At 51.4% G+C, this 70496-nt stretch overlaps 1 protein-coding gene and 2 long non-coding RNA genes across 5 annotated transcripts; 2 read left to right on the top strand and 1 right to left on the bottom strand.

Moving 5' to 3' along the window:
• The first annotated feature begins 15937 nt into the window (after positions 1 to 15937).
• BNIP3 (BCL2 interacting protein 3) lies at positions 15938 to 27029 on the top strand. Of its 2 annotated transcripts, none has more exons than XM_061403871.1 (6): positions 15938 to 16158; positions 22425 to 22575; positions 22953 to 23037; positions 24801 to 24910; positions 24979 to 25131; positions 26052 to 27029. In XM_061403871.1, exons 1-6 carry the CDS (start codon positions 15945 to 15947, stop codon positions 26095 to 26097), a joined length of 759 nt encoding a protein of 252 aa, XP_061259855.1. In that variant the 5' UTR covers positions 15938 to 15944; the 3' UTR covers positions 26098 to 27029. The 2 variants fall into 2 exon arrangements, with proteins under 2 accessions (XP_061259855.1, XP_061259856.1); XM_061403872.1 differs by lacking the exon at positions 15938 to 16158 and adding an exon at positions 20757 to 20865.
• Positions 27030 to 38423: 11394 nt separating this feature from the next.
• LOC133239572 (uncharacterized) lies at positions 38424 to 48112 on the bottom strand. 2 transcript variants are annotated; one of them, XR_009733892.1, is made up of 4 exons: positions 46689 to 48112; positions 39480 to 39522; positions 39272 to 39394; positions 38424 to 38886 (listed from the first exon to the last, which is right to left on the bottom strand). It is a non-coding gene; the product is annotated as an uncharacterized LOC133239572 (long non-coding RNA). The 2 variants fall into 2 exon arrangements; XR_009733891.1 differs by lacking the exon at positions 46689 to 48112 and having other exon boundaries at positions 38425 to 38886; positions 39480 to 40408.
• Positions 48113 to 55317: 7205 nt separating this feature from the next.
• LOC133239573 (uncharacterized) lies at positions 55318 to 62983 on the top strand. Its single transcript, XR_009733893.1, has 2 exons — positions 55318 to 60154; positions 62836 to 62983. It is a non-coding gene; the product is annotated as an uncharacterized LOC133239573 (long non-coding RNA).
• Positions 62984 to 70496: the final 7513 nt, after the last annotated feature.

Here is a 70496-nt window from a genome sequence, read left to right as displayed (position 1 = left end):
AAGAGATGAAGCCAAGTGGTGAAATAGTAACATTTGGGGGATCTAAGTATGCAGAAATTTTTTGTAATATTAGTGCAATTCTCAGTAAGTCTAAAACTATGTCAAATTTAAAAGATTTATATATATATGTTTTATATACATATGGAAAATTGGTTCACTTTTCTGTACACCTGAACTAACACAGCTTTGTAAGTCAACTATACTCCAATAAATTTTAAAAAATAGCATAAATGAAAGTTTTTTTTTTAAGTTATATTGCTCCCACCATGACCTAACACCCTTAGATACATTTCCACACACAGTCCCCACAATTTTGTCAAAATATATTAGCAAATTCTGCAACTTCTTTAATGTGCAAATGTAACTCTTCTCAGGTTTGACTTTGTTTTTCAATTTATTTTTTTGAAATGCAGTTGATTTACAGTATTGTGTTAGTTTCTGGTGCACAGCAAAGTGATTGAGTAATGCACATTATATACACTGGTTTGAGTCTGCTAACCGCAGACTCCCGACCTGTCTCTCCCCCACGCCCTGCTTCCTGACCACCGCAAGTCTGTTTTCAAGTTCTCTGTGAGTCTGTTTCCATTTCGTACATAAGTCATTTGTGTAGATTCCACACATAAGTGGCATCATATAATATTTGTTTTTCCCTGTGACTTCCTTCACTCAGTATGGTCATCTCTAGTTTCATCCACACTGTTGCAAACGGCACTATTTCATTATTATTATTATTTTCTGGGTGAGTATCAGTCCATGAGGCCTTCCCAGGGGGCGCTAGTGGTAAGGAACCCACCTGCCAACACAGGAGACATAAGAGATGCGGGTTTGATCCCTGGGTTGGGAAGATGCCCTGGAGAAGGGCATGGCTCCCACTGCAGTATTCTTGCCTGGAGAATCCCGTGGACAGAGGAGCCTGACGGGACTCGGCATGCACACGCACGCGCACTGTCCCACTGTGTGTGACACGTCTCCGTCCACTCACCTGCTGATGGCCGTTCAGGTTGTCTCCGCGCCTTGGCTACTGTGACCAGCGCTGCTGTGAGCGTGCAGATGTGCGCGTGTTTGAATCCCAGTATCTGTTTGTTTATTTGTGGCTGTTCTGTGACTTTGTGGCTGCATTGGGCTTTCTCTCGTTGTGGTGAGTGGGGGCTACTCTCTTTTCATTCATTCGCCACACCCAGAGGGTAGTGTTCTCACTGCAGTGAGAAAACTGACTCAGAAAAAAAGAATTTTTTAGAACATGAATGAAAAAAGTCTTCCCCCAAATAAAACCCTGAGCACAGATGGCTTCACTGGCAACTTCCACCTAATGTGAAAGGAACAAAAGATAAAACCTTATACGAGCTCTTTCAGATAATAGGGGAAAGGCTAACAATCGCTACTCTCTTCATGAGAGTAGCAAAACCTGATGAGAACAGCGAGAGAGATTCCCTGACGGTCCAGTGGTTAGGACTTGGCGCCTTCACGGCCGTAGGCCTGGGTGCAGTCCCCGGTTGGGGAACAAAGACCCCACAAGTTGAGATGTTCATCAGAACAAAAGGAACAAGAGCAGTGAGAGGAAGGGAAGTCACGAGTCAGTGTTACGTTAGTGACTGAGTGACTGTGAGCGGGGAAATGGATGCGGGAAAAGCAGCTGGATAAAATTCAACGTTGATTCATAATTTTAAAAATCTAAGCAAATTTGGATTTGAAAAGAATTTTTGAAGATGGTGAGGATTATATAAAAAAAGGAAGAAAGAAAAGAAAAGCAAAAGCCACCTTGAGGACTATCATAGTGGAGTGACCATCACAATAAAATAATGGATGAGAAATAAGCATGCTCACAGCCATAGATCCTATTCTACATTCTGTCCAGGCCCTAGATGTCATAGTCCTGGGTAATAATAGTAGTGTACATGAATTTTAAAAGAAAGAAAGGCTCTTTCTTTTCTCCAACACCTTGTGTATACTCTGGCTTCTCTTCAGATCATATAAATCCTTTACCTTTTACAGTGTATCACACAAAATTCAAAACTAAGCCAAATCAAACGTTGCTTAGGTGTATAAGGTGATGCAAGTGCAAAGAAAGTGAGGAGGTGCTTGCTGTCGGAATCAGGACAGTGGCTGCCTTTGGGGAGGGGCCTCCAGAGGGCTTGCGGGGAGGCGTGTTCCCTTCCGGACTGGGGTCGTGATCTCACGAGTGTTTGTTTTATAATTATGCTTTACGTCTCACACATACGACCTATAGATTTCCCCATTTTGAATGAAATACCCTGGTTTTTTAAAATGACAGTGGAAAACCAGGGATCTCCCACACGAGCAAATAATCACCGGAGTGGAGGGAGCGCACGAATCGCCCCTCTCCCTCACTTTTCCGACACTGAACTGAGTCCAGAGAGAGGGGGTGCCCTGCCTCCAGCCGCACGCCTGTGCCTTCCTGAGTCCCAGCCCAGAGTCCTTTCAACGCAGGAAGTACTGATGTGTTATTGTGAAGAATTCACTGGCTGGAGCCCAGTAGTTCAAACGCCAGCATCTTTAGGTGGAGGATCACGCCGTCGGAGCGGCACCTGGGGGCAGAGGTCCCCCCCGCCCGCCTCCTGGGGGTCCCAGCGGGGCTGTGGGAGGCGGGCTCTGTGCCCGAGGCCGCTGGAGCGCTTCGACCCCACAGGGCCCCAGGGTGGGGCCCTGGGCTTCAACAGCTGGCCCGGGCGGCCGCTGCTGGTGGGTGGGAAGCTTTCAGTCGTGTTCCGATGGAAAAGCTAACATGCTGGCCGTGCGCCATCCAGCAAGACGGATCGTGGCTGAATCCAGGCACCCAGGACACAGTCCGACCCATCCCTCTGCACTTCGTCCAGCGTCTGCCCACGTGGTGGCTCTTCCAGGTGGCAGGAGGTCAGGCACTACAGTCCCTGGATGTCTGCCACCCCGGGACCGCTCCCCAGGGGGCTGGGGCAACACCTGTGAGCTCAGCTGAGCCACTCAGACGGACAGCAGAGCGTTTCCAGAAGAAACCCAGGAGGGGCAAGGACAGCAGGGACTGTCCACCGGGACAACTTGGAAGGAGCCCCGTCTGCTCCAACACCACACTTTGGCGGCTCTGGGCGATCTGTTCTTCAGCATAACTCACTGACGCTGACTCAGACTCAGTGAGTCAGCCCCTTGGGGGCCCTGGGGGCCCCACCGCAGCGTCACACATTCGAGACCCTGTTTCTGAGTGAAAAACACCAGGCTGTCTGGTTGTTCTGATGTTGGGCAGGTGCTCATGGAGGATGGGCAAGGTACTGGACGCCCTTCCAGCCTCTGTCCTCAGGGAACTCATGTTCCAGGGGGAGGAACAGGAAGATGTTAAGTCATCAGCTGGTAAGGCTTTGGAGAGAGGTTCACGCAGGTAAAGCAGATGAGGAAACCCAGCGATGGTTGGGGGGGCGGGGGGTTGGTGTGTGTTCCTGTTTCACTAAGGAGGTTGGCTGGCCTGGCGAGGCCACATCTGAGTGAGCAGGAAGAAAGAGGGAGCAGGGCTGGGCTCTGGGGGTAGAGCATCCCAACAGCGTCAGGCAGTGCGGAGACCTGAGTGTGGCTGCTGTGCGCCGGGACGGCTGCAGTCACCAGAGCCGACCCGCGTGAGCACCACCGAGGTGCCGTGGGCCTGCCAAGAGCTCGTGCTCAGACTGGACACCCCAGGGCACCCCGGACGCCCGCCAGGGCCTGGACCAGGTGGGCAGCAGCCTCACAGGTGTGAGCCCCGGGCAGAGCTGCCGCTCCGGGCTTCTGCTTCCTCACCCGGACATGGACCTACTGCTTGCTCCTCCCGTCGGCTGCAGGGGGCTGCCTGCACCTGCCCTCTGCCGTCTGCGGGCCCCAGGCCACCAGCAGTGGCGCTTTCCCTCCCCACCCCACACCTGCGGGCCCATCTCTCAGCCTTTAGCCCACTCGGTCTGTCACCGCGACCTTCCCCCGCCGCACAGTCCGTCCATCCATCCCAGCCTGGACACCCAGGGCTGAGCCGGGCAGACCTCAAACTTGACCAGGCCCTCTCCCAGCTCCTCCCAGCCCATCTTCTGATGGTCTTTCCTGCGACAGGAAACTCCCCTTGCTGTGCAGACTGCAAGCTTGTGCCTGGGGAAATTCCCTTCTTTTCTCGTCCCTGCGTCGAATCCGTCAAGGAACCCCGTTGGCTCTGTCTTAGAGCCACTGTGCCTCAGGTCTGACAGTTTCTACCCTTCCACCCAGCCCAGGGCCAGGCCGCCCTCCTGGACTCTTGCCGCCCCTGAGGAGTGGTCTGCTCCCACCCTTGCCCCTGAAGTGTGTTCACGCCACGCCTCTGCCCAGTGGCTCCCTCCGGCCTCCGAAGCCCCCCTCGCACCCGTTTGGTCCTGCCTCTGCCCAGCGCGCCCAGGCGGCTCCCTCGGGGCCTCTGCACCAGCTGTCCCTTTTCCCGACAGCGGCTTGACTGACTCCCTCCCTTGCTTCCTTCAAACCTCTATGAACCCCCAGCCATGTCCTTACCGCGCTGTGTCTGTCTCCGCTACACAGTTCAGCCCCTGAGACGTGCTGTGCTCACTTGAGTGGGTGTCTTCATGTGTCTCTCCCCGTGAGGCACAGGCTGTCTTGGTCCTGCTCACGCTGTGCCCCCAGACCTAGGACAGTGCCCACCACGGAGCGGGACAGACCTGCGCGAAGACCAGTGCAAACAGTGGCCACGCTTTCCCACGTCCTCTCCAGCCCGTCCTGGTCCTTTAGCTCTGTGTGCATCTTCTAGAAATGCAGATCTGACCACACCCGTGCCCTGGGGCAGGCACTATAAGCATCTCCCGGACATCTTATTATGAAAATTCCCAAACACACAGGAAAAGTGAAAGAAGTGCCCGTGAGCCTGCACACGCTCGCCGTCTGGAATCGCCTCCCCAGAGTGCTCCAGGGCCCCGTCCCAGAGACAGCGTCCTCCGACACTGCTCACCATAGACTAGCTCAGCCTGGAGCGTCAGAGAGACGATCTTTCGTGTAAGGCTTCCAAAGGGCTGCACGGATCAACAGTCTGTTCCTCACTAACACTGCATGGGACGCTTGTGTGAATTCACCACGGTTTGTTTCTCCTCTCCTGTTGAGAGTCAGCTGGGCTCCTCCCACCTTGCGTCTGTTATGAATAAACCGCTGTCAACACCCTTGCACCAGCTCCCGGTCCGAGCGCTTGCCGGATTCTGCGTCTTGGACAGCAGGGGGAGTCCGTGAGCCAGTGGATGGAAACCCGATTCTCCCCAAGAGGACGCGCTCTTGGTACCACCATCCCTCCAAGGGGATCGCAGGCGGAAGTGAAGCCCTAGACTTGTCAGATCGAAGTCATCAGAAGCCAGTTGCCCAACGGATGTCACGGGTGCCCCACGCGTGGAGGGGTCCTCACGGTCCAGGGAGGGAGGCTGCCTGGGAGGAGGGGACCAGGGGACGAGGCCTCGCGGCACGCCCCAGGACCTGGCGCGGATGTGCCACAGGCGTCGTCTCGCCAGGCCCGGGGACCGGCATCCTCCCCGCGTGCTCTGCGTTGGGGGTCCTCGGGGAGTGCCCACGGGGCTCCCGCTGGTGCTCCCCTGATCTCTGTATTTCTGGGTGAGCGCCTGTCTCTCCTGAGGCGTGTCCTGGGCTAGAAGGCCCTGGAGAAGCTCTATCTGGACAAGAGAAGTGAGGCTTGAACGGGACTGACGCAGAAAGGCTGTTTTATGAAAACTATTTATTTATTTCTGGCTGTCCTGGATCTTCATGGCTGTGTTCAGGGAAACACGCTGACTGAAACCGCCCACCCTGGACAAGCACCACAGTGACTATTTGCATGAGTGATTTTATGACAGGAGGTCCTGGTAAGGAACACGGAACTAACAAGCCACCAAAACTGGAAGAGCTCAGGAAAGGTCAAAAGGAGATGCTGCATGTCCTACCACCTCCCATAATCCCCCTCACCGGCCTCCACCTTGGCTGAGAGACGCGTGCACCACCAGGAAGGACTCTGAGTCAGCATGACTGGCCCAGGACAACCCGGAAACTGATCCCATTGCTGCAAACCCAAGACTCGAGCCACGTGGCACAGCAGTGCCCCTGGCTCCCTCACCCTGCTGCCCTCGCCTGGCACCCTTCTCAGTAAAGGCTCTTGCTTTGTTAGCATGTGTGTCTCCTCAGACAACTCATTTCTGAGTGTTAGACAAGAGCCCACTCTCAGGCCCTGGACGGGGTCTCTCTCCCAGCAACAGCAGGATGCGGCTTTCTGCAGCTGTGGCGAGCAGGGGCCACTCCAGCTTCAACAGTATGTGAACCAAGAACCTCCAGGTGGACAAGCTGGATTTAGAAAAGGCGGAGGAACCAGAGGTCAAATTGCCAACATCCATTGGATCAGAGCAAAAAGCAAGGAAATTCCAGAAAAATATCTTCTGCTTCATTGACTATGTGAAAACCTTTGACTGTGTGGATTACAACAAACTGTGGAAAATTCTGAAAGAGATGGGAATATCAGACCACCTTATCTGGCTCCTGAGAAATCTGTATGCAGGTCAAGAAGCAACTGGACATGGAACAACAGACTGGTTCCAAATTGGGAAAGGAATACGTCAAGGCTGTATATTGTCACCCTGCTTATTTAACTTATATGCAGAGTACGTCAAGAGAAATGCTGGGCTGGAAGAAGCACAAGCTGGAATCAAGATTGCCGGGAGAAATATCAATAACTTCAGAAATCCAGATGATACCACCCTTATGGCAGAAACTGAAGAGGTACTAAAAAGCCTCTTCATGAAGTGTAAGAGAAGAGTGAAAAAGTTGGCTTAAAACTCAACATTCAGAAAACGAAGATCATGGCATCTGGTCCCATCACTTCATGGCAAATAGATGGGGACACAGTGGCTGATTTTTTCTGGGCTCCAAAATCACTGCAGATGGTGACTGCAGGCATGAAATAAAAAGATGCTCACTCCTTAGAAGAAAATCTATGACCAACCTAGACAGTATATTAAAAAGCAGAGACATTACTTTGCCGACAAAGGTCTGTCTAATCAAAGCTGTGGTTTTTGCAGCGGTCATGTATGGATATGAGAGTTGGACATAAAGAAGGCTGAGCAGTAAAGAATTGATGCTTTAGAACTGTGGTGCTGGAGAAGACTCTTGAGAGTCCCTTGATCCTAACAAAGGACTGGGATCGTGAAATTAGTTCCTGAAAGTATTTAGCTCTCTAAAGACCTGTTCCACCAGATTCCCTGGAGCAGAGTGCCTCCCTCCACCTTGCACTCCCTCGGGGAGGGGTTGGGGTTGGAGTTTGGTATCTGCAGCAGCACAGGCCTCAGTCTCTGTAGAGGCAGATGGCAAATGCCCTTGTTGTTCCGTCGCTGGCAATGCTCTTGGCAAGTGCCAGTTTTGGCAAACAGACGGTGAGAAAGTGGAAGCGGTGGCCGGTTTTATTTTCTGGGCTCCAAAATCACTGCAGACACTGACTGCAGCCTGGGACAAACCAGAGACGTCACTTTGTTGACAAAGGTCCATCTAGTCAGGGCTTCCCTCATAGCTCAGTCGGTAAAGAAACTGCCTGGAGTGCAGGAGACCCTGGTTCAATCTCTGGGTCAGGAAGATCCCCTGACAAAGGAAATAGCAACCCACTCCAGTATCCTTGCCTGGAGAATCCCATGGTCAGAGGAGCCTGGTGGGCTACCGTCCACGGGGTGGCAGAGTCGGGCATGAGTGAGTGACTGACATGCCATCTGGTCAAGGCTCTGGTTTCCCAGTGGTCACGTCTGGATGTGAGAGCTGGACCGTAAGGAAGGCTGAGTGCCCAAGAATGCATGCTTCTGAACTGTGGTGTTGGAGAAGACTCTTGAGAGTCCCTTGGACTGCAAGGAGATCCAACCAGTCCATCCTAAAGGAGATCAGTCCTGAATACTCGTTGGAAGGACTGATGCTGAAGCTGAAACTCCAATACTTTGGCCACCTGATAAGAGCTGACTCATTGGAAAAGACCCTGATGCTGGGAAAATTGAGCGCAGGAGGAGAAGGGGACGACAGAAGGTGAGATGGTTGGATGGCATTACCGACTCGATGGACATTGAGTTTGAGTAAATTCCAGAAGTTGCTAATGGACAGGTAAGCCTGGTGTGCTGCAGTCCATGTGGTCGCAAAGAGTCAGCCACGACTAAGTGACTGAACTGAACTGAACTACTGTCTTTGGGGCAAACCTGGCAACTTGTCCCAGAGGCCACCAGGGAGGCCCCCCCCCCCAGGTCCACTCCATCCCTGTGGGCAGATGGCACATCTGGGGTGAAATGGGAAAGTTCCAGGCCGTTGGGGTGCTAGAGTGATTCTGCTGGTTGTCCAAGTCCAGTGCTTATTGGTGGCTTCCATTCCCGGCCTTGGGCTGAGGGACGTGAATCTTGCTGGAGTTCTGGGCTGGCTGTGGCCCCGGGCCCGCCCTCCTCTTCCCACAGGTGCCTGGCTATGGCTCAGGTCTCTCACTCTCTGCCAGGTCCTGACCTCTCGCCCGCACGGCCGCTGCTGCGCACGTGCCACTGGGACCAGCCGTGTCCAGACGCTGTGCCCTCTTCTTCCTGCCACCTCCTGGCGGTCCCCAAGTGTGTGCCGAGCCTCCTCCAGCACCAGCCCTCTGCCCACCCACCTTCTGCTCGGGGGCTCCTGAGCCGTGCTCCAGACTTGGCAGATAGCATTCCCTCGGCCCACCCGGCCGGAGAAGGCAATGGCACCCCACTCCAGTACTCTTGCCTGGAAAATCCCATGGATGGAGGAGCCTGGTAGGCTGCAGTCCATGGGGTCGCTAAGAGTCGGACACGACTGAGCAACTTCACTTTCACTTTTCACTTTCATGCACTGGAGAAGGAAATGGCAACCCACTCCAATGTTCTTGCCTGGAGAATCCCAGGGACAGAGAAGCCTGTTGGGTGCCGTCTATGGGGTCACACAGAGTTGGACAGGACTTGACTCGACAGCACTGGCAGTAGCAGCAGCCGACCTGGCACCGAGTCAGCCCTGTCCTCTGCGACTCGGGCTCTACGTCCGCTGCGGAATGGGGACCTCGTGGCCTTCCCCACAGCCCCGCCGGGCCCCTTGGGGTGCCCCAGAGACAGCCCCAGGCCTCCCCATTCCCCTGGGTGCAGGGAGTCGGCTGGGCTAAGAAGGAGGGCTCCAGGGCCGTGGCTCTGAGCTCTGGCTGAAGGCTCTGCCCCGCTGGTGCACCCAGGGGCTCCCACGGTGGGGGCTGGGCCCTGCCTGCTGCTCCGGGACCGTCCAGCTCTGGCCCCTGGTCTCACTGATGTGGCTCCATTGCCCCAGGCTGTGGTCCCCAGGCCTTTCACACTGGTCCCCTTGGCTGCACCGCTGCCCACACAGGCCCTGTCTTTTTAGGGATGACAGTGTGGTAAGACCAGGCCTTGAAGCAGGAAGGCCTGTTCTCAAACTCTGGCTCATTCATAGGCCTCTCTGGGCCTCAGTCTCCTTGTAACACTGTGTCCCCCCTTGGGCAGCGGCCAGCGAGGGGCATTACCCCTCAGACCTCTGCCTTCAAGGGAAGTCTAAGCATTTTTCATGCACACGACAGCCTGACCCTGGGGCTGCTCCCAGCCCAGCCTTTCGGGCATTTGAGAGCTATCAGTCCAGCCCCTCACGGGTCCCCCCGACCCAAAGCCTCTCCCCCAGGGCCCCTGGCATGCTGCGGGTGTGGGAGGGTTTGGGGGCTGAGCTCCTGTTGGAGGCCACCTGCTGGGCCTGCAGGCGGGGAGTGTGTGTGCGTGTGTGTGTGCGTGCGTGCGTGCGTGCATGTGTGTGGCCCCGCCCGTGCTCAGGAGCAGCTGCGCCAGTTGCTTCAGAAAAGAGGCAGACAAACAGCCCCACCGAGCCCCCAGGACCTCGGTCCAGGCTTGGCAGGGATGCAGCTCCACTCCAGGCGCCCTTTCCTGTTTTGACTCTTTCACGCCAGGGCAGGCGGGGCTCCTAATCAAGGCGCAGCCTCCTTGGAAAGGATCCCATTCCTCAACCGCCTGGACGGGAGCTGGGACATGCCGGACCCCGTGAGCGCATGCTGTTTACAGCTCCTAGCGTGTCATCATGCCGGCCGTTCCTAAAAGCAGCCTGGCAAGGCATGGGGACACCACTGGGACCTCGTGGAAAAGCCCAGGCTTTCCTGGAAGAGGACGGGAAGCACAACAGCCCAGTCAGAGCCCAGCTCTGAGCCTCGGGCGGCATCTCCCTGAGGACGCCTGGCAGGGATCCTAGAAGGCGAAGGATAAGCCCTCCCCAAAGGTTCTGGCCCCCACAGTCAGGGTCAAGAACGTCCATCTGGCCTCCTCCCCTCTGGCAGCACCCAGGGCCCTAGGGGAACCAGTGACTTGCATATCCTTCCCTGCGGCAGCTCCTCCCTGGCCTGGTGAAGCCACACCTGAGGCTTTTTCATCATTTCCAGGTTATATAGAATGTCCTCCACTGGCTTTGGCCAGTTCAGTTCACTTACTCAGTCGTGTCTGATTCTTTGCGACCCTATGGACTGCAGCATGTCAGGCCTCCCTGTCCATTGCCAACTCCTAGAGCTTGCTCAATCTCATGTCCATCAAGTCAGTGATGCCATCCACCCATCTCATCCTCTGTCATCCCCTTCTCTTGCCTCAATCTTTCTCAGCATCAGGGTCTTTTCCAATGAGTCAGTTCTTCCCATCAGGTGGCCAAAGTATTGGAGTTTCAGCTTCAGCATCAGTCCTTCCAATGAATATTCAGGACTAATTTCCTTTAGGATTGACTGGTTTGACCTCCTTGCAGTCCAAGGGACTCTCAAGAGTCTTCTCCAACACCACAGTTCAAAAGCATCAGCTCTTCCAAGCTCAGTTTTCTTTACAGTCCAGCTCTCACATCTCACATGACTTATGGAAAAACCATAGCTTTGAGTAGATGACCTTTGTCAGCAAAGTAATATCTCTGCTTTTTAATACGCTATCTAGGTTGGTTATAGCTTTTCTTCCAAGGAGCAAGCATCATTTAATTTCATGGCTGCAGTCACCATCTGTACTGATTTTGGAGCCCAAGAAAAGAAAGTCTGTCACTGTTTCCACTGTTTTCCCATCTATTTGCCATGAAGTGATGAGACTGGATGCCATTGTCTTAGTTTTTTGAATGTTGAGTTTTAAGCCAGCTTTTTCACTCTCCTCTTTAACTTTCATCAAGAGGCTCTCTAGTTCCTCTTCACTTTCTGCTATAAGGGTGGTGTCATCTGCATATCTGAGGTTGTTGATTTTTACTTAAGTTTTCTCTTTAGGTTTTCTAAAAATAATAAAGTATCTATTTCTGATTCCATAAGCTTTAGACAGCACTTTCTGGTGTCCACTACCCTAGAAGGGAAAACAGAGCCTCAGCACTTCCTGTTGCCCTTCTCCCAGCCCCCTAGTCTGCCACACTTGTCAGGGTGCCTGACTGGGGAGGCCTGCCCTGCCTACTTCCTCCCCTCCCCTTCACTGAGGCCAGCTTGAGAAGGGCTTTGGTTAACATCCTGAGCCGTGTTTTCAAGCTGGGGTGCAGCTGGGTACGTGTAAAGACTTATCAAGGAGGGAGAGGCAGATAGTTTGAAGGAAATCAATTTCTTTCCAAAAAGTGATCTGCCTTTGAACAGTTTCTGCCCACCCTCTTCGACCATCATCTGTTCCCACTCCAATCCGTTAGATGCTGTGGGGTTTTGCCCTGAGCTGTGCAAACTTTCAGGAGCTCCCGAGGGACAATTTGAAATGTGTTCCTTTTTGCTGACAATGTGAATGTTTGTAGGAGCTGATGACTCCTTCAGCAAGTCAGTAATTCTAATTCTTTAAGTTTCAACAGACTTGAAGAGAGCTCAATTAGCATAATTTTTTGGTGAAAGATCAACATGTGACCTTTGGTATATAACTCACGGGGTTCTGAGAACTGAGTCAGGGCTGTTAACACTCACACAAACCCACGGTACTTTCTGCTCTCACTTGTTTATGTGACCGAGGCTTCTCAGGAGTTACAGCTGTAAAAAGGAATACTCTGGATTGAATGCTGCTGTACCTGTCTCATTTTACCAAGATTTGAAATTTGTTATTATGTTGAACTGTGAAATGCTGACCATCAGAATGACAAGCTTATCAAAAAGAAATTTTTAAAGAGCCTTAGGGTCCTAAGAAATATCTTTTATTACATTTAAATGTACGCCCACGGTCATCTGACAGAAAAATGATAGGGTGATCAATGAAAGACTTTCCAAAGTAAAAAGGTAGTCTGTGTGTGCTCAGCCGTGTCCAACTCTTTTGACCCCATGGACTGTAGCCCGCCAGGCTCCTCTGTTCATGAGATTTCCCAGGCAAGAATACTGGAGTGGGTTGCCATTCCTTCTCCAAAGGATCTCCCTAACCCAGGGATCGAACCCACATTTCCTGCATTGGCAGGTGGGTTCTTTACCGCAGAGCCACAAGGGAAGCACTGAAAAGATTACAGTATGATAAATTTTTAAGGAGAAAGTGAAACTGATATACAAGTACAAGAAGACAAATAAAAGATATAAAATTTGTTAAAGGATAATTACCAATGCATATTCAAATTGCCTCATGAGAAAATAAACTTGTTTTGGTAGTTAGTAGCCACTGTATACCTTTAAAAGTGTGATGCGTAACTTCCCTAGAGGTCCAGTGGCTAAGACTCTGCACTCCCAATGCAGAGGGCCCTCGTTTGAGCCCTGATGAGGGAACTAGATTCCATGTGCCATAACTAAGAGTTCACATGCTGCAAATAAAGCTCTTTCAGGCTCCAACTAAGACCCAGTGCAGCCAAATAAATATTTTTCAAAAAGTGTCATAACTTGACCTGCCTCTTGAGAAATCTGTATGCAGGTCAGGAAGCAACAGTTAGAACTGGACATGAAACAAGAGACTGGTTCCAGATAGGGAAAGGAGTACGTCAAGGCTGTATACTGTCACCCCGCTTATTTACCTTATATGCAGAGTACATCATGAGAAACGCTGGGCTGGAAGAAGCACAAGCTGGAATCAAGATTGCCGGGAGAAATATCAATAACCTCAGATATGCAGATGACACCACCCTTATGGCAGAAAGTGAAGAGGAACTAAAGAGCCTCTTGATGAAGGTGAAAGAGGAGAGTGAAAAAGTTGGCTTAAAACTCAATACTCAGAAAACTAAAATCATGGCATCTGGTCCCATCACTGTATGGCAAATAGATGGGGAAACATTAAAAACAGTGACAGACTTTATTTCTTGGGGCTCCAAAATCACTGCAGATGGTGACTGCAGCCATGAAATTAAAAGATGCTTCTTCCTTGCAAGGAAAGTTATGACCAACCTAGACAGCATATTAAAAAGCAGAGACATTACTTTGCCAACAAAGGTCCATCTAGTCAAAGCTATGGTTTTTCCATAGTCATGTATCAATGGATGTGAGAGTTGGACTATAAAGAAAGCTGAGCGCAGAAGAACTGATGCTTTTGAACTGTGGTGTTGGAGAAGACTCTTGAGAGTCCCTTGAATAGCAAGGAGATCCAACCAGTCCATCCTAAAGAAAATCAGTCCTGAATATTCACTGGAAGGACTGATGCTGAAGCTGAAACTCCAATACTTTGGCCACCTGATGTGAAGAACTGACTCACTGGAAAAGACCCTGATGCTGGGCAAGATTGAAGGCAGGAGGAGAAGGGGCTGACAGAGGATGAGATGGTTGGTTGGATGGCATCACTGACTTGATGGACATGAGTTTGAGCAGGCTCTGGGAGTTGGTGATGGACAGGGAGGCCTGGTGTGCTGCAGTCCATGGGGTCACAAAGAGTCGGACACAATTGAGCGACTGAACCGAACTGATAAAAAGTTTGATTAAAAATACAGTATGTCAGAAATAACATCCTTCACAAGCATTTACATTTATGATGCAAAACTTAGATGTCCACTTGAAGTATGAAAGGAAGAATTTTTCCAAGTTTTTCAGGGACTATAGGAGCAAAAAGTTTGATGAGCACTGCCTCAAAAGCCAGACTGCTTTTTCAGGGCAGGGAAGTGAGAGCAGGACCGGGAAACATCTTCAATCACTGAGTTTGCTTTTCCACTCCCCACTTCCATTTTTCTTGAACCACCAACTCTGACCTGGGGCTCCTTGGGCTTCCCCAGGGTAGACTGTGCTGCACTGTGCTCAGTCACTAAGTCATGTCCAACTCTATGCGACCCCATGGACTGCAGCCCACCAGGCTCCTCTATCCATGGGCTTCTCCAGGCAAGAATACTGGAGTGGGTTGCCATGCCCTACTCCAGGGGCTCTTCTCGACCCAGGGATGGAACCCACGTCTCTTAAGCCTGGAATGGCAGGCAAGTTCTTTGCCACCCGGGAAACTATCCCACCCCTAACCCTAACCCTCTCAAAGGTAGGTTACTTTACAGGGATGCTGTCAATCTCAATCTCTAAGCCTCAGGCCTCTCTCCCTCTCCTGGCAGCCTCCCAGTGATAGAACTCGGTGGGAGTTGTGGAAGTCTCCACACTGGGAGGGAAAACCAGGTGCAATAAGAAACATTTTCATTTGAGTACTTCCAGGTAATTGCCTATAAAGACTTCAGAGGACTTAGAAAATCTGTAGATTTCAGTGAGCTTATCAGGTTGCGACAATACACACAAATTTTCTATATCAGAGGCTTCCCGGCGGCTCAGTCAGTGAAAAATCGACCTGCAGTGCGGGAGACCTGGGTTGGATCCCTGGGTGGGGAAGATCCCCTGGAGGAGGGAATGGCAACCCACTCCGATATTCTTACCTGGAGAATCCCAAGGACAGAGGAGCCTGGCTACAGTCCATGGGGTCACAGAGTCGGACACAACTGCGGGACTAAGCACACGTCAGTAAGCAACCGAACAAAATACAACAACGGTAATTACAACATTATAAAAATATGAATAGGGATACATCTGAAAAAAGATGAGCAAGCCCTGTAAACTGAAGAAGACTTGAGTCAGGAAATAGAAGGTGTTCAGGGACTGAAAGGCTCCATATGGGCAGCGTTCGAGGGCAGGCAGCTCCCTGGAACGGAGGACCAGGCGGGGAGGGGCGCTGCGGGGGAGGCGGGGCGAGCCGGAGGTCCGCGGGGCTTTTTAATTTGTTCTCTGCTGGGTGCTGCTTGCTGCCACCCAGGCCGTCCCCTCTAGCATAGCGCAGCGCTGGGGTAGGCTTTGGTGAATGCACGGTGAGCAGGTAGGATTGAGGGTCCAGCTGAAAGAAGGCCGGCGCTTCCCCAGCCGGAGAGAGAGCCGGGAAGACCAACGGCCCTTAGGAGCGTCCTCACCCAGAAAAAAGACCCCCAAGGGAAAGCAGGGGCCCCACGTTTGCACAGACCCAGGGCGGGCCCTCGGAGGCGGGGCTGGGGGCTGTGATTGGTCACGTCTGGCTTCCTCGGGCTCGTCCTCAGGGACTGGGGGCCGCCCGTCACGGGGGCCGAAGGGTGGCCGCCGCAGACACCGTCCTACTGGCAGCCGGCCTGCGGGACGGCGGGTGGTCACCGCAGCTGAGGGCCGGCCCCTCCCGGCGTCGCGTCTGAGGGGCAGGGGCCACAGGCACCGGCCCGGCTCTACCAGCAGCTTTACGGTCAGCCTGCCGGCCCCTCCCCGGCAACCAAGCCTCAGGCTGCATCGCCGGGCCGAGCCGCCCCGCCAGGCCCGGTCCGCCGCCCGCCTCAGTTTCTAGGCGGCTCCCGCACGTCCCGCGCGTACCTGCCGGACTCCCGCGCCGCGCCCCGATTGCGCACGCGCGGACCCCCCTCCCCCCCCGCGCTCCGGCTGCGCACGCGCGGCGCGCTCCTCAGGCGCCCCCGCCCCGCCCTGCCCCCGCCTCGCGCACGCGCGGTCCGCCCCTCAGGCGTCCCCGCCCCGGCCCGCCCCCGCCTCGCGCACGCGTCGCACGCGCCGCACGCGCCCCGCGCCTCGCGCACGCGCAGGCCCCGCCCCGCGGCTAATGGGCGGTGCTGCCGCTTATTTGCTTTGCGTCGGCCACCGCCGTCAGTCAGTCGGGGCAGCGCGCCGACGACGTTTCGTCCGCCGCCCAAGGTGCTCCGGCCCCTGCGCTCCCTTGGCGCGCCCGCAGACCCCGACCCGCCGGCCGCGGCGCCCTAGCCCCGCCATCATGTCGCAGAGCGAGAGCCCCGGGCTGCAGGAGGAGAGCCTGCACGGTGAGCGGGGGCCGGGCCCGGGCTGGGGGCCTGCGGCGAGGGGCCCGCGGGAGGGGGCGGCCTGCGGAGAGGACCCCCGGGCGCCCGGGCGCGGGTCTCCGCGTCCGGGCGGCCGGACCCGCGGGTGCCTGGTCTTCTGAGGCGCACCTCGGTGCTGGTTTCGGTGCCGGTACCGGCCCGGGGAGACTGGGGAGGACGCGCTCTGGGACTCGGGGCAGGGCGGCCTGAGGGGAAGCGGCGGGGGTCGCGCCGGCCGCGCCGTCCTTCACGATCGCTCGTCCGGGGTCGCGGGCTGGCCTGCCGGGGGACACGGGGCAGCTGACCGCGCTGCAGACTCCCGAGCGGACACCCGCCCCCGGAACCGGACGGGGGGCGGCCTGGACCCCCGCTCCGGCCGCGGCTGGAGGAGGGGCCGAGCGCCGACCTTTATTTTCCTGAGGCAAGAGTTAAGTGGGACGCGGGAGTGCGTAAATAAGGTTCGGAGAGGACCGTGGACCCCGTAGAGAATTTTAAAGGTTCATTAAGATTTAAAAATCATCACACTGCCTGAATTTGAGCCATTAATTTTCTGTATTCGTTAAAACAGTGTTTTACTCGCCAAGACTTGGCCAAATTCGTCGTATATTGTGAAACTGCAGTCACAGCCTAGAAATCCTATAATCTTTTCTTAAATTTCGACATGGGCTATTTTCTTTGAGATAGATAAAGGGACTGAATCTTTGCCTTAAAAAAGATCTAAAGAGTGTTTGATGAACCGCCTTCAGGTCAGCCCTGTTAGCAGACTACTCCGCTCCCACCGTGGTGTGTTCCCTTAGTGGCTGCATTGGTCCGAAGAGTCCGCAGTGTCCAGAGCGGCTTCGTCGCCAGTCCTGGGTTGGCAGACCCAACTGCTGAGTCATTGGCAACGCAGAGTGCCAGCTCATGGGTTAAAAGGTTTGCTCCTCGGTTTTGTGTATTCTATAAAAAGACGGTTACACGGTGAGTGGAAACTGTCGAGGAGTCTTTGGGCCGCGGTCAGGGGTACGTGCAGCAGGGCACTCGAGCCTCTGGCCAGTGTGGGAGGGATCACGTGGGCCCCGCCGCCCTGGGAAACCGAATCCGGGCCGGGATTGGTGGCTGGGCCGACACTTGCCCTGGGCTCAGTTTTGATTTGATTACCTCTTGTTTACCTCGGAAAGAACTCGGAGCAGTTGATCGCTGAGGCAAGACAAAGGCCAACGCTCTCCCCTCTGCTTGTCTCTGGCCAGATGCTTTCCCTGAGTCCTGCAGCCTCTGCTCCCTGGTCTGCTCTGGTTAAAGCTGTTGACGGGCAGCCTCTGCTCTCCGGTCCGCTCTGGTTAGAGCTGTTGACGAGCAGCCTCTGCTCCCTGGTCCGTTCTGGTTAAAGCTGTTGACCAGCAGCAGGATGTCCTAGATGCCTTTCCTGTCTCAGATAAACAACCCCTAACGTGCAGGGGGAAGGTGGAGTTTTGTAATATTATCTTGCAGCATCATTCGAGGGGGTGCGAGACTTAACTTCCCAGAGGCGCGCCCCCCCCTCCCCCCGCCCAGTGCTGTGCTGAGTGGGGATCAGTGCCATCAGGTGGCACCGGCTTACCCCGAGATGGCCCCCACTTCTTCACCTGCTGGTCTCTCTGCAGCCAGTCAGAGGGTGGTGTTGTCACAGGCCCCCACCGTGGATGAAGGTGCAGTGCATGAATAGGCACAGGACGTGCACGTCTCGTGTCCTGCACTTTGAGAGGGAAGGGGTTTCCGGCAATGAGACCCTGGCCCGCTCTGTGCATTTCAGATGGCCACAGTGAGGCGAGAGGTGAGGCGAAGCCCATGGCAGGCAGGTGACAGCAGTTGGGCTCTTAGGGCGCCAGGCTCCTCGGGCTTTGGTGACAGAGGCCTCAGGCAGGCAGAAGGAAGGGGGGTCCACCGGGTCCTGTTCAGACGTCAAGCCTCTGGTTCCTGTACTGCCTCACTCAAGAAACTCTTAAAAACTGGGATTTCTTAAGTCCCACCTCTCCTAGGGAAGAAGCTTTCCCAAGGGTGGTCCTTGCCTCCAGGCGTAGCCCCTGCGCCACCCCAGGGCTGTCCTCAGGGTCCCACCTGTCCCAAAGACCCCAGGACATTGACCCCAGCATCGTGTAGGTCATGCCCCTGTAGTTTTCAACCCTGGCTGCCCACCGTCACCATTGTGGTTTTCTCAAAGTAAGGGTACCAGGGTTCTGTTGTAGCATTCCAAATCAGGATTTTCCGGCTGGTGAGTGAGACTGCTGGAGAACAGGGAAAGCACAAGAGGTGGTCCTCCAGAGCCAGGGTTGTGACATGTTGCCCCAGACTGGGTTGTGGGGTGCTCTGCCAGGGGTGCTGGAGAGGGCTGTTGGCCTGGAGCCAGGAGCAGGGAGCCTCACAGTGCAGGCAGGGACGGTGAGAAACTGTGCGGAATACTCAGGATATAAAGCATGGGTGCTGTGTTGGGTTAGTTGATAGGGTCAGGCTCCACAAGTTAAAGAAAGACAGTTGTCATTATCTGTTTTCAGGCTGGGGTAAACTGAAAGCTTAGTCAACCACCCGGCCTGCCGAGCAGTGGCTCAGGGAACTGTTTTAACACTCTACATGTGATCACAGCTTGTGCCCAGTTACTAGCAGTTGAGGTCAGCTGAATTCATGGCATTTGTGGCCCAGCCAGTAAGTGGTTGTGTCTGGGTCATTCCTGTGGCCTCTCCAGAGCTGGAAGACGGGACAGCATTGTGGTTACAGATCTTTTGGGGGCCCACGAATCGTCTCATTCAAGATGTGGGCTTTCCTTCTTTTGGGATCAAGTATCCTGGGGGTCACAGGAAGTTTTTTTAAACAAAAGGAAGACATGGCATATCGTGTCGGTTTGTAATTCTCTTCTGCAGTGACGGGGCATTGGCCTAGGCTCTCCGCCCATCTCATTTGCCCAGTCCACCTGCCCTGTGTCTTGTTAGTGTGAATTACAGGTCAGTGTGGCAGTGGCCTGAGTCAGGGCGAGACTCGCCTGGGTCAGCAACCACCGCCCCTTTTCCCGCGGCCTGACTACCTCACAGGCTGTTTGGGGTTCTGAGGAAGTGATCTGAGGTTGTAAGGCAACTCGAGGGCTTCCCTGGTGGCTTGGCAGTAGAGAACCCGCCTGCAATGCAGGAGACGTGGCAGGTTCGGTCCCTGGGCTGGGGAGATCCTGGGAGAAGGAAACGGCTTCCACTCCAGTCTTCTCACCTGGAGAATCCCATGGACAGAGGAGCCTGGCTATAGTCCATGGGGTCGCAGAGAGAGGAACATGACCTAGCGACGAAATAACAACAAAGCAACCTGAAACCACTCTTTCTTGCTTAGAAAGGTGAGTGAGCTTAACTGCAGGTGAAAGAAGATTAATGGCCCCTGGTCTTCATTTTCCAGGGAGCTGCTCCCCTGTGCAGTTGCTGCAGGTTAATCATAAACTCTGGTCCGTTAGTGTATCACAGCCTCTGAGCTGTGCTGTAGACAGAGCTCCGCTGTAGACAGCCTGCGTAGAGGTCTTTCTAAAGGATGCCCAACACTTTGAGTGAGATGGTTCCAATCTCCGTGGAGTCTGGAGTGGAATCTAAGCATGTGCCTGAAACTCATCGTGTTGTTGTTTTTTTTGAAAAACACTCTGTCTTGTGGCTGTGCTGGTTCTTTGCTGCTGCACTTGGGTTTTCTCTGGTTGCAGCGAGCAGGGCTCCTCTTCGTTGCAGTGGGTGGACTCCTTCCTGCGGTGTCTTCTCTTGTGGAGTGCGGACCCCAGGCCTCCAGGGCTTTGGGAGCCGTGGCTCCTGGGCTGTGGCGCATGGGCTTGGTAGTTGAGGCCCGTGGGCTTAGTTGCTTTGGGGGATGTGGGATCTTCCTGGACCAGGGATGGAACCTGTGTCCCTTGAATTGCAGAGTGGTTTCTTAACGACTGGACCACCAGGGAAGCCCTGAAACTACAGTGCTGTATGCCCATTATATTTTAATTTGAAAAATATATTTAATCTTTGTCCCTGGTTCCAGATCCACAGCTCGGCTCTAAGAACCCTTGGACTTTCTTGAGATCTTTGGAAAACAATTGAGTCTGTGCTAGTGATGTGACTGCCGAGGTCCTCGGTAGCCTCAGGGTGGGGTGGGGATGGGCAGAAACTCAGCACTCGCCCTCCCCAAGCCTGCCTGGGGAGGGGCGCTGAGGCTGGGTTACAGGATGTACTGGGCAAGGGCGTAGAACTGCCGTCTCCCACCACTGCCTGCATGCCTGCCCTCTGAGAAGGCACTCGTGCAAGCACGGTGTGGTCCTGACTTCTGTGACTTGTCCCAAGGAGTTGCTGACGAGGGAGGGTTGTGGGAACCCCTGAATTCTTGGTCTCTCGGGCGTTTGAGGTGTCCCCTGCAGGGACAGTCTTGTGGTACTGAGACCACTACTGCTACTACTACTAAATCACTTCAGTCGTGTCCGACTCTGTGCGACCCCATAGACGGCAGCCCACCAGGCTCCCCGTCCCTGGGATTCTCCAGGCAAGAACACTGGAGTGGGTTGCCATTTCCTTCTCCAATGCATGAAAGTGAAAAGTGAAAGTGAAGTCGCTCACTCATGTCTGACTCTTAGTGATCCCATGGACTGGAGCCTACCAGACTCCTCCGTCCCTGGGATTCTCCAGGCAAGAGCACTGGAGTGGGGTGCCATTGCCTTCTCCAAGACCACTACAGGTAGTGTCAAAACCAAACTGCTGGACCGCGCGCGCTGGAGCTGGGAAACTGGTTATTGATATAAAAGCCCCCTACCTGGGAAGGCTGGACCGTGACCCGCAGTGGACGGTGCTGGGCCGGGAAGAGAGCGGTTCGAGCGACCGGGGTGGGAGAGGCCAGGGCGGGGCGGCAGTGCAGTCAGTGAGCCGGGCAGCAGAGGGCCGCCTGGAATAAGCTGACCGCGTCAGCTCACACGTGCAGCCGGGCGGGGCCCCGGAGCGAGGCGGTGCAGTGGACGTTCGTGGCCTCAGGTTTGACGGAATTAAAAGCAAGAACTTTTCGTCTTCTCACCTGAAGACCTGAGTGGAAGGGCAGTCTCTCCAGTTGCCAGCATCACACGGGGTGGAGAAAGGCGTGTGCCGGCGGGCCCCGGTGGCCAGTGGTCAGGCTGGACTCAGTGCTGCGGGCCTTCCCATGTGGCCAAAAAAAGGAAAGCTGTGTGTCTCAAATATTGAGCTCGATGGAGAAAGAGGGACTGCTCAGCAGAAGAGAGGAGCGGGTTTCAACAGCTGACGCGGAAAAGAGGCTCTCCCCTCAGCCAGGAAGCCTGTGGGAAAATGCCCAACCCGTGAGAAGGCAGCAGCGCTGAATAAGCCGGCCGACCCGGCCCCCCGCCCCGCCCCCCGCGGTGACGATCTGTGCCCCTGCGGTAGTTGCGTCTCAGGCCTGGTCCCCAGGCAGAGGCGCGGAGGTCTGCTCTGCTCGGGGCCGCGGTGGTCCCGCACTGGATGCACAGCAGGGCTCCCCACACCCAGCGCCTCTCGTGGTTCAGACGTGAGAGCCTGTGGCAGCCGGCCAGGCAGCTGAGCGCGGAGAAGCGGGCATCAGCGCCTTGTGGGGCCACCGGGCTGGGCCTCCGGTCCGCAGCGCAGGCGGACCTTCTTACCTCAGGAGCTCTCTAGTGTCCACCCCGTCCTCCTGTGCACTCGCCATGCTGCCCTCCTCCTGAGTTCGCCCCCATGTCAGCCCCCACAGCACGCAGCCGGGAGCAGCAGCACCGCCTCCCCGCCGGGATGTTGGCCCCGCCTGGACTGGGGACCCCTCCCCTCACGGGGGCCCGGAGGGGCTCGGCCCGGTGAGCGGAGGGCCCCCCGGCTCAGCTGCCATTTCCCTGGTGAATATATCAAGTGCTAAGCCTTGGTAATCGGTCATCAATCTGTGGGGCCTCAGGGTCAGAACGTGAGGCTGGAATGTGGAAATTTTAAAGCTTTCCTTAATTTCTAAGTCCCCAAGGCACTGGTTGAGCCTTTTTCTTCTGAGAGCTGAGTGTGGGCGAGTCCTGGCTACAGGGCCTCTGCTGACGGAGCAGATGGTCTGGGGTGCAGCTCCCGAGGGTCCCTGCAGAGGCTAACTGCACAGGGCCTGAGCCGGGCCTGGGGGCGCTACGGCCAGATTCCTGGCAGAGGGCCCGTGGGAGTCTCTGGCACGTCTTGAAACAGATGGGGTGAGCTTGGTATCTTAGCACCAGACTCCGAGATGGGCGGAAAATTGCAACCCGGTTCTTCTCTCGTCCCCGTCAGGCTCCTGGGTAGAATTACACTTCGGCAGTAACGGAAACGGGAGCAGTGTTCCCGACTCTGTTTCTATTTATAACGGCGACATGGAAAAGATACTGCTGGACGCGCAGCACGAATCCGGACGGAGCAGCTCCAAGAGCTCCCACTGCGACAGGTGGGCGAATGTGTGTGTCCCAGCACGGCTCCGCGGGCCTCCCTGGCCTCAGCCAGCGCCCAGACGGCGGGCCCTTTGCCCTCGGGTGGGGGGACACCGCCCCTGGGGTCCTGTCCCTGCTTCTGCCTGCTGGGCGTCAGAGCTCAGCTGAGAAGGCAGGGGGCCACTGTGACTCCTCGACCCTGGTCCCCCCCGGGGCTGGCTGCTGCCTGCTGGGCAGAAGTTCAGCTGAGAAGGCAGGGGGCTGCTGTGACTGTTGGGCCCTGGTCCCCGCTGGGGTTGGCGGGAGCGCTTCCTTCTCCAGGGACGCCGTCCCCTGTGTGTGGGGGGGTCTGTGTGTCCTGACGGAAAGGTGAACGTGTGCTGTTTCTCCCAAGCCCGCCCCGCTCACAGACCCCACAGGACACTAACAGAGCTTCTGAGACAGACACGCACAGCCTCGGAGAGAAGAACAGCTCCCAGGTAAGGTGCACAGGGTCTGCCTTCGTGATCTGTCTGTACAGGGCACTGGGTGACCCGGCCCGAAAGCCGACTTGTGCTTCCTCAGACCTTCCCTCAGCTGTGGGGGGTGGGGCATCTCCAGCACTTCACAGAGTGGACCGGAGACGGTGGGGCCGTTTGGTTCAGGGTGTGTGCCCGGGGCCCCGTCTGCCCCACATGCCCTCCCGGGGGACGCGGGCGGGTGGCGGGGAGCCGTGGGGGCCTGTGGGGGTCTGGAGGCCTGCCCAGGGCCCCGTCTGCCCCACACGCCCTCCCAGGGGATGCAGGTGGGTGGCAGGGAGCCGTGGCGGCCCGTGGGGGTCTGGAGGCCTGCCCAGGGCCCCGTCTGCCCCACATGCCCTTCTGGGGGATGCGGGGAGAGTGGTGGGAGTGGCAGGGGGCCGTGGGGGTCCGTGGGGGTCTGGAGGCCTGCCCAGGGCCCCGTCTGCCCCACACGCCCTCCCAGGGGATGCGGGCAGGTGGCGGGGAGCCTTGGGGGCCCGTGGGGGTCTGGAGGCCTGCCCAGGGCCCCGTCTGCCCCACACGCCCTCCCAGGGGATGCGGGCAGGTGGCAGGGGGCCGTGGGGGCCCGTGGGGGTCTGGAGGCCTGCCCGGGGCCTCCCCATTGGGACGGCACTGCTGCTGTCCCTTCCTCGATGGCACTAGTTGCTTCCAGAAACCGTGCCTCGGGCTTCGCTGACTGGCGCTTGTGTGGTTTGGGTTAGGAGCTGACCAGGCTGGTGGAGGCTGAGCTCAGTTTTCTGAGTTTCCTTTAAGAATCTCTGAGTTTGGTGCGGCCGTAGCCCCTGTTGGGGGGAAGTCCATGAGAGCAGGGTGGGCTGTGGCCCTGAGCTGCCTTTCTGCAGACCTGGGTTGGGCCAGTGGCCAGTGCGGCCTCGCCAGGCCATCTTCCTGCCTGCTGCCTCTTGTGATGCTCAGGGGTGTCGGGATCTAGGAACCTGGGGGGCCCTGCTTTCCTGGGGCCTCAGCTGGTAAAGAATCCGCCTGAAGTGCAGGAGACCCTGGTTGCACTCCTGAGTCAGGAAGATCCCCTGGAGAAGGGAAAGGCTGCCTGCTCCCTTCCTCACTGTGAGAGCTGTGGGGCCCGAGCTTCTATCAGTGCCCCTGGGTCCCCCTGCTGCCTGCCGGGCACTCCTCAGGCTGTCCCGCCCCGGGGGCTCAGCAGTCCTTGTGCTCAGGCTTCTCCAGGGTGCTGCCTGCCTGCTCCCGGATGTGCGGGGTCCAGCCCAGCTTTGTTGTGTCCAGGTGTTTGGTTGGTTTTGGTACCGTGTTCTAGAGTATTTCCATAATTTCCCCCTCTGAATTTAAAGAGGAATTCTATGATCAGGTACACAGTTTTTAAAATTCTAAGCAATGCACCTTTTTAAAGCTCTTCAATTAACATATTATTAGTAACATGTATTTTTAAGGCCACTGAGACCAGGGGTGCACGCGGGTTTCTAGTTTTCTCTTCTCCCGCCAGACGCGGACGCGCATCTGCTCTGCGTGCTGTGTGCCGTCAGCTCAGGCACATCCCTGTTGGGGGCCTTTTCGGGGGTTTCTGTTTTTCCTTTTACCCCCAGAACCACAGCCGGTGTCTCTGTGAACATGTGTCCCCACTGGCCGGTGCCCTCCCTGAGGCAGTGCCTGCAGCTCAGGGCCTCTGGAGTCCGGTGGGCCCTCCACGGGGGTGTGGGGTGGGCGGCGAGCCAGGCAGCGGGTTCACCGACCTCGTCTCCCCACAGTCCGAGGAAGACTACATGGAGAGGAGGAAAGAGGTCGAAAGCATCCTGAAGAAAAACTCAGACTGGATTTGGGATTGGTCCAGTCGGCCAGAGAACGTCCCCCCGGCCAAGTGAGTCTGCGTCCACGGGGGCCTCAGGGGCCGGGTGCCGGCGCCCGCTGACCGCCCTCTCCCCTCAGGGAATTCCTGCTCTTCAAGCACCCAAAGCGCACGCCCACGCTCAGCATGCGCAACACGAGCGTCATGAAGAAGGGCGGCATCTTCTCTGCGGAGTTCCTCAAGGTCTTCCTGCCGTCGCTGCTGCTGTCCCACCTGCTGGCCATCGGGCTGGGGTGAGTGCCACCCGCACGGGGCCGGTGCTGGCCTTGGGCACAGGTGGGGAAGCGGGGAGCCCCCGAGGCGGCTCGCACGTGGAGGGCTCTGGTCTCCCCGGTCGTGATGCGGGCAGATGGGCTTCTCCTGGGCAGCCTACTGGGCCACTGGATGTCAGGACAGGCTTCTGATGTGGGCTGGAGCCCCGGGCTCTGAGAACGGGGCAGAGGAGACGCCCGGCTTGCTGGCTCGGGGAGGCAGGAGCAGGGCCCCCACCCACCCTCCTGAGCCCTGGCCCACAGCCCTGCCCCTGCTCTGGGCTCTGCCCCGCCTTCCCCTCTGGGGAGCTCCTCTCTGCAGGGAGCTTTGTCCAGAACCAGCATTTGGGTCCTCTGGGGCCTGGCGGGGTTAGGCTTCAGCCTTCACTTCCGGGTGGATTTCTGCAGGTGTGTCTGCCCTCCCAGACTTCACAGGGGTCAGGATCAAGCTCTCCTGTCCCCTTGCTCTGCAGAGACTCCCCGCTGGCCTTCAGGCCCTTGATGTCCTCCCCCCGCCCTCCTCCCGGACAGCCCCCCCGCGCCCCTCCGTTCTGGGCTCCCTGGGGCGTCCCATGCAGCAGTGGTTTCTGTGAGATGTGCTGATAAACCTGGGGTTGTCAGCTGTCCCGTGGGTGACTGATTAGGTCAGAAAGTGAGGAGGGAGCTCTCAGCTCAGGAGGGGCTGTCCTTCGTGTGTGCCAAGGGTATGTGTTGCACAGCTGTTAGAGCACAGCTGGATTTTTCTAAATTGGATGCTGAAATGTGTGCTGATCAGAGTGAGACCCATGTGTCCACTGAGTGTTGGCAGCCAGGCCCCTTCTGGGCCGATCAGCTGCTGTCTCGGCAGTGCGCGCCCCTGGGAGACACGCCGCCCTGTAACGACCGCCTCCTTTCTCTGTCAGGATCTACATCGGAAGGCGCCTGACAACGTCCACCAGCACGTTCTGATGCAGGCTTTAGCCTGGTGTCCCCACGCCGCGGGGGCCCATGCCCCGCACAGCGCACAGAAGCAGCTGTCTTGGTCCTGGGCGGCCGCCCTGCGAGTCGTTTCTTCTGGCAGCGCCGCCTTCCTAACTCAGTGAAACACAGTAAACCACGCTCTCCCGCAGCCACACTTAGGGATCGAGCGACGAGCATGTCGTTGATTAATACCTACTGTAATAATTCGGTAGTAACCTTCTTCAGATATTATAAATATCAAAGTATAAATAATTTTAAAATACCTAGTTATGTTGTATGTAGCATTTTAATGAATTACTGATAGCGTTAAACACTATTTGAGGGAAGGAATGCCGACACTAGGAGGACTGCCTGAGGCTTCACCTGAATAAACACGTGGCCTTACTCCCTGCTGCAGACGCTTTGATGGACGCGTCTGTCTGCTGCAGACAGCCCTCAGCACTGAGTGTCTGCTGGCTTTGGTATGCGGCATGTAGAATCCACCGCGACACGGGCGGCGCCAAGCGGTCCCCACCCCGGGCGGTCGGGCAGCACCAGACGGACCCCCTGGGACTGTCAGCGCCACTCTGGACAGCAGCCCCTGGACAACCACTGTCTCCTCCCGTCTCCAGATTGCGGAATTTAGTCTGGTTCAGTTTTTTGTGCTCTTAGTATCAGCTGCATTCTAAACTATTCTGTCTGCTTTAAAAGGCTGGAGATAGGAAAAAAATAAATCTTTGCCAAATCCTTGGTTATGGTATTAACATACGGTTTAAAACTAAACGGCATACAAGCTTTTTGGTGAAGCCAGGTGTATCCCCACTGCCTGGGGGTTAAAGGATGCCCTTTCATACACTGTATAAATGCTGTTGTATTTGCTTCACTTTTCCACACTAAATTTCAGTTGTGTTCAATAAACGTAACATTCTAATTTTTAAAAACTTGGTTTATATTTAAACAATGACCTTGGAGGTAGCCCGCAGGCCTTCCATATGGAGGCGAGGCGTCAGCTTCATTACACGCCTGGTCCTGAAGAGGCGAAGGCTGCTTCCCGCTGACCTGCCCTGGCAGGGGCACGTCTCACCGCGATGGGCATGGTTGAGGCTGCGTTCAGGGCCTCCAGCGAGGCCAGGGGTCCCCAGGGCCAGCGCATCTTGGAGAGCACGGGGGAGTTGGGCCATGACCGAGAATGAGGCGGATTCGTGCAGCAAGTTTGCGAGGAGGTGCCCCGGGCTGGGGAGTTGTAAGCCCTTGAGGGTGTCCTGCCTTTCTTTGGAACGCCAGTTTTAATTCATGGTTGATTCCACTAACTTTCCTTTTGGTTTCATTTTTTAAAACCTTGGTTCTCTCTTGTTTTCTGGCGGGATTATTTTTGTTCCTACCCTCCCAGGTTGCATATCCTTTCTCCCAGCTCTGCCCACTGACTGATGCTGTTGCGGGCACAGCTGAGCTGCCAAACACGATCCCCAGGTTCCTTGAGGCTTCTCTCCCATCACTGTGATGTTCCAGTGAATGTTTGATCGTTTAAGGTGTGGGACTGTGTGTGTGTGAGTGTTTTCACTTTTTTGGGCACGGTGACAGCTTCCATAACACCCTCCTGTTAAGGCAGATCACACCACCGTCCATTTAACTGACTGAATAGCAAGTTCACAAAGTACTTAACGTCCTCCAGAAGATTTTCAAGCCTGTGCTCGGCTGTTTCCTGAGCAGACTCTTGCCTGCTGCGCCTGCACTGTGGGGTCCCGCTGGGGGTGGAGGCAGGCAGGCCCACCCTGGCGGGAAGTGGGCCGCACCTTCAGCGACACGTGTCTGGGCTGCTTGTGGTTTAGCACTTGACAACACATGTGCACAAAGATGACAACTTGGGAAACGTGACAGGGTCCCCGAGCCGGAACCGTGTGGCTGCCGGCATGAAAAAAACGGTGGGAAAGCATCCCAGCACCCCCAGTTTTATAGCAGCTGCCGGGTTTTCTGATGCCCAGCCTTTAACCCCACTGCCCCGGTGGTGAGCAGGCCCACCCGGAGAGCTCGGGCAGCCACGGGGCCGGTCCATACCCCGCTGAGCTGCCCCAGGGGAAGGGCTGAGTCTGCTGAGCCCTAACTGCAGGCTGAAGAACAAAGTGTGTGCAAGTCAAACGGTTTAGTATTGTTCATGCAGAAGAACTGACGTGTTTGGATTGTGCTGGAGAAGACTCATGAAAGCCCCCTGGATGGTGAGGAGATGCAACCAGTCCGTCCCAAAGGAAGTCAACCCTGAGTATTCACTGGAAGGACTGATGCTGAAGCTCCAATACTCTGGCCACCTGATTTGAAGAGTTGACTAGTTGGAAGATACTGATGCTGGGAAATTCTGAAGGCAAAAGAAGAGGGTGGCAGGGGATGAGATGGTTAGATAGCATCACTGATTCCACAGAAATGAGTCTGGACAAACTGGGAGACAGTTAAGGACAGTGGGGGCTGGCCAGCTGCAGTTTCATGGGGCCGCAAAGAGTCGGACATGACTGAGCGACTGAACAACATGCAGAGGAGCCAGAGCGTGCACATCTGCTCATCTGTGCCAAAAACTTGGGATGAATCCTCCAGAAATGGATGAGCCTGGCTGTCCCCACGGGTGGGGTGTAACTGGGAGAGGGGCTGCGAGCACCGTGGGAGGCGGGGTGGGACCCTCTGAATAACCTCCTCTCAGGCCCACAGTGCTGCTTCACTTAGGGCCAAAGTCATGAATTCAAGTTGGTGATAACAAGGGAAGCCGACTACTGAAATGGGGACCTTCCTACTGGTCCAGTGGTTAAGAATCTGCCTGCCAATGCAGGGGCCGTGGGTTCCATCCCGGGTCTGGGAAGACCCCACGTGCTGTGGAGCGACAGCCTGTGGGCCACGACTCCCACAAGTTTGTACACGGCAAGTAAGGCCCAGTGCAGCCAAAATGAACACATGAACTTAAGTGGGACGAACCACGGGATTCTTATGTCATTAGGAGGGGAAGAGGCTTATATGGAATCAAAAGTGTCAGCTGGCAAAAAACACCGGAGAAATTGCTGGACATCTCTTAGATCACATACTTCTCAAGAGCACTTCTGAGGGCCGTCAGCCCAAAACAGGGACCCCTTCCTGGCCATGCACACCCCAGCTCAGGGCCCTCTGAGAGGCAGAAGGCTGGTTGCTTGTTCAGTGGGAAATATGTCTTGAAGGAAATACGGAAAAAACTGTCCAATTACACAGGACAAATCCAGCTAAACATTTGAAATTCATTAAACTTCTGGTGAAAATAGCTAAACAAATATATACAACCCCATCTTTCCAGAAATGCTTAAGGACTTGATACTTAAGACAATAGTTCAATATCTCAGATTTGTGAACTGCATCACAACCAACAGAGTAAGAGAATTACCTTTAAGTGTATTAAAGTGAAGTCGCCCAGTCGTGTCCGACTCTTTGTGACCCGGTGGACTGTAGCCTACCAGGCTCCTCCCTTGTTGGGAGGCACAGTGCAAAATAGCCGTGAAGGAGGAGGTCCGTGAGAAAATGGTGAAGGGCCAGAAGTACCCAGGCATTGTGTACTGATTGCTGAAGAACATTTCCTGCCTTTGGCTATGCTTGGTGCCTAGATTTAACAATTAAACATTAAAGACTTTGCTTGAGAAAATGGGTCATGGATAAATACATGGGTCGTTAAGAATGCGCTGTTCCTTGAAGTATCTCTTACTGATTATATCCTAGCCTTGTACGTGTTCTGCTGGCTGTATGCTCTAAGCTCTTTGTTCCTTGCTCCTATAAAAAGGCTTGACTGCAGAAATAAACTTGTCAGTCCTTGCAGAGACTGTCCAAGTGTTGTTCTTTCAGGTTCGCCGTTTCCAAGTCCCGGAGACATATCTCCAACAAGTGGCGCCCAAACAGGGACTTGAAGGAAGACTGAACAAAGCGGCGAGCGCTGCAGAAAGAGGTAAGCAGGGTGGGACAACATAACAGTAAGATTCCTTTCATTTCTATAATGCATCACTTTCTGAAACAAAATGGTGTCAATGTTTCAAGAGATCAATTGAATGACTGCTATCATATTTTACTGGAACATAATCTGTGGTTCCCAGAAGAGGGGACGCTCGATCTAGACATATGGAAAAGGGTTAAGAATAATGTTTTGTGAGCATATCGGCAAGGAGTCCGTATTCCCCCTCAATGGTGGGTTACATGGTCACTCATACGGGCTGTCATAGAACAAATTGAAGGGCATAATGTTGATTTGGAAGTAGAAACTGTTCGGTCTTTACATGAATATGAGCTTAAGGAACAAGATATGCAAGGTGCTTTGAAATATAAGAATGTTATGCTCAATCAGACACAATCCCTGGAAAAACAGCTTGGAGACGTATGTATACAGGATGTGTCGAAGCCGAAACCACTTGGAGTGGAGGTCATTTCATTCAATGGACAGCCCAAACCTGAGGTTTTCCCTTCTGCTCCGCCTGTAACAGCAGTTGCTAACTTTGCTCGTACTAATCATTTCACTCCTCCTCGGGAGATGCCTGCTTGTGCTTTCGCTTTCCCAATACAGTTTGATCAGCCTGCCCAAGGCCAGAATGCTTGGGCTGGTCTAGGTTTTGGTATGTTGTCCAGCTTTAAGAAAGCATGCACTCTGTATGGACCTACTTCTCCTTACTGTGTAGAATTCCTCAGAGGATGGGCTGATCATTGGATGCCATGTGATTTTTTTCAAGTAGCAAAGATGGTTCTAAATCCTCAACAGTTACTTCAGTGGCAAATGTGGGTTGATGATGAGGCCCAACAAATGACGACTGACCAGCAATCTCGTGGTAACCCTGCCAATTTAGCCTATGATATACTCACTGGAACGGGAGCCATGGCCGATATGACTGCGCAATTAGATACTATTACCCCTCAGATGTTACATTTCATTAGAGAAATTTCTTGCCAAGCATGGGCAAATGTTGATAATGTTAACTCTGATGGTTCATTTGTCAAGATTACCCAGGGACATGAGGAGAAATATGCCCAATTTATAGGAAAATTAAAGGATGCCGTCGAAAAATCTATCAGAGATGAAACCTTACAAAGTATTATTTTAAAACAACTTGCCTTTGAAAATGCTAATGAGGAACGTCAATCCATGCTTAGACCAATTCGAGAAACTGGTTCTCTTATGGAATATTTGAAAGCTTGTAGAGATACCGGATCTATGTCCCATAGGGCAAAATTAGCGGCACTAGAAATTTTCAATGTGCAAAAGGCTGCCAGTGCTAAATGCTGTAACTGCGGGAAGGCCGGCCATAGGAAAAAACAATGCCACATGCCAGTGCAAACAGCTAAAAATAATAATACTTCTTAAAAAAAAAAAAAAAAGAGACCCCCAAAAGTTTGCCAAAATGTAAAAGGGGATTCCATTGGTTGAATAAATGTCATTCCAAATTCGATAAGGATGGAAATGCATTGACACCAGAGGCACAACAAAAACAGGGAAACTAATAAAGGGGTTATCCTCAGCCCACGACAAACGGAGGACCCAGCATTATGACACTGCAAGCAGCTACATCTAAGAGTGCTTGCGTTGATATACCCAGTCCTTATGACATGGAGTTAATAGAATTATACAATCCTCATAAAATCCCCACTGGATATTATGGTCCGAACAGTTGGACTAACTTTGGGACGTAGCAGCTGTACAATGAAAGGTTTAGTAGTATTGGCTGGAGTTATGGATAAAGATTATGAAGGAGAGATACATGTCATGGTGGATGTTGTAAAATTAGGAAATGTATATCTACAAAAAGGGGAACGCTTTACACAATTATTACTTTTGCCATATGTCAAACCAGTGAGGGTGTCTGATAAAATTAGGCAAGGAGGTTTTGATAGCACCAATCTTACCGCCGCACTATCTACCTTATTAAAGGAACATCAAAAGCCTATGCTTACTCTAAAGATACGGGGAAAAAAATTCACAGGTGTGTTGGATACAGGAGCCAACATTTCCATTATTAGAAATGAAGAATGGCCCCTTGAATGGGGTAAGACTGTGGCTCCTTCCAGACTGTTAGGGGTAGGAGAGGCTGATGCTACACGAACTTTCGTCAGTGCATCCTATTTACAAGCTTATGGTCCCGATCAAATTGTAGCTTACATCAAACCATATATTACCAGTATCCCTATTAATTTGTGGGGAAGGGATTTTCTTGAACAAACGAAAGCCACGATCTCTCTAAATGAGCCTTTTTGATGGGGGCCATTGAGTTAACACCACTGCCTCTTGATTGGGAATTTGATGCCCCAGTATGGACACCTCAATGGCCCCTGACTAAAGAAAAGTTGGCAGCTCTCACACAATTAGTAAATGAGCAGTTACAGAAAAATCATATAGAGCCTTCATTTTCCCCATGGAATTCTCCCATTTTTGTAATAAAAAAGAAATCAGGAAAATGGTGAATGCTGATAGATTTAAGAAATGTTAATAATACTATGATTCCTATGGGGCCCTTACAACCTGGATTGCCCTCTCCTTCCATGGTGCCTGTAATTATTATTGATTTACAGACTGCTTTTTTACTATACCTTTGCATCCTAAAGATAGAAAATGTTTTGCTTTTTCAGTTCCCTCTGTAAATCACATGGCTCCTATTAAAAGATTTCAATGGAAGGTTTTACCTCAGGGGATGATGAACTCTCCTACCATTTGCTAATATCTCATATCTGTTTTATTACAACCCAGTAGTGATAAATATCCTACTGCCTTCATAATTCATTATATGGATGACATACTCCTCTCCATGGAATCTGAACTTTGTTTACAACAGTTATATGACGAAGTCACCACCACTCTTCAAAATCAGGGCCTACTTGTTGCGCCAGATAAAATTCAATTGAAAGCACCCTTTAATTACCTAGGACATGTTATGGAAGAGTCTAAGATAAAACCTCAAAAAACTCAAATCTCTGTGCATTCTCTACGCACATTAAATGATTTTCAAAAATTCATAGGAGATATTAATTGGCTTCAGTCATCTATTGGCATTCCCCCCTATGCATTACAAAATTTATTTAAAAATTTAAAGGGACCTCCTGACCCTAATAGTCCTAGACAGCTAACAAAAGAAGCGAAAGAGGAATTAAAATTTGTTGAAAAACACATTCAACAATCTTTCTCAACTCAGCTGAACCATACGCAACCGGTCTATTTATATGTATTCCCCACCAAACATTCACCTACTGCAATCATAGCGCAAAACAGCCCGATAGAATGGGTATATCTACATACTGAGCAGTCAAAGAAAATCGTATCATACATTGAGAAAATAGGACAGCTGTTGTATCAGGAAGGAGCCGTGTACAAACCTTAACTGGATTTGATCCATATGCAATACATGTCCCTTTGACAAAAAAGGAATTACAAATTGCCTTACAGTATAACATGACCATGCAAATAGCATTAAGTGACTTTCAGAACGTTATCTCATTCCATTTGCCGAAAGGAAAATTATGGGACTTCCTACAATTTACTAAATTTATAGTAACTAATATCATTGCCTCCCAGCCTATTTCAAATGCACCTACCTATTTCATTGATGGCAACCAGAAAGGCATAGCTGGGATTGTCGGCCCTGATCAAAGAGAAATTACCCCCTGCCTATTCTTCAGTACAAAGAGTTGAATTGTATGCATTATATGCTCTTTTGTCTCTTCAGCCATCATCCTTCAATGTCTATACTGATTCCAAATACCTTGCTTCCCTTTTCCCTGATTTTGTTACTGCCTTTTTATACAACCTAGATGAACAATTATATGTTCTCTTTTCTAAGACTCAAGCCTTAATTCAATCACGTACAGAACCTTTCTTCATTGCACATATGCATGCTCATTCAGGTTTACCTGGCCCCCTGGCAGCAGGGAGTGATGCTGTTGATAAGTTCATAGCTCCTATCTTTACATCTGCTATGGACGAACACGCTAATCTTCATACCAATGCTAAAAGATTGCACTCTAAATACCATATTCCCCTCACTGAAGCGAGACATTACATATCACAGTTTCAGGAGTTAATCCTCGTGGGCAACAGCCTAACTCGCTTTGGCAATCGGACTTCACTCATTGTTCCTTGGGAAAGTTTTCTTTGCTTTTTGTCTCAATGGATACGTTTTCAGGTTTTATATGGGCAATGCCTGTCTCTTCAGAATCCAGCAAACACGCCATTTCTGTGCTTTTACTCACCTTCCCTGTTATAGGAATACCTTCGGTCTTAAAAACAGATAATGGGCCTACATTTACCTCTCACTCATTTCGTTCATTTCTAAGGGAATGGAATGTAACACACATCACGGGGATACCCTACAATCCCCAGGGTCAAGCAATTATCGAAAGAACCCATCATATTCTTAAAATTCATTTGTTGGAAAGGGGGAATATGGAAGAGGAGATACACTTCTTATCCTATGAACCCTCAATTGTTATTATCTTTAACTCTTTATTCCTTACATTTTTTAAATTTACTAAAAGATAGTTCTGATACTCGTGCAGGCAGACATTTTGCAGAGGAAAACAGTAAGAAACCGTTAGAAGCCAACACACCAATATGGTATAAACAGTTTAATCAATGGTTGCCAGGAATCTTACGACTCCTAGGCAGAGGTTACGGTCTTGTTGTTGCAGATGGAGAAGAAATCTGGGTTCCACTTCGCCATGTCCGTTACCGAGAAGGACCCCGAGACCAGACTCCCCCGACAGGTGACGCAGCTGACGCAAAGGGTCTCGTCAATGACTATAAAGAAGCTGAAGAGAAAATGTTAACGTCTGAACCCCTACCGTAGGACCTGAGCAATGACGTGTGTGGAAGATTCCTGCTGCATTGGAGCGCTTTGCCAATGTGTATGGGACTGCAAAAGCCTTAAAACCTCAAAACTATACCTTTTTATACGACAGTACAGGTTATATACAATCTTGTGAGCACCTCCCGTATATGTTTATTGTAGGTAACTTCGATATACATCTTTCTGCTAAGATTGTTAACTGTACAGCATGTGCCTTGTATATGTGTTCAAACCATACTATTTCATATCATTATGTCAACATTGCAATAGTCAAGCAAAGATCTGATTTGTGGCTTCCTGTTAACCTAACAGAACCATGGACCGACTCTGTATTTCTCTCAGTTTTGCTCAAATATGGCTTAAGGAGGTCAAGGCGCATAATAGTATGGATTATTGCTGGCATTCTTAGTCTAATATCTATTGTTACAGTAGGAACCCTATCTGGTATGGCACTACACAATTCTATACAGATGTCTCTACTCAAGACTCCATGCCTCCTACAATGGAGTCCAACTAACAGCTGCGGTGCTTAAACTAAAAACAATAGGAGGATATGTTGGGAGGCACAGTGCAAAATAGCCGTGAAGGAGGAGGTCTGTGGGGAAATGGTGAAGGGCCAGAAGTACCCAGGCATTGTGTACTGATTGCTGAAGAACATTTCCTGCCTTTGGCTATGCTCGGCGCCTAGATTTAACAATTAAACATTAAAGACGTTGCTTGAGAAAATGGGTCATGGATAAATACATGGGTCGTTAAGAATGCGCTGTTCCTTGAAGTATCTCTTACTGATTATATCCTAGCCTTGTACGTGTTCTGCTGGCTGTATGCTCTAAGCTCTTTGTTCCTTGCTCCTGTGAAAAGGCTTGACTGCAGAAATAAACTTGTCAGTCCTTGCAGAGACTGTCCAAGTGTTGTTCTTTCAGGTTCGCCATTTCCAAGTCCCGGAGACATATCTCCAACATCCCTCCATGGGATTCTCCAGGCAAGAGTACTGGAGTGGGTTGCCATTTCCTTCTCCAGGGGATCTTCCCAACCCAGTGATCAAACCCAGGTCTCCTGCATTCCAGGCAGACACTTTAACCTCTAAGCCACCAGGGAAGCCCTTGATTTCAGACCATGAATTTTAAATTGTTAATCAGTCACTTCAGTCACTCTTTGCAACCCCATGGACTGCAGCACGCCAGGCCTCCCTGTCCATCACCAACTCCCAGAGTTTACTCAAACTCATGTCCATTGAGTCAGTGATGCTGTCCAACCATCTCCTCCTCTGTCATCCCCTTCTCCTCCCACCTTCAGTCTTCCCCAGCATCAGGGTCTTTTCAGAGTCAGCTCTTCGCATCAGGTGGCCAAAGTATTGGAGTTTCAGCTTCAGCATCAGTCCTTCCAATGATCGCCCAGGACTGATCTCCTTTAGGATGAACTGGGTAGATCTCCTTGCAGTCCAAGGGACTCTCAAGAGTCTTCTCCAACACCACAGTTCAAAAGCATCAATTCTTCAGTGCTCAGCCTTCTTTATGGTCCAACTCTCACATCCATACACGACTACTGGAAAATCCATAGCCTTGACTAGACAGACCTTTGTTGGCAAAGTAATGTCTCTGCTTTTGAATATGCTGTCTAGGTTGGTTATAGCTTTTCTTCCAAGGAGCAATAAATCGTCATAATTAATTTCTGTGGCATAAGAACCCATGTTTTGGGATTTGACGGATGCTTGGAAGATATCTTCCGCCTCCTGCCGGTTGTGGAAATGCTTTCTCTGCAAAACGTCATTGAGCTGCTTGAAGAGGTTGCTGGTGAGAGGTAGGTAAATGTGGTGAGTGAGGCAAAACTTCATAGCCCAATCTGTTCAACTTCTAAAGCGTTGGTTGTGCCGCATGCGGCCGGGTGTTGTGGAGAACCGGGCCCTTTCTGTTGGCCGGTGCTCACTTATGTTGCAGGTTTTGGTGTATTTCCTTGATCTGCTGAGCCTGCTTCTTAGATGTAATGGTTTCACCGGGATTCTGAAAGCTGTTGTGGCTCAGAGGGGCAGCTGACCACCAGTGATCTGACCTAGTTTTGGTGCAAGTATGACTCTGGAAAGTGCTCTGGAGCTTTTTCTCAGTCCAGCCACTGAGCTGGTCATTGCCAGTTGTATAAAATCCGCTTTTCATCGGACGTCACAATCCAACCGAGAAGTGGTTCATAGGTTTTGCATACAGTAAGAGAAGAAAGACAACACTTAAAAACGACCATTTAAAAATTTTTTTTTGGTCAACCTCACGAGGCACCCACTTAGTCAGCTTTTCTACCTTTTCAATTTGCTTCAGATGCCAAATGACCGTAGAACAGTTGACACTGGAGTTCTGTGGCAGATTCTCATGTAGTTGTTAGCAGATCAGCTTGGACGATGGCCCTCAATTGCTCAGGGTCAACCTCTGATGGTTGGCCCCTACACTCCTCATCTTCAAGGCCCTCGTCTCCTTTGCAAAACTTGAACCCCCCTGCACTGTATGTTCGTTAGCCGTTCCTGGCCCAAATGCGCTGTAGGTGTTGCGAGCTGTCGTCGCTGCTTTCTGACCCATTTTGAACCTGAATAAGAAAATTGCTTGAATTTGCTTTTTGTCTAACATCATTTCCCTAGTCTCAAATATAAAATACACTGCAGATCATTCATTAGCAAAAAAACATAAAGCAGAAATGATATATAACATAACCACATTAAGGATGTATTCCAGTATCAAACAACAAATTTCAACAATGCTGCTGCTGCTGCTGCTGCTAAGTTGCTTCAGTCGTGTCCGACTCTGTGCGACCCCAAAGACGGCAGCCCACCAGGCTCCCCGTCCCGGGGATTCTCCAGGCAAGAACACTGGAGTGGGTTGCCATTTCCTTCTCCAGTGCATGAAAGTGAAGAGTGAAAGTGAAGTCGCTCAGTCGTGTCTGACTCTTAGCGACCCCATGGACTGCAGCCCACCAGGCTCCTCCGTCCATGGGATTTTCCAGGCAAGAGTACTGGAGGGGGGTGCCATTGCCTTCTCCGTTTCAACAATGCAAAAACCACAATTATGTTTGCACCCACCTAATACGTTTTGGTTCTCAATTTGCAACTGGAATGTGTGCTGGTGGGGCCTCCGCCACCACAGTGAGTCCACGAGCAGCGCGTGGGCCCAGCCACCTGCCCCCCGAGGACTGGGGCCGTGGCTCCAGTGTGGAATTCCACAGAGCAAGCTCCAGTGACTTATTGTTACCTCTGTATTTTTTTGGGGGGGAGGGGAAATCTTGATTTCTGATACCAAAGATCCTACTGTTAAACCATCAAAGGGATAGAAATTAAAACGGTTTAATTTTTGCTGCCTTTAAGTGTGAAATGCAGGGTATAATTTTAGCATTTTAAAAAAGTATGTTATCCCTCCACTCCACACCTAGTACTTTTAAAAAAGGTTTAGAAAAAGCATGAAAGTTTTCAACGGCAGTGCATCTGCAGCATGCTTTAAACCCCGTGTTAGCTTCTCAGCAGCGGTTCTGTTACTACTTCCTATGATTTTCTCTCTCAGTTAAGGCTTTGTCCAGTCCTTACCCGGTGGGTTAGGGGTACCAGTTCTACAGAAACAAAGGTTGCAGAAGTTTGGGGATACATACGCTCAGAGCCTCAAGCAGTACATACGATCCACCATTCTGTCAATGAAGTATAAAAGAGTTTTAAAGTCTTAATTCTGCATAATTTTGTTATGTGCAATGAAAGCAAATAAAGACAATGCTTATTTTGGACTTAAAAACACTCTTTACAGTGTGTTGCTTTTATTAAGCAGCTGCCCCAGAAGGGGTGACGGTGGACACAGGAGTGGCGGAGTGCAGCTGCCCGGGGCCACGCCGAGCGCAGAGCCACCAAGGCTGGCAGGTGGGTGGAGGCCCGGGTGACGGCAGAGGATGAGGAGGGCTGGCAGGAGAGGTTGCACCTCTCTTGGGTGTGGATGTCTGGTCTCTAATCTGGAAGGCAGGCTCAGACCTAAGTAAAGACATCTATGTTAGTCACGGCCTTGAGGCCTGCTTCCAGCTGGCTTCTTACTGAGCAGCGACACCCAGGGCCCCCCTCCCCGGAGCAGAAGCCGGGGCCCCCGCTTGGAGCCCCAGGCAGTCTGCGCTGAGGAAGGAGGGCACCCCTACTTCTCAGAGGCGAGGCGGCCACCGAGCTCCAACAGTGAGCAGGCGCGATTCTGCACAGACACAGGGCCTTCTGCCACCGCAGCTGACCTCGTCCTGGAAGGTGTACAGGTGGCTGGTGGTGGCCACGGCAATGACACTCTTGGCCAGGTGCCCGCGTGCGCAGGGTCTTCCTGCTGGTCCAGGCTGCCTACGCTCACCTCACCCTTCCGCCTCCCCTCCGCACACACCCTGCGAGGCTGCAGACTGGCCTGAGGCCTGCTGTTCACCCTGGAGGCCTCCAGCATCTCAATCCTCTGGGTGGACCTATCGAACATCCAGAAAGAGTTGTTGTAGGGCCCGTCAGGATGGCGCTGCGTTGAAAGAAGATGACGTGTAAGTGACGAGGAACCCTTCACCCTGCCCCGCCGGCCCTGGATGAAGCGGTTCACCGCCTACCTCAGCTCTGCACAGGCCACCTTCAGACATCACACAGGAAAGACTGTAACGGCCAGGAGAGAACCATGGTGAGACAGTCTCACTGAACCTCATACACAGTCGTGTCAGTAAACACAAATACAACAGGATCAGAAAGGAGAAAGTAACGAATCTACACTTTTAATTATATTAATGTGTTTTTGAAAAAGGTAAAAACCTTGACTTTCTCCTTAGAATGTTTCCCATCTTCAGTGAATTCAAGATCTCTTCAGCTGCACAGGGTGTGCTGAATCCACAGGGGGTTTTCAGGACGAAGCTCCCGTCCCGAGCAGCGGCCGGGTCCCCTCCCAGTGAGGGGCCCCGTGAGTGCTGTGCGCGGGCGGGCCGGCCCCTTCCTGCACGCAGACACGCTGCTGCCCGCGCCTCTGGAAGCGGGATTCTCAGGGCTCCACGCTCTGCTGTCTCCGGGGCATGTGTACACTGCCCTTCCTATGCGTGCCTGCCCGTCTGCGCCTGTGAGCTCTGGTTTCAGGGCTTTTAACCCAGGGAAATCCTGGGCCCTGGCACCCTGGGAAGGGCAAATCCTCTGTGGCCCTGCATGCTCTCAGCGGGTCTGCTGAGAAAGCATTTTGTGAGGGCTCTGGACCTGGGCCTGACGTAGGCCGCAGCTGTTTTCCACCTTCTGAAGCCGGGGGGACACTGAGCCCACCACGAGGGCGGCCCCGCCTGGCCTAGGGCCCCCTCAGGGCTCTGACGGTGCCCAGGCGGCCGTGCCGAGGCTTGCGGGCGAAGTCCTGTCCCTGCCCCAGGCACCACACCCTCCACCCGCCACTGACACCACGTGCGGCATGTCAGCCTGTGAAAAGCGGGCACCCATACCTGACATGTCCGCTCCCAATGTGCCTGGAGTGGCCTGTGGGGCATGCTCCCCACATCCACACACACACACACACACACACACACAGAGCCACCCACATCCACACACACACACACACACACACACACACACAGCCGTGCTCAGGCTCACAAACGCTGGGGGCGTGATCCACCCCAGCCCAAGGTCTCTCACAAACACGTCTCCCTTGGGGCCTGTCTAACCCAGATGGATGCCTCCAAGGGTCTCCGTCTCAAGAGCCAACCTCTGCGGGTCCAGAGTCAGGGCTCCCCCTACCAGGGCTCCCGGCTCCTGGGTCCAGCTGAGGCCCCGAGGCCAGTGCTGTGCCCTCTTCACTGTCCCTCCCTCTTCACGTTCAAAGTATGGCAGTGTCACGGCCAGCAGTCCCAGGGTCTGTGCCACAGGGCACGCGGCCGGCAGTTCCCAGGTCTGTGCCGCAGGGCATCTCAGGATGTCTGCCAGCCCCTCACCACCACCGGGAGGTCCTCGGCTGGGACACACGCACGAGCCCCACCCGGCACACACCCCATCACAGGCCCACAGCAGCATCTTCTCCCATCTCACGACAGGAGAGGTTTCAAACGTTATTAAACACAGACCTCTAGGCAGAACCAGTGCGTTGTCACTTCTAAGGCACGTGCCCACAGATGACCAAAGGCATCGAAATGGCCATAGCCCTGACAGAGCGGGGCGTCCCGCCAGCCCCGCACTGTCGTCCACGCACAGCAGCATCCTGGGGTCTTGGCCTCCACTCCTTCCCAAAGCAAAGGCCATCCCACCCACCCACCCACACGAACGTCCTCACCTCCTTCCTTTCACTCCTCTTGGAAATAACAGAAAATAAGAAATTGTCACCCACTAAGCATTTCAGAAACAGCCATTGTGAATCTAGCTCTGTGCTTGCTGTTCAGACATGGATAGAATTGCAAGCAAGGTGAGAAACGCGCCCAGACACCCCGTCTCCACGTCGGGCAGCCCTGCCCCTGGAGGGCTGGGTCCCCATGTGGGCCTCGCCTGTCGGAGCCACTCCAGCAGCACTCAGAGCCGTCAAAGACGCAGTCATTCTCGTAGAGCGGACACAGCTTGCTTCCAGGTACTCGTGGACTTTAATGGAAGCACAGGAAGGTCGGGGCGGTGGCACCCAAGGCCTCGCCTGTGGGTCTCAACGGGCCGGCGCTCTGTGTCAAGGTCCCACACCCCCACTGACAGGTGGTCCTGGCTCATCCCGTACCGACCGCTGTGGCTGAATTTCATGTCGGACATGGAGGAGATGATTTCTGAGAAGGACCTACTGCTGGGCTCTTCCAAAACCGGAAAACACAGTGTTTCCACTTCTGTTTAAAAACCGGAGAACAGCCCACTTTGCAGTGCAAGCGAGGCCTCCAGGCTCAATGGGCCCTGGCCTGAAGCCTGGAGAGCCGCTGGGCACCCTGCAGATGCTCTGCACAGCCGGTGGCTCCACGGGGGCTGGGGCCTGGTACACCCCGGCCAGCAGGCTCCACGCAGACACCACGCCGGGCACCACGAGAGGCCGATGCCGGCCCAGGGCCCTCTGACTCCCCAAGCCATGGGTGCTGCAGGGCCAGCCCACAGCTGAGGACGGCTGGACTGCAGCCACAGCGGTGCCACCTGCCACTGCCCGTCAGGAGAGGGGTTTCCTTCAGCATTCGATGGGCAAGACTCACTGCAGCAAAACCCACCTACTGTCTTCAGAAAGACTCTGAAGACTTCCTGGGCAGACCTTTCCTTCCCCAGCACTTCTGCTTTATCAGCAATAACTCAAGTGCCTGTCTTACCCGCCGCCCGCCCGTGCGCCAGACCCAGAGCCTGTCCTGGCTCCAGGACCTGTGGGCGAGGAGGTCTGTGCTTCCTTTCATTTTCAGCTGCTGCTTTTTAAAAAATGTACATGGATTACAAAGAACCTGTATGTTTATTGACTCTGCATCTGAAGTTGATCCTAAGCAGCCTGGCGGCAGTACTGAGTGTTTACTCACAGAAGTAACCTGGCTGACAGATAAAACCACTCTTGGAATCTAAGCCTGTTTACTCAAGAGTGTTGTCTTGAAAACACAGGCCAAATGTGCAGGCTCTGCCGGAGCTCCCCCACTTTACAGCGGGAGACGCTCTGGACGCACTGACCGATACACTGATTTACTGCAGGACAGTGTCCAGAACAGGACAATCCATGGCACGCGGGGCCAGGATGCCGTCAGCACTCAGTGCCCAGGGGCATGCTGGCAGAGTTCCCAGGGCACACACTGTCATGACACACAGACTTCTTGGTTTTCTACAAAGTAGGGCCTGTTCCTTATGAGTAAAAATAACAAACCCAAAGCTCCCCTCCCGAAGGACCTCAAGGCTCAGTGGGCTAAAGCCTGGACTTTCCTGGGGGAACTGGCTTCCAGGCCAGCAAAGCTCTGCAGGGACCGACCCCATCCTGGGTGGGAAGATGGCCTCCGGCCTCAGCAGAGGTCCCTGTGCACAGAGGGGCTGGCCGGGGTGACCTGCAGGCCCCACAGTGGGCACCCAGGAAGCAGGGCCTCTGCGCAGGCAGGCACGCGGGCGACAGGAGGCACCACGAGGTCTCTGGAGGTGGTGAGCGCCCGGACAAGGGGGGCTCTGGACGGGAGGTGCCTGAGCTCGCCAGCACTAACCCTTGGTGTGCCAGCAGCGCGGGGCGAAGGACTGCGTGTCTCAGGGGCGGACAGCCCTGTGCTGCTGCTGTAGACAGGCACGCGGCCCTGGCGGGGGTCAGGCTCCACTGTGGACGAGCACGCGGCCCTGGAGGGGGTCGGCCTCCACTGTGGACGAGCACGCGGCCCTGGAGGGGGTCGGCCTCCACTGTAGATGGGCTTGCGGCCCTGGAGGGGGTTGGGCTCTGCCACTGTGACCACCTCAGTCAGCTCCTCCATGTTGGCTGGCTTCTGTCCACGATGTCTGGAAGTGCATGGTTAAGGCAGGGCTCGCAGGCAGGAGGTTTAAGAGCTTAGGTGTTTGAAGAAGGTGATTACAGGCAGTGTAATCTGCTAGGTAAGAAGATGTACGTTAATGTACAAATCAGATCCAGCAACGCCCGGGGAGAGGGGGCTGCCTTCACCTCATTGTGACTGCCAGCCTTCTATGAAAGACTTTCAAAGCAACATAACACACATTAAAAGATCAGGAAGAAAAGCAGGCAAGTGCCCACTGCGCTCGAGTCCCACGTGAACAGCCACGAAACGGCGCAGACCCAGGAGTATTGCCAGACTCCAAAGGATCCCGACAGGGTCGAAGTATCTGATGTCAAGAGTGTGTTCGAAGGTATCAGAGCAAGGTCACATGGCAGGCTGCCGAACACAAACACTGCTTGACTGAGAACACGGGGAGGAGTGGAACCCGGCTGTGGGCCTGGCAAGGCGAGCAGGAGCGGACGATGAGGAGGCTGACACACCCGGTGGCCCCGCAGCAGCGCCTGCAGCCGTCAGCACGCGCAGGGCCCCGAAGCATGGAGCACGATGCTGCCCAGCACTCGGCCCCGGGCGTCACCAGGTGCCGAGAAGGCTGGGGGCCAGGCCAGCCCAGAGTCAGGGAAGCGCACGGGGCACACAGCGCCGAGTGCCCAACGGGTTCTGGAGGACTGGTCAGCACAGGCCTTCGAGGACACCTCCCGGCTGGGGGAGGAACCACCCCCCAAATGAGAGAATGGTACCCAGCTCAGGAGAGAGCTTGCCAAGGGGCATGGCTGGGCACTGGCTGAAAGTCAAGCAGGAGGCGAGGAGCCACAGGGCACCAGCTCACTCAGTGAGTGGATTCAAGGCACAAGAGTACCAACAGACCCCAGGAAGCATGTGCCGGTTCCCAGGCTTTATGAGTTCGGCCACAAGACGGGCATCTGAATCTCCACGACAACCACGATAGATGTGACACCATAAACAGGCCCTTCATGAATGACAGTCCTCACAGATTACTGAGAGAAAGTGATAAAGAACACTGAACATGTCACAGAAATGGACATCAATTAACAGACGACATCCTCACTCACCAATAATCAAAGAAACGAAGGCCAGTCTGGTTGCACAGAACTGAGAAGTCACTTTCTCAAGAGCTCTGATGTTCTGCTGAAAACACTCACCGTCTGTGGGGAGCACCTGCTGGGAGCTGGGGTGCAGAGCCCATGTCCAGTTCCAGGCCTGGGTACCGAATCCGACCAAGCACACGAAGGCGTGTCCACAGGGGTCATTGCAAGTGACCTGTGGCTCCAGGAGCAGGCGTGACGTCCAGGCCACGTGCACCATGGAGCCCGCAGCTGCGAAGGACACTCCTGGCACAGAAGGGTGTCGGGAGGGTGGGAGAAACCGTGGCTGAGTGCGGGGCTCGCTGCTCTGAACCAGGCGCAGAGCTAGGAGCCAGCAGCCATTCTCTTACTTTCCATCGTCACCCCAGGAGGCACATGCCAGCACCTCCACTTACAGAGGAAGAGAAAGGCTGGAAAAGACCCACTGACTGACACCAAGGCCACTGAGCGAACCCAGGCCTTGGAACCCGCCTGGCCGCAGGGACGCTGCATCCAGGTGCCGGTGGGACACGGAAGCCAGCGCTGCGTGCGCTGCTTCACAGAGCGCGTAACCAACCACAGCAAGCACAAGGACGGAAGTGACCGACGTGACGCACGAGGTGCTGCAGTCGCGGCCTGGCCAAGCAGGCGCCGCTCCAAAACGCAGGGCATCACAGGGCTCCCTCACTTTCTAGAGAAACCAATAACCTAGTTTTTGACTATTCCGTAAACAACTTGTCTTCTAAAATGCCATTCTTACATGAGAAGTCACTTCTGGATTGGGTAATTAAACGTCATTCTAATCAAAGCGAGTATTTTCCGTCCTTGTCATCTATTAGCAAATTTAGAAGAAGAAACACAAAAGAACGGGAAATGTTATTTACCTTTGATGTGCACACTATTTAAGATTCCTCTGAGTCAGCCCTGGAGGCAGGAGCTGAGGTGATTCCCGCTACCGAGGGAGCAAGCTTTCCCGAGGTAGAGGGAAGCTCCTATTTTAGAGACAAACCCTGGAGTCACAGTGAGCTCCCACCGCAGGTCTCTATGCAGCAAACCACATTCAGAACAGCCTCTGAGACACAGCAGTAGAATGAAGGTGAGACGGACCCATGCAAGAACACGCCTACAAAAACACTGCTTGGATCCAAACATCCTGGTTCAAATTAGGGTTCAGATTTTAGCAAACTGCATAGCCCTCTCTGCCTCACCTCCCGGAAGCAGGGTGACGCCACTGACCGACAAGGTACCCCTTCACCCTGCTCCCCGGGAGCACCTACCTGTGAGTCTCCATCCTCCTAATGGTGAGCTGCGCCTCTGCCCTGTGCGGCCGCCCTGCAGTGCACGCACACACGGCCGGCAGAGCGGGAGGGAAGCAGGCCCCGGGCCAGGCTGCTGCAGGCGTGGGGCTGTCTGCCGCACCCCGCCCTCCTCTGGCTCCTCGGCCACTAATCCACAGTGCGCTCCTGCACCGGGCCTTCACCAGGCAGGTCACTCCCAACAAAGCGTGAACTGACCAACCGACCAAGCGGCCCACAGTGCTCAGGTGGCCCAGGCAGGCGCTTTGGGGAGGCCAGGCCGTGTTGGTACTGGTCTTTGGGGTGGGTGGGCTGCCTGGCCCGAGGCAGCACCCCGGGTCTCACTAGGGCAGGACTCAAGCTTGTGGAACCTCCTTCACACACTTCATTTTATTGCAGACACCATCCATGGGGTCCTCACTAGGCTGACAGCAAGATACCAGATTTTAAGTTTTACTCAATTTCATGGATGTCAAAATGTGATGAAAAAATTGAGATATTAGAACAGATACGGCCATTCTCACTATCCCTAGGTACACCAAAGAGGGACTGGAGAGTTTTTAAGAAAAAAGAATTAGCAATGATGCCGATGGATTGAGGGGCAAAGAGTTCTGGGACATCAGCCTATACCCTAGCTGGCTCAGAGGAAGCCCGGCAGAGGCCCGCCTGCCTGTCCGCAGGTCAGCTCCCCCAGGGAACTGCGCTCAGCTCCACCAACGAGCTACATGGAACTTCACAGGGAAAGACAGCAGATGCACTCAGAAAGATCTGTTGTGGAATTGAGTCCGTCTTTTCTTCAGTAGCTTTATGTGACTTTCGTCTTTGTGAGAATAAGAGGACTCACTTTAACAAGCACACGCAAGGTGACTGTGACAACATTCAAGGAGAAGGCAGATCTCACAGTATTTCTGGAAAGTTCGCAGTATTCGCTCCACAGCTGACCTAAGCATTATTACTGATTAATTCATGACAAGTACTGGATAGTTTAAAGAAAATGTAGCACACACCCGCAGCACCCTGATTCCAAATGGATCTCACAGTCGTCCATCTTCGTCTTTTAAGTTACAGTCTTCTGCTCCTGTATCCCCTTCACTTATTTTCCATAAGTTGATAGTTTTATCTGAAAAGAAAGTTTTAATTATCTATATTAAAAGAAAAACTGTATGTTATGCACCAGTGCTAGCTGAGTATTATGGCAGAAAGCTGGGAGGAGTATTAAACATCAGTATTTCCAATTATACACGAGCATCTCGTTTCCGACAATAAGTAAAGACACAGAGATGCGCAGAGCTGAGAGACGCACCGCTGGGAGTGTGCTTTGGCATATTTGAGTTTTCAGCCTGTCCCTGCTACCTAATAATTTACCCTCCCCCCAACGTTTAAAGCAGAAATAACTTTCAAAGAAGGTTAAAATAAAAATGAATCTACACATAGAAAATTAAAAATAAAATCCTAAATCAAACAGCCACTTAAGGAAAAAAAACAGCTCTCACCATTTGTAGAGAGCAGAGAATAAGCAGCGTTTGTTAGGTAACCACCTAATTTTATTAATTTTTTCTTCCATTTCTAGACTTTTCAAACAGCCAAACTCCTGTTCGTGAGTTTGAAAGGTACTGTAAACGTTATATTCCCCCCTGGAATGAGGGTGGCTTTTATTCTGCAAGGAAACGTCAAGCCGTTTTAATGAAAAGAGCACAGCATAGCAAAACATTCAGTACTGCCCATTTGAATATCAAATGACCACACGCATTTTTAAAAGTTAATAAAAAGTCTGGGTCAAAAAAATGTCAAACAGGCGACACTCAGAATGAACTTCACTCGGAAGAGACAAATGATGAGGCCATCTCCGCAGCCTCCTTTTCCACTTCCGGGCATCTGGCCCAGGGCAGGGTCTGGGGTGCTAACCCCTGTGCACACAATGGCCTGGCTCGCCTCTGTGCTGCGGGGGAGGGGGGGCACTCTGAGAACCACCAAGGGCCCGGGAGGGGGAAGGGCTGCAGCCTGGCCCTGAGGAGAGCCCTGAGCTCACTCCTCCAGGGTGAGCCACGGGGCACACTCCCCGTCACCTTTGACAGCCTCCAGCTCATGCCCGCGCCACCAAGGAAGGGAGTGCTACCCGGTAGAGTCATGAATGAGCAGTTATGGTCACGGAACCAACACAGGCACATCCCACATCATGTCTAGGAGAAGTGAGCTGCGTGAACAAACCCGCGGTGAGATGTCTCTTATGCAAAATTTTCACACACACAGAACAATTCTACACACTGCAGTAAAAACAGACACAAGCTAATGACCACCTCTGGGAGGCACAGAGATAATAAGGTAAGGTTTGGGAGTAACAGGGCAAAATGAAATGGGGGTGGGTGGGTGGGGGTGAGACACGTGTGTCATCCACAGGCCCAACGTCTCCTTTTCTTTCATAGAGGAACACCAGCCTGGGTGCTGGGTTCACAAGTATATTTATACTAATCTCTGAAATCGTCTGCATGTCCAAAACGACATTTTCTACGAAACACTAGTGACGTGAAAGTCACTCAGTCGTGTCCGATTGGGACCCTGTGGACTAGACAGTCTACGGGATTCTCCAGCCAGAACACTGGAGTGGGCAGCCTTTCCTTCTCCAGGGGACATTTCCAACCCAGGGATCGAACCCAGGTCTCCTGCATTGCAGGGGGATTTTTCACCAGCTGAGTCACAAGGGAAGCCCAAGAATACTGGAGTGGGGAGCCTATCCCTTCTCCAGTGGATCTTCCTGACCCAGGAATCAAACCCAGGTCTCCTGAATTGCAGGTAGATTGTTTACCAACTGAGCCATGAGTGAAGCTCCATGAAATAGTAAGTATTTCATAACTAAAAATCAAGCAGACCAGCATTTTAATTCTTACTCTGTAACCAGGATCTAAAATCTTACACTTCTTAACATGTCAGTATGTGTGACCAATAAATGGAATAAGCAGCCTTTATGTCTAGACAGACACCTCCTTATGATTCTGTATCAAGACCACCCACATTCCCTGTGACCCCGCGCTCCTCACCAGGACGCTGACGCGCCCAGCCTGTCCCCACGGGCGCAGGCTCAGCGGTTCATGCTACTTACACTGCTCTCCCTCTTCACGGCCCTCACCTGCTTCATGAAAAAGCCAAATACACCAAGAGATACTTCTAGCTCTCGAATGAACAAATATTTGAAAGGAAAATCCGTGGAATTGGTGGGTCCTGGGCCTCAGACGTGACTCTAGGAAGAAAAGTGCCCGTCACAGAGCTGCCCGACCTTCCTGGGTCACTCTCTCCAGGAACAGCCGCCCCGGCCGCCACCCTCAATTCCTGGAACCTGAGGTCACTGCGAACCCTTGGCCCTTGTCCTCTGCCCTGAGGCCTCATGTCAGCGTCTGAGGCCCTGGAGTGGGGAGGGTGGGAACAGACGGGGGACGGAAGGGACTCTGAGCAGCAGAGGGTGTGGGGAATGCGAGACGAGAGGAGGCGGACGGTGGCGTCCACTTAGTTTTGGGGCACGCTGGTCCCCAGTTAGTTTCAATGTCTCCGGGGCCCCCGCAGAGAAAACCCCGCAGAAAAATCCCCGCAGAGAAAACCCGTTCTGCACAGAGGTGGGAGCCACATCCACAGACTGCTCAGCCAGACACACAGCGGGGCCCTTGGGGGGAGGGCTCTGCCGCTGACGTGGAAGAGAGCTGGAACACCCGCCGCTGACGTGGGAGAGAGCTGGAACACCGCCGCTCATGTGGAGAGAGCTGGAACACCGTCGCTGACGTGGGAGAGAGCTGGAACACCGTCGCTGACTAGTTTTGGTGGCTCCCTGCTGACTGAACGTCCTGCATTGCCCCCAACCAAGCAGAGCACTGCTCCAGCCTCCAGAACCTCCACACTTCCCTGAATCTGAACGGCATATTCTGACCCCTTGGGAAGCTTTCTGTGGCTTCTGACCGAGAGCTGTGGCGCTATGATGGGAGCAGTACCATCAGCCTCTGAGGTGATGGATGAAGAGTCAGTCCACACCCTCACCCACGCTGGTAACACGCAAGTCCACAACGGGGATTAACATACAGCCACCACTGAGACATCCTACAGGCAAGTGGAATAGGAAAGCTTTTTATATTCACCAAAATATGAGGGAAAAGATGGGGAAAAAAGTTGCCCAGGATTTGTGAAGGTGCCGTTGGTTGGGCTTATCAAATTTAAACAACTTTAGGGACCCACTACTGTACAAATCTGTCTCAACCTTGACTTAATACTTTTTCACTGAACTCTTAATGAGACAGCTTCTCAAAACTACAGTACTTGCTTACACAGTTTATAGCCGGATGCTTTTTCCTGTAATCTAGTCCACATTTGAAGCTAGTGTATTCTTAGGTTTAAAGACGACCCCCCAAAACAAGAAAAACTTCATTTTCTATAAGGACATTATCAAAATGGCAAACTTTAAGGAGTTAAAAGTGAACTCCTAAATTTAAGATAGCTATGGTTTAGTAATCTGTTGAATAATCCTTCTGCTAAAAGTAATATTCAAATACCACCACCCATTTTCTACTTCTGTTGAAAAGAAAGTTCTTTCCATATATAGTTCTTTTTACGTAGCTGTGTGAAAATCTACCTCCAAAATAAGAATGCAAAATTATAAATTTATCAAATGGTCTGTGAAGATTCAGAAATATGAAAGATAATATATATAATATTCGCAAAATAATTCTTACCACTCCAACTCAGAAAAAATACAATTAAATATTCTTAATTTACACAGACATAATAAAACTGAGGGCTGCAACAGGCATATGTTAATAACGAGCTGCTGGGGGCCCAGGGCTTGCCCTGACAGATGCCACTGCGCACCCCTCTGTGGTCACAGAGGCGCATTTCCTGCTGCAGGAAAGGAGTGAGGGCCCACCAGCCCTGATACCAGAGCTTCACCACGACGCAGAGACCAGATGTGGAGATGAAAAGGGAACCGCACACGGACCTGCTGGACAGCAGACAGCAAGGCCCTGGTTGGGGAGCCCCAGGCCTGGCCGCCCCGAGGGGCCCCTCCCTCAGGAGCACCGCCAAGGCCACTCCCCAGGGGCCAGAGGGCTGGGGGGCTGGCGGCAGCACCCACTCTCCTCTGTGTAGTGAGACAGAGGGGCTTCTGCCCTGCTCCCTGAAGGGAGGGGCCTAACAGCCATGCCCATGAGCAACACTCATCACGGCTCTTCCAAGGCACGTGTTCCGAGGCTTGGGGCTCGCAGGGCACCCGGCACCAGCTGGTGGGCCGCGGGTTGGCGGGCAGCACCTCCACTGCTGGGGAAGGGCTTTCTTTTGCTATGGGATGCGAGCAAACAGACCCAGCACCTCACCACCACCCGAGACCACCTGGGGCCGGGCCAGGACCCTCCTCCCACCCTGCAGATGGGGACCCTGGGGCCTGGCTGGGGCTCCTCGTCAACCCCGAGACAACTTCTGACAGAAGACCCTACATGGTGAACGCTGACAGACCGAATCCGAGTGAACTCAGACACTGAGAAGCTACCGTGCTCCCTTCCTCATGAGTGATACGAGAAGGGCTGAGCCTCCTCCCTGGCCAGTGGACTGCACCTACTGACCTCTTGTTCCTGCTGGAAAATAACAACTCTGCCACCCTTGTCTCCTGTAGCAAGAGGTGTCCAGAGCAATTAAACTCAACAGTTGAGATGATGTCAGCTGTCAAAAGACAGAAGCAGTCAACCAGGCTACGATAAGTATAAAAAAATCATCAAAAGGGATCAAAAAAAGATGAGCACGTATGAAATTTTCTCCTTGGATAAAGAAAAATTTCACGAGAAACCTGTAATTATCCAGCAGCCACTTCCTGGCTCTGCAGCCCAGAGTCCGAACGGGCTCATGGGTCCCTGGCCCATTAGCGTTTCTCTAAACTGGGCTGTCTTGATATAAGATACAGAGTAGAAATTTAGGAAACTAATTTTGAGAAGAAACAAAAACAGGAAAGAACTGGCTCTAGAAGTCTGCTGCCCAACTTAAAATCCACGCCTGGTACCACCTTTAAAAATAAGCCTGGTTCTTACATGACAGAAACAGACGTGCTTTCCTCTATGTGGAGACTGGTCAGCTTCTGTACCAAGCAACACCACTGAGAGTGCCAGTGAAAGTCCCAGGTCTGGGGAGTCCCTGCCATTGATCAGGATGACATCGTCTCCGAGTGGGACACTGAGGTTCTGACACAGTCAGCACAGAGACCTGGACATCCGCTCGGGAGGGTAAAGCCACAGGAACAAAGAGCAAAGCCCAGGCTGGAAAGGCCTCGGGTGTTCAGAGGCAAGCGCTTCAGGCAGAGGACGTGGATCTGGGTTTACGACACAGAGTTCTGATTGGGAAGGACACCCAGGTTGGGCTTCAGGGGAAACCACTTTCTATGGGGTTCAGCTTTGCTGAGTACCGATCGATCAGACAAAGCCTTGGGTCTGGTCTCCTGAGGGGCTGGTGTGAGCATGTTTTCTGACCACAAGTAGACTCTTCATCTTAGTCAGCTGCTGCAGAGACTCTCCTCTCGGGCTGCTCCAGGGAAGGGTCGAGCACAAGAGACCCGCGCCTGTGGCTGGGGCCGGCTCAAAGAGGGTGTCCTACCTCCGCATTACAGAGGAGGGAGCGTTCAAAGACACACAGTGTAAACAGCTGTGATACACAACTGACCTGCTAATGGAAAATAGACCCCAAAGTTGAAACTACTTGAAGAATGGCCCAGAAAAGGGGCCACAAAATCGTAATTCTTGAGTGAAAGTGAAAGTCACTCGGCCGTGTCCAGCTCTGTGCAACCCCATGGACTGTGAAGCCCACGGACCTCTCCAGGCCAGAATACTGGAGTGGGTAGCCTTTCCCTTCTCCAGGGGATCTTCCCAACCCAGGTCTCCCGCATTGCAGGCAGATTCTTTACTAGCTGAGCCACAAGTGAAGCCCAACTCTTAAAGATCTGCACAAACATACATTTGTTAATATACGATATCCTTCCTAAAAATAAGTTCTTCCTTAGATGAGATGGTTGGATAGAATCACTGACTCAATAGACGTGAATCTGGGCAAACTTGAGGAGATACTGAGGGACAGGGAAGTCTGGAGTGCTGCAATTCCTGGGGTCACAAAGAATCAGACATGACTTAGTCACTGAAGAACAACAAGAATGTACTGAATTCTGCCAGCTGGGCTTTTTTTTTTTTTTAATCTTCAGTAAGCCTTGGGAAAGAATAAAGCTTCTTGTTAGAAGTGTCACCTTTTAAATTAAATTACGTGAAATAACCAAATTTGCTTAAATGAAACCAAAATAGTCTCACTGGACTAAAAGGGACAAAAAATTTATGTCACTTATACCCAGGGGGTGCACAATATTATATAATTAATGGTATCGGCTCTGCCAGTGATTCTCACACTTAATTAAAATGGCGTGAATCTTTTAAGAGAAATTCCATGACTGCCAGCAGTGAGGAAAATCATTTTCATTAAGCTATGGAAATATGTATGAGTCTAAAATTAGAAATACCCACTGTAGCTTTTAGGAGAGCTCTAAAATCAAAATAAACAAACTCAATACTAACAAAATAATACAACCAATAAAATTTAAATTTCCAATATGAATTTAATCTGATTACAGAAGCCGGGTAAAAGCAAACTATAGTTATTAAAATGTGAGGTGGCAGATGATGGTCTCAAGATTTAAAATATTTCTCCTATATATAAGGTGCATCAGAAAAACAATGAAATTATGACATTTCTTTAAACGTGCAGATTCACAGGTCAGTGCAAATGGCCGCAACAAAGCCAGAAACAGCCCCCACGGTTAATAGTCATGTCCGTTTACAAACACACTGACGCACACAGGCTGCGAAGGCCTCCTTTCAACAATCGCTGTGAACAGGCTTATCGTTTTGCTTGTTTTACACCTAGCTACAAACACTAGAGCTTCGGCAATAGATATGTTTTCATGGGCATCTATTTTGTCGTTATAGATAACTGGGGCAGAACTGAAACTCGGAAAAACAGGGTTAACGAATACAAACTACTATACACAAAACAGATACGCAAAGAGATGTACTGTATGGCACGCCTACAGTCAGTATCGTGCGTCTATAGAATAACCTATAATGGAAAATAATCTGGGAAAAAATGCACAGAACTGAATCACCTTGCTGTACATCTGAAACTAACACCGTATTGTAAATCAACTAAACTCCAAGAAACAAAACCAAAAACCCCTCAAGAACAAAAACCTGACAGTGTTTAGGGTGACAAGTGGCAGTCTCAACAGTAGACGTTCATAGGCAGCAGGAAGAGGACCCTCCTCCACTGTTGTAGAGCCAGTCTCCCCTTCTTAAGTGGCCCCTGCATCGTCACACAGCACGTCTCCGCAGCGTGGAACGTTACGTACCTGCATCGTCACACACCACGTCTCCGCAGCGTGGAACGTTACGTATCTGCATCGTCACACAGCACGTCTCCGCAGCGTGGAACGTTACGTACCTGCATCGTCACACACCACGTCTCCGCAGCGTGGAACGTTACGTACCTGCATCGTCACACACCACGTCTCCGCAGCGTGGAACATTACGTAACACAAAGGAGTGTAGAATAAAAGCCAGGTCCCTCTGTGCTGCAAACGGGAGCCCTCGCCCCAGGGTCCCAGACGCCAGCCATCCAGCGCCTTCCCGACGTTTGCACCCCCTCATTTGCACGGGGTCACTGGCCTGTGCACTGCGTCTCACCCAACTCACCCAGCGTTCCACAAGCTGCTTTCCGACGGGCACGGCCCCTTAACCCACGGCACGGGCGTGACACAGTGCGTTTGATCATGTCACGACTGTTGCACACGTAAGCTCTTCCAGATATTACACTGCTGCAATGCACAACGCTAAGTATGTCTTCATGAAATGCTGACATTCCTGTAACGGAGCCATATGCTCCCAACCCTTGCTTAAAGTTCAACAGATAACGTGAAACTGCCCTCCAGAAAAATGAGTTCAAGATACTCTTTCCAGAAAGTGAAAGTCGCTCAGTCGTTTCTGACTCTTTGTGACCCCATGGACTACACACGGACTACACATTCCATGGAATTCTCCAGGCCACAATACTGGAGTGGGCAGCCGTTCCCTTCTCCCCAAGATCTTCTCAACACAGGGATTGAACCGAGGTCTCCCACGTTGCAGGCGGATTCTTTACCCGGTGAGCCACCAGGGAAGCCCAAGAACACTGGAGTGGGTAGCCTATCCCTTCTCCAGCAGCTCTTCCTGACCCAGGAATCAAACCAGGGTCTCTTGCATTGCAGACAGATTCTTTCCTAGCTGAGCTACCAGGGAAGCCCACTCTTTTCAGAAATGTAAAGCAAAAATAAAACCTCATCACTGCTTTAATTAAAATGTTTATGCTCATTAATTCCCTTTCTTTGATGATCTGTATTAACTTTCTCACCCCTTTTTAAAAGTGAATGACATGCTTGCTGCTGCTGCTGCTAAGTCGCTTCAGTTGTGTCCGACTCTGTGCGACCCCATAGACAGCAGCCCAAGAGGCTCCCCCGTCCCTGGGATTCTCCAGGCAAGAACACTGGAGTGGGTTGCCATTTCCTTCTCCAATGCTTGAAAGTGAAAAGTGAAAGTGGATATGGTTAAAAATGAGTACTCATCATCTGTTTTTTTCACCTAAATTTTCCACGCCATTCTCAGGGAACTTAATAGCTCTGGGGCAGGTATCCTCGTGACTCCCTGAGAAGCCGCAGCGTATTAAAGCACTTCCTAGGCGCCAGCACTGTACTACATGCAGCTCAAGATGCAGAACTCACACTCCTGCCTCTCAGTTGTAGCTTTCCATCTGGAGAGCTAGATAAAACGGGCTGAAGTCTGTTTCCAGCCTGCCTAAGTAGCATCCTCACCAAGTTCTCTGAATATCCCAGGCTCTCCCGTTTTCACGGTTGCCTCTGACCTCCTGCTACTGTGAGTCTCTCTTCTTGTTCCACACATTGTCCCTCTTCTGTAGCATTAACTGACCCAAACAAGCATCTCAGCTTTTTCTTAATTCCCAACAGCAGCAACAAAAAAATCCATTTTTATGAGACCTATATACAGCAGATATAGTTGAAAAATTAAAAATCAAATAAAAATATTCAGAGATTAATATTTATAATGCATAAAAAGCTTTTAAAAATGATTTTTAAAAAATTCAGCAGAAAAATGGACAAGAGATACAATCTGACAATTCATGGAAGAAATGGAAATAGATCTCAATTGTGTAACTGTAAGGAAATGCAAATTACAGCATTAAAATTGACATTAAAATGGCAACAATGAACAAGACGTAGGTTCTCAGCATGCGCAGTGAAGGTTTAGGTGAGAGCGTCTCTGGAGGACGACCTGGGCCACTTGGAGAGGTGACGCCCAAGGCCTGAGTGTCCGGAGTCTTCAGCCACAGACATGCCTGCAGGGCAGATGGAGGGACTGTCTCTTTAATACAGCATCTTCTGTAAGAGCAAAATCTGGAACCTACTCATAGAGGGCTTGTTAAATAAATCAGTAATTCATCCAACTGAATACTGTGCAACCATCAGAAAGGGTCCAATTGAGTTATGCAAGAAGGCACAGCTTTTTAAACCATTTTTAACCGTAAAAATCCATGAAATTAGAAGATGCTTGCGTCTTGGAAGGAAAGCTATGACAAACCTAGCCAGTGTATTAAAAAGCAGAGACATCACTTTGCCAACAAACATCTGTATAGTCAAAGCTATGGCTTTTCCAGTAGTCATGTATAGATGTGAGAGTTGTACCATAAAGAAGGCTGAGCACTGGAGAATTGATGCTTTTGAACTGTGGTGTTGGAGAAGAATCTTGAGAGGACCTTGGACAGCAAGAAGATCAAACCTGTCGATCCTACAGGAAATCAGTCCTGAATATTCACTGGAAGGACTGATGCTGAAGCTCCAATATTTTGGCCACCTGATGCTAAGAGCTGACTCACCGGAAAGGACCCAGATTCTGGGAAAGATTGAGGGCAGGAGGAGAAGAGGGTGGCAGAGGAGGAGATGGCTGGATAGCATTAATGGACACGATTGAGCAAACTCCGGGAGACTGTGAAGGATGGAGGAGCCTGGTGTGCTGCAGTCCAGGGGGGTCACAAAGAGTCGGACACGACTGAGTGGCTGAACAACAACAGCAGCAGCTGGGTTCTGGTCCCAGAACAGCTGGGCTGAAACCCTGGCCTCGGCACCACCAGCTGTGTGTCCCCGGGCCAGCGACCACACCTTCTGAGATCCACAGTGGGCATCTGTACCCACAGCAGCAGGAGCCCTCGCATCTCCAGGGGCCATGTGCAGGGCCGAGTGGGCAGAGGGCACGCAGAGCTCAGAAGCAAGTCTGGGTCACTGCACGTCTCACATCACACACTGGGGACGCAGACGGGCAGCAGCAAAACACCACCGAGAGCAGGACGCAGCCTGTGCGAGGGACTTGGAGACTGCTGCTCACACACAAACCAGGCCCTGAAACAAGAGTACACAGAGGTACACGAACAGGAAACGGTCTAGAAATGCACACACCCTGCTCAGGGTGGTCACCTCTGGGCAGCGATGACCGGGACGTTTGGTATCACTTTTTTTACGCCTGCATCATTTGAGTTACTGTAAATAATGAACGCTCTGCTTCTGTATTCTGAGACAAAACCAATAAATTCCAGGAAAGATGAGAGGCAACAGATAATCTTGAAACCCGCCCTGTTCTGTTATTCCTATTGCTGGAGGCTAGCTGTAAAGCAGTCGTTCTCAAAGTGCGGTCTGTGGACCCCTGGGGGTACCCTTGAACCTCTCTGAGGCCTACGAGGTCAAAACGACTTTCACAATAATGTGAATGCTGCACCTGCCATTGTCACTGTGTTGTCAGCGCATGAAGGACGAGAAGCAGCAGCGGCCGCAGCTGGCGTCCAGCACCGTCAGCAGCACGGCTGCTCGCCTCGCCCACAGCAGGGAGAGAAGGAAAAGCCAGTTTTACTCAGGAACATCCTTGATGACCAGGCAGACGAGTTGATTTTCTCAATCCCAGTGCCTGAGTGTGAGGCTTCTCAGGGTCTTCATGGTCCTACCATCCCAGTGCTTGAGAGTGAGGCTTTTCAGGGTCTTCGTGGTCCTACAATCCCAGTGCCTGAGTGTGGGTTTTCTCAGGGTTTCTGTGGTCCTACCATGCCAGTGCTTGAGTGTGAGGCTTTTGAGGGTCTCTGTGGTCCTACCTTCCCAGTGCCTGAGTGTGGGGCTTTTCAGGGTCTTTGTGGTCCTACCTTCCCAGTGCCTGAGTGTGAGGCTTTTCAGGGTCTCTGTGGTCCTACAATCCCAGTTCCTGAGTGTGGGGCTTTTCAGGGTCTCTGTGGTCCTACAATCCCAGTTCCTGAGTGTGGGGCTTTTCAGGGTCTCTGTGGTCCTACAATCCCAGTGCCTGAGTGTGAGGCTTTTCAGGGTCTTCGTGTTCCTACCTTCCCAGTGCCTGAGTGGGGCTTTTCAGGGTCTCTGTGGTCCGATGTGCGACACGCGCACAGCGTGTCTGCTGTGTCCAGGGTGCTGCGATGGGCCCGAGGGGGAGTCCAGGCGCGGCCGCGGTGCTGCAGTCACTGTTCAGGGCGCCACTCGTCTGAGACAGCAACGGACCAACGGCACTTATTCACACTTTGACTCTGGAGCAAATTTTCTTAAAAACGAACAAAGTGAGCTACTCTCTACACAGAAACTGGACAGGGTGCGCTGCCGATTATAAAATCCAAGCTTTCGAGAGCATCTGAACTCTTGAAAATGTGTTTTGACTACTACTACTTTGACAAATTCCCACTTTTAAGACTGCTGATGAGATCAGTATTCGTTTTCTCGATCTTGTACAATGAAATATATCAACATTTAGAAGATATGAATGAATACCAACACATCCAGAGTATAACTTACAGAAGCCACCACGTGCCCAGTTCTGCTGTAGTGCTGGCACTAAGGTGGAGTATTAGGGACTTCCTTGGTGGTACGGCGGTTAGGACACCCCACTTCTGTTGCAGGGGGCATACGTTCAATCCCTGGTGGGGGAACTAAGATCCCGTATGGTAAGAAGCACGGTCAAAATATAAAACAAGTAAACAAACAGTGGATTACCCATAATCACGTGAAAAGGCCATTAAATCATCCCTCCCTTTTCTAATGACATTTAAGTGTGAGGCCAGATCTTCATGTATTTCAATAAAACAACTGTTAACAAATTGAATGCAGAAGCAGATATGGAAATCTAGCTGCATCCTATTAAGCCCCACATTTAAAACGCTTGCATCATGTAAGACAAAGCACTGTTCTCTATCTTTGTTTTGAGAAAGCTGTTTTTCACTAAAATATGTTAAGATGTAATAGATTATTACAATGAAATAGTAAATCCTTTCAGTTGTCCTAATTTCCAGCACAGTAAATATTGACAGACATAACCCTCATGGCCTTAAAAATTACTAAGAATATAAAACCAAGAGGTTTTGGAACCAAAAGGCTTTGAGAACCACTGGCTTAGCATAGGGCAGGCAACCACCATCTGAAATCAAAACCTGGCCCTTGCTGGTCGGTAGATACCAGTCCTGGCGCACAGCCCCGCCCTTGTGGTCTGGAAGCAGTGGTCCCAGCCCAGGGTCCTCATGCTCCTGGGGCCTGAGGCTGCTTTCCTGCTAGAGGCATAGCTGAACTGAGCAGATGAGACAAAGAAGACCAGCCTGCAAAGTCTGGAAGACTTACTCTTGGGCACTTTAAAAAGAACTAGAAACCTCTGAGTTAGAGTAAGCCCGCATTCCCAGCCTTTGCTGCTGCAGTAACACAGCCCTAAGCATTTCGGTCTCCACCCTCACCCCATCACCACCCATTCTCCAAAGGCCAGAGTGACCTTCCGAGAAGCTGATGTTGCGCCTCTCCTCAGCACCTGAGAAGGCCTCAGCGCGGAGCTCCAGGCGCCCCCTCCCGCCATCAGCCTCTCCTCAGCACCTGAGAAGGCCTCAGCGCGGAGCTCCAGGCGCCCCCTCCCGCCATCAGCCTCTCCTTAGCACCTGAAAAGTCCTCAGCACGGAACTCCAGGCGCCCCCTCCCGCCTCGGGCCCTCCCCTCCTGCCAAACACTCCAGGTCCTGCTGCCCAGAATGCACCCACTTCACCCTCTCCGATTTCCACTCCAAGCCCTCACCCTGGACGCTCTCCTTCTCCCCACACCCAGGCTCCCTTTCACTCCCCACCCAAGTCTGTGTACCAGGCACACAGGCGCCTTCCCTCAGCACACCCTGCCCTCACTGTGGGGCAAGGGCCCATTTGCTGGCCAGTCGCTGTCTAAACAGAGGTTCCAAGATGGACACCGGATCTCTCCATCCCAACACGAGCGGCCCTTCAGGACTCCGCTGCGAGCTGTGCAGCCGAACCAAGTTGGAAGTCAGCCCCCATAACACCCTTCATTCTCCCAGGCCAGCTTCCTGAAGTAAGTTATTAAGTAACAGAGTAAGTTATGGAGAAGGAAATGGCCACCCACTCCAGTTTTCTTGCCTGGAGAATCCCATGGACAGAGGAGCCTGGCGGGCTACAGTCCATGGGGTTTAAGAGTCAGACACGACTTAGTGACTAAATCACCACCAGAGTAGGTTATTCTTCTATGCAAGAGGGTCTCAAAAAAAAAAAAAAAAGAAAAGAAAAACCAACATTTTCCTGTCATCAAAGAGAACACAACAAGTGTCCAGGGAGTGGAGAAAAGGGAGCCCCCACGCACTGTTGGGCAGGAATGTAAACTGGGGCAGCCACTGTGGAAAACAGCATGGAGGAGTCTCAAAAAACAAGTGGACTCACCACATGGCCCAGCAATCCCGCCACTGGGCACATACCTGCAAAGAACAAAGACATTAATGTGAAAAGATACATGCGCCCCAGTACTCACGGTAGCGTCACTACAATAGGGAAGATATGGAATCAGCCTAAGCGTCCGTTCATAGATGCACGGACAGAGTCGTGGCGCATACATACAGTGGTGATGACTTAGCCACGAAGAATGAGGTTTGCCATCTGCAGTGACACAGACGGCCTTGGAGGGGACTGTGCTTGGTGAAGTAAGTCAGACAGTCACTGAACGTTATCATTTATATGTGGAATCGAAAAACTACAACAAACTAAATATAACAAGATGAAGGAGACTAACAGAACAAACTAGAGGTTACGGGGGGATCTGGGGGGAAGTGAGAGGCACAAGCTACTCGGTATAAGACAGCCTCAAGGGGTACTGTACAGCATGCGGAGGCAGAGAACGTTCTGCAATGACTGTAAATGGAAAGTAGCCTTTAAACATTGTATAAAGAATGTTTTTAAAGACACCAACATCTTCACAGTTATCAGTTCCTGTGAGCCAGTTTGCCGAAGCTTTCCCTGCATCCTCTGGAATCTAACAAGCCTGTAAGGGTCACAGGAAGCTGCACCCTGTGTTACACGTGAGGCAGATGGGAAGTTACCTGTCAGGGTAGCACAAAGCTAGTCAGAAAGTTGAAAGGGATTTGTACCAAGTCTGTATCTCAATTAACACCAAGTTGAAGAGCAAGCCTAACCTGTAAGATAAGACTGGAGAACAAGCAGGATGCAGCCAGTGCTAAACACCATGACCTGCTAAGTGACAGGAAGGTCAGGCTCTGAGACAGAATACTGGGTGTGAAGAGTGGCTGGGCAGTGATTCACTGAGATCAGATGGATCCAGTCTGAGATGGATTTAGATGGATAAGTAGGTGTGGAAGGAGGACATGAAGCTAAAGCAGTACAGAAATCCATTTTTTTTTTTTTTTGGCCACCCCACTTGGCTTGCAGGATCTTAGTTCCCTGACCAGGGATTGAACCTGACCCCCAGCAGTGAAAGTCTAGAATGTCAATCACTAGACCACCAGGGAATTCCCAAGAAATTCCCCACTTTTTGAAAGCTTGCTGTATGTCATTTCACTTTAACAAAAGACCTGCATCAATAACCTGTCCTAGCTAACTGAAAGATATACAAAGATTTTCACTTTAGGAAAAAAAAAAAAAGCCTTCAGCGACTGTTTTGCAGTGCACCCTGAGCAGTGGGGGCCCCGGCATGCTCTGTCTCCAGGAACTACACCCAGCACCTCAGCGTCAGGCCAGCAGAGCTCTGGACTGTGTCTGATGTCTGGCCTCTACCTCGGCTCCTCTGTGCCTCCACCAGCAACATGTGTCTTAAGCAACTGCCTCTTCCCTTCACACCATTTCAGCTTACAGAAGGGCTCTGCAGATAGGATGGGCTCTGTAGACAGGCTCTTTCAGATAGGATGCCAAGGGAAACAGATATTCTACACTGGGAAAGAAACAGGAGCCAAGAGCAAGGGATGGGAAAGATCATTAAATAATAATAGAAAAACCAAGAGGTCAGGCCCCATGGAAGGGACCTGGGTGAGTGGAAGGGGAGGTCAGGAAAAAATAAGAAACTGCTACTTTCACATTTAAAAATAGGTACAAGCAAACCCAAACACCTTAAAGTACATGAGAGTTAATGAGCAGCTGCACCGAACACTCCAACAACACCTTACAGGTTCAAAAGCACTGCACTGCTTTATCTCAACAAAAACCCTATTATGTGATTTCCAGATAGGCAAGCTGAGGTTTAGAAAGGGCCTTCAAACTTGATAAATAGCAGACACAAACTGAACCCAGAACTTCCCATCAAAACAACAGATTTCAAAAGTCAAGGGATATGATCTGTCCCCACCATGAATCCTGGAAACCCGCACCTGATTATGTAACTAGGGTCAGTCCAGCTTCCTGACCGCACAGCCTGACTGCAGACAGACAACAGAGCTGTGCTCAGCAGGCGCAGCAAATGCATCAGTCTTAAGGAAACCATCTATCTCTGATTTCCTAAAGGCAGAATCTCCTAAATGAAATTGCAAGAATGTTACCAGATTGTTTTCTTGTTTGATGGCCTTCCCCACAAGATGCTTTCCTGAAGACCCTTTTTAGTGACACAGGTATAAATATTAAGTAAATGGGAATTCTAAAATTGAAGGTAGACACCAGACTGAAAATGATTCAAATAATCAGATAAGGTGTCCCACTGTGACTTAAAAAAAAAAAAAAAAGATCAATGATAAACACTGCATTTCTGTTTTCTTTTCACAGGAAACAACTCAATACTCCAGAAATAATGACTGAAAACTTGACTGAAAACTTCTGCATTCACAAATATGGTATTTCACCCATCTCCTTTTAACGTCTGTGAAGTCACATGTATCTAATAGTCAGTGAAACATACTGAACATTCCTGCTATTGATGCCCAGTGCTCTTAATTTTTGTTATCCTTCCCAATCTAAATGTTTCTTTCTTTCATAATATCTATGCAAACCCATTTAGGAAGGCTGGCCATCCCAGATTACCCAGATACCCCATATGATTTATACAACTTCCTAGACTCAAGCTTGAGTTTAGCAGATGAACCTTTAATTTTGTTAAGCGCTATTTCCTTAGAAAAAGATTAATGCCTAATTAAAAGGAATAGATTAGATTATGGATTAAGAAATTGATTATACAAAAACCTATTTAAATTTGGGCAACAGTTCATAGATAGAGTGCCTGATGAACTATGGACAGAGGTTCGTGACATTGTACAGGAGACAGGGATCAAGACCATCCCCATGGAAAAGAAATGCAAAAAAGCAAAATGGCTCTCTGGGGAGGCCTTACAAATAGCTGTGAAAAGAAGAGAGGCGAAAAGTAAAGGAGAAAAGGAAAGATATAAGCATCTGAATGCAGGTTCCAAAGAATAGCAAGGAGAGATAAGAAAGTCTTCCTCAGTGATCAATGCAAAGAAATAGAGGAAAACAACAGAATGGATCTTTTCAAGAAAATTAGAGATACCAAGGGAACATTTCATGCAAAGATGGGCTCAATAAAGGATAGAAATGGTATGGACCTAATAGAAGCAGAAGATATTAAGAAGAGGTGGCAAGAATACACAGAAGAACTGTACAAAAAAGATCTTCACGACCAAGATAATCACCATGGTGTGATCACTCACCTAGAGCCAGACATTCTGGAATGTGAAGTCAAGTGGGCCTTAGAAAGCATTACTACAAACAAAGCTAGTGGAGGTGATGGAATTCCAGTTGAGCTATTTCAAATCCTGAAAGATGATGCTGTGAAAGTGCTGCACTCAATATGCCAGCACATTTGGACAACTAAGCAGTGGCCACAGGACTGGAAAAGGTCAGTTTTCATTCTGATCCCAAAGAAAGGCAATGCCAAAGAATGCTCAAACTACAGCACAATTGCACTCATCTCACACGCTATTAAAGTAATGTTCAAAATTCTCCAAGCCAGGCTTCAGCAATACATGAACCGTTAACTTCCAGATGTTCAAGCTGGTTTTAGGAAAGGCAGAGGAACCAGAGATCAAATTGCCAACATCCACTGGATCATGGAAAAAGCAAGAGAGTTCCAGAAAAAACATCTATTTCTGCTTTTTGACTATGCCAAAGCCTTTGACTGTGTGGATCACACTAAACTGTGGAAAATTCTGAAAGAGATGGGAATACCAGACCACCTGACCTGCCTCTTGAGAAACCTATATGCAGGTCAGGAAGCAACAGTTAGAACTGGACATGGAACAACAGACTGGTTCCAAATAGGAAAAGGAGTACGTCAAGGCTGTATATTGTCACCCTGCTTATTTAACTTATATGCAGAATACATCATGAGAAACGCTGGGCTGGAAGAAGCACAAGCTGGAATCAAGATTGCCGGGAGAAATATCAACAACCTCAGATATGCAGATGACACCACCCTTATGGCAGAAAGTGAAGAGGAACTCAAAAGCCTCTTGATGAAAGTGAAAGAGGAGAGTGAAAAAGTTGGCTTAAAGCTCAACATTCAGAAAACTAAGATCATGATTTCCCATCACTTCATGGGAAATAGATGGGGAAACAGTGACAGACTTTATTTTTGGGGGCTCTAAAATCACTGCAGATGGTGATTGCAGCCATGCAATTAAAAGACGCTTGCTCCTTGGAAGAAAAGCTATTACCAACCTAGACAGCATACTAAGAAGCAGAGACGTTACTTTGCCAACAAAGGTCCATCTAGTCAAGGTTATGGTTTTTCCAGTGGTCATGTATGGATGTAAGAGTTGGATGATGAAGAAAGCTGAGCGCCGAAGCAATGATGCTTTTGAATTGTGGTGTTGGAGAAGACTCTTGAGAGTCCCTTGGACTGCAAGGAGATCCAATCAGTCTATCCTAAAGGAGATCAGTCCTGGGTGTTCATTGGAAGGACTGATGTTGAAGCTGAAACTCCAATACTTTGGCCACCTGGTGTGAAGAGCTGACTCATTTGAAAAGACCCTGATTCTGGCAAAGATTGAAGGTGGGAGGAGAAGGGGATGACAGAGGATGAGATGGTTGGATGGTATCACCGACTCAATGGACAGGCGTTTGGGCGAACGCCGGGAGCTGGTGATGGACAGGCAGGCCTGGCATGCTGCAGTCCATGGGGTCACAAAGAGTTGGACACGACTGAGCAATTATACTGAATTGAACCAGTTCATGACAAGCCCCTCCTCTAACTCTTTCCCACTCTTCCTCCAGGAAATCAGGAAAAGCAGTGAACGTACAGAAGCACAGACCCAGGGCGCCCCTGCAGGAGGGCCGCCGTGGCCCTGTGAGAGGCTGTCTTGGCAGTCGCCTGACGTGTCTGTGTGCTCTTCCAGGACTTTGAGAATGGCGTCTCTGAAAGCCTTGTCACTCATCTCACATCATTTTGATAGGCACCTCCTTTAAAAAATCGCGTTTTCATTTTCTTTCAGAGGTCACTTTCTGCAGTTCTTGGTGAGAAGATCTCTCCCGAACTTTCGAAGGACAGGGCGATCGCAAAGCTGGGCAGCCACATCCCACAGTGGGGGCTTCACCAGTGCTGGCCACAGACGGCCGCTGACTCAGGCCAGCAGGCATGGGCTCTGGAGCAAGCCAGCCAGCTGTAAACCCTGGCCTGGCCACCCTGCCGACCAAGTGACCTGCCCCTGTGCCTTGGCTTCCGTGTCTAAAGCCGGGAAGAACAAGAGCCCTTCCTCCCCAGGGTTGTGTGAAGACTGAATGAACGGACACAAGGCACTTGAAGCAAGCTCTGGAACATAAGAGACTCAACAACTGTTAGCCATCTTTACCTCCGGGTTGAGTCTTCTACAACAGGGGTCCCCACCCTCTGGGTTGTGGACCGGTACCTCCTGTCAGACCAGTGGCGGCATCAGGTTAGAAATGAAGTGCACAATGTATGTAACACGCTTGGATCACCCTGACCCCACCCCCACCCCTGGTGTGCAGAAACACTGTTTTCCACAAAACCGGCCTTTGCTGCCAAAAAAGCTTGGGGACTCGGCTCTATAAGGTGGTGGGGTGGGGGAGGGGCACCTGGCCCTCCAGCTTTAAGTAGAGCGCTCACCACTGGAGACAGACAAGCGAAGAACTGGAACACGGGACGCCTGCAGAAGACGTGCATGGGTGAGGGCGGCCCAAGGGAAGGGAGGGTGCCGGGAGGGGCGAGCAAACACCCTGTGAAGAATCTGCCCCGGTTCCGAACAACTTCCCAAGAGCAGTCGCTGTCTAGGGCCCCGGAGCAGGAGCTGACAGCGTTCCTCACTTCCTTCTGGAAGCTTCCCCGGCTTTGTTACTGTGCACTTGCTCCGCTGCTCCACCTTCAGGCTGGCCTACCACCAGGGCCAGCTTGCTGTAGGGGAAGGAGACGGCAGGCCTCCAGCGACTGTCACTCACGTATTCCGGCACCAGTAGCAGAGCTGACTAGCTCCTCTTGAGTCCACCTCTATCCCTGCCTGAGGGGAGCATGACGGCTGACCTGACCCACAAACCAATACCCTGTTATTTGAAAAAAAAAAAAAAAAGCCACCATCAAATCTTACACACTATAATACTTTCTTCAGGACTCCCCCCAAATTAACAGTTTTAAAAACAGAAAGGAAATCAAAAGCCTCTCTCCACTGTGCTGAACCTGCAGCCTTCAGATGTCAGGGGCGCCGACACCGCCCCGCGCCTTCACGCTCACTCAGCACTGTCCGTGCTCAGCTCAGGAGCGGTCCACCTCAGCCTCCCCTTCTCACCCCCAGTGCAGCACAGAGCAGAATGACCTCCGGACTCTAAGGCTACCAGAGGACTCTTCAAAGTAGAGCTTGGAGTAGAACAAAACCTCAAGGAATAAAACACTCACCAGCCACAAATCTGAACAAATGAACTCACTGCACCTCTAGTCCAGAAGTCCAAGGATCAGTGGACAATAACTTCCCTTAAACTACGAATCTGCCATTAATCATCTCTCCTCAACATTTCTGCACCAAGGTTGAGTCTTGCTTCATTGACTCGCTACAGCCTTTGACTGTGTGGATCATAACAAACTGTGGGAAAACTCTTAAAGAGATGGGAATATCAGACCATCTTACCTGTCTTCTGAGAAACCTGTATGAGGGTCGAGACGCCAGTTCGAACCCCATTTGGAAGAACTGACTGGTTCAGGACGGAGGAAGGAGAAACAAGGCTGCTTACTGTCACCCTGTTCAACTTACACACAGAGCACATCACGCAAAATGCCAGACTGGATGAGTTACAAGCTGGAATCAAGATTGCCAGGACAAATATCAACAACCTCAGATATTTGGACAATACCACTCTAATGGCAGAAAGCGAAGAGGAACTAAAGAGCCTCTTGATGAGAGTGAAGGAAGACAGTGACAAAGCCAATTTAAAACTCAATATTAAAAAAAACAAAGATCATGGCATCTGGTCCCATCACTTCGTGGCAAATAGAAGGGGAAAAGGTGGAAGCAGTGACAGCTTTCCTCTTGGGCTCTAAAATCACCGCAGATGGTGACTATAGCCATGAAAATCAGAAGATGACTGCTTCTTGGCAGGAAAGCTATGACAAATCTAGACGGTGTGTTAAAAAGCAAAGCTACCACTTTGCCAACAAAGGTCTGTATAGTCAACGCTATGGTCTTTCCATTAGTCATGTATGGATATGACAGCTGGACAATAAGAAGGCAAAGCACCGAAGAATTGATGCTTTTGAACTCTAGTGCTGGAGAACTCTCTTGAGAGTCCCTTGGACAGCAAGGAGATCAAACCAGTCAATCTTAAAGGAAATCAACTCGAAAACTCTTTGGAAGGGCTGAAGCAGAAGCTTCAACACTTTGGCCACCTGATGCAAACAGCTGACTCACTGGAAAAGACCCTGATGCTGGGAAAGACGGAAGGCAGAGGAGAAGAGGGCAATAGAGGATGAGATGGTTGGATGGCATCACCTATTCACTGGACATGAACTTGGGCAGACTCTGGGAGACGGTGAGGGACAGAGAAGCCGAGCATGCTCTGAACAACAACAATCAACATTTCTTCACCAAGGTTGAGTCTGGGCACAACCAGCTTCAGGATCAACTTGGCTTCTTAATTCTGGTTGCTTAACAATCACTACATGTTACTTTTTCTTCCTTTCTCATGGACTTTCAAGATAATGATACAATTTAAACAGTGTCACACCTATTTGATAAAATGATGAATGTTATCAATGTTAACCCTGCAGGATCACTAAAACCGAAGGATTATGTGGAGTAAAACAGAAAGCTTTGAATACATACAACAACCAAAAAATACCACAAAGTGATCTCAGAAAATAGATAACTCAAAATATCACACTTTTAGATATATTCAAAATTTTAAAGTAGGGATTTAAAATAGGGGAAAAAGTCTGAGTTTAGTTCAGAGAACAAAATATTTTTGTCAAGATTTTTAAAAGTAAAAATACCATTTTCAAAGTATAACTTCAACATTTAAAATAGACTGTTTTAGTTAGACTTAAATTTTAATTCACTCAGGTTATCAACTAAACCTTCTTATAAAAAGGGAAGAAACCAGAAGTTAAGACAGACAGTAAGCCCTCCCACCTCTCTAGCCATAAATAAACGGGTTTTGCTTTACTCCCAAAAGCAATTTTCAGTAAGCTGAAGTTATCCAAATAGGAAAAGGAGTACGTCAAGGCTGTATATTGTCACCCTGTTTATTTAACTTATATGCAGAGTACATCATGAGAAATGCTGGGCTGGAAGAAGCACAAGCTGGAATCAAGACTTCTGGGAGAAAATCAATAACCTCAGATATGCAGATGACACCACCCTTGTGGCAGAAAGTGAAGAGGAACTAAAAAGCCTCTTGATGAAAGTGAAAGTGGAGAATGAAAAAGTTGGCTTAAAGCTCAACATTCAGAAAACAAAGATCATGGCATCTGGTCCCATCACTTCATGGGAAATAGATGGGGAAACAGTGGAAACAGTGTCAGACTTTATTTTTTTGGGCTTCAAAATCACTGCAGATGGTGACTGCAGCCATGAAATTAAAAGACGCTTACTCCTTGGAAGAAAAGTTATGACCAACCTAGATGGCATATTCAAAAGCAGAGACATTACTTTGCCAACAAAGGTCCATCTAGTCAAGGCTATGGTTTTTCCAGTGGTCATGTATGGATGTGAGAGTTGGACTGTGAAGAAAGCTGAGTGCTGAAGCACTGATGCTTTTGAACTGTGGTGTTGGAAAAGACTCTTGAGAGCCCCTTGGACTGAGAGGAGATCCAACCAGTCTATTCTAAAGGAGATCAGTCCTGGGTGTTCATTGGAAGAACTGATGATAAAGATGAAACTATAATACTTTGGCCACCTCATGCGAAGAGGTGACTCATTGGAAAAGACTCTGATGCTGGGAGGGATTGGGGGCGGGAGGAGAAGGAGACAACAGAGGATGAGATGGCTGGATGGCATCACTGACTTGATGGACATGAGTTTGGGTGAATTCCGGGAGTTGGTGATGGACAGGGAGGCCTGGAGTGCTGCGATTCATGGGGGTCGCAAAGAGTCCGGCAAGACTGAGCGACTGAACTGAAGTTAATCATTTGAGACTGCAAATGAAAAATGTGTTAACTGAATACAAAGAAACAATTCGATCTCAAATCATATACATCTGCACAAATGTCCCAAGCACGGTTTTACCTGCTTAGTAATCTGGGCACTGTTTTGCTCCCAGGCCAAGGGTGTCCAGAAGTCATTCTACCAGGGAGAGGTGCAGAGTGAAGAAGGACGCAGCCAAAGGTCACGGGAGGGGGCGAGGTGGAGGAAAGGGACCCGACACCTGAACAGAGGCTGTTAGTTCCTTGGGGGCAAAGAAGGTATACTTCACGGAAAGACAAACACTTTTTAAAGAGAAGCTTAAAGGCTGGACTATAAAGAAAGCTGTGCGCTGAAGAACTGATGCTTTTGAACTGTGGTGTCGGAGAAGACTCCCTTGGACCGCAACCAGTTCATCCTAAAGAATATCAGTCCTGAATATTCGTTGGAAGGATTGATGCTGAAGCTGAAGCTCCAATACTTTGGCCACCTGATGAGAAGAAATGATTCATCTGAAAAGACCCTGGGAAAGATTGAAGGCGGGAGGAGAAGGGAAGGACAGAGGATGAGGTGGTTGGATGGCATCACCGACTGGATGGACATGAGTTTGAGCAAGCTCCAGGAGTTGGTGATGGACGGGGAGGCCTGGCCCATGGGGTCCCAAAGAGTCGGACACGACTGACCGACTGAACTGAACTGAAGGTTCCCTAGGTTGAGTAGCGTGATTGCACACAACACAGTCACGACACTACTCCAGTTAAACCGCGCACCCTGCGCACCAGGGGAGAGTCTGAGACGACACACAAGGCGGTGGGAAGCGCCCTGCGTCGGGACTAAGGGAAGAAAGACCACCCG

This window comes from Bos javanicus, chromosome 26 (assembly GCF_032452875.1).
Source record: "Bos javanicus breed banteng chromosome 26, ARS-OSU_banteng_1.0, whole genome shotgun sequence".
In the NCBI taxonomy this organism is placed as follows: Eukaryota; Metazoa; Chordata; class Mammalia; order Artiodactyla; family Bovidae; genus Bos; species Bos javanicus.
The sequence above is the reverse complement of the archived record's forward strand: the minus strand, read 5'-3'. Positions and strand labels throughout refer to the sequence as shown.

Coding starts and splice junctions, on each gene's coding strand:
- BNIP3 (XM_061403871.1), top strand. CDS start 15,945: ATGGGCGGTGCTGCCGCTTATTTGCTTTGCGTCGGCCACCGCCGTCAG. Junction 16,159..22,424: donor GCAGGAGGAGAGCCTGCACG/GTGAGCGGGGGC, acceptor CGTCCCCGTCAG/GCTCCTGGGTAGAATTACAC. Junction 23,038..24,800: donor GAGAGAAGAACAGCTCCCAG/GTAAGGTGCACA, acceptor GTCTCCCCACAG/TCCGAGGAAGACTACATGGA.